Source organism: Panicum virgatum, chromosome 5N (genome assembly GCF_016808335.1).
Source record: "Panicum virgatum strain AP13 chromosome 5N, P.virgatum_v5, whole genome shotgun sequence".
Classification (NCBI taxonomy): domain Eukaryota; kingdom Viridiplantae; phylum Streptophyta; class Magnoliopsida; order Poales; family Poaceae; genus Panicum; species Panicum virgatum.
The window spans coordinates 52,902,817-52,963,123 of record NC_053149.1 but is presented as its reverse complement, the minus strand read 5'-3'; the positions used below and the strand labels follow the sequence as shown (position 1 = coordinate 52,963,123).

At 45.9% G+C, this 60,307-nt stretch overlaps 7 protein-coding genes and 1 long non-coding RNA gene across 13 annotated transcripts; 1 reads left to right on the top strand and 7 right to left on the bottom strand.

Annotated features, from left to right (window-relative positions):
- Window positions 1-7,121: 7,121 nt before the first annotated feature.
- LOC120675448 lies at window positions 7,122-9,640 on the bottom strand. Of its 2 annotated transcripts, XR_005675357.1 has the most exons (4): window positions 9,564-9,640; window positions 9,392-9,470; window positions 9,109-9,170; window positions 7,122-8,053 (listed from the first exon to the last, which is right to left on the bottom strand). It is a non-coding gene; the product is annotated as an uncharacterized LOC120675448 (long non-coding RNA). The 2 variants fall into 2 exon arrangements; XR_005675356.1 differs by having other exon boundaries at window positions 9,392-9,634.
- Window positions 9,641-15,662: 6,022 nt separating this feature from the next.
- On the bottom strand, window positions 15,663-17,948 carry LOC120675326 (cytochrome P450 711A1-like). The gene is made up of 4 exons (XM_039956511.1): window positions 17,501-17,948; window positions 17,267-17,419; window positions 16,350-17,172; window positions 15,663-16,252 (listed from the first exon to the last, which is right to left on the bottom strand). The coding sequence occupies exons 1-4, from the start codon at window positions 17,710-17,712 to the stop codon at window positions 15,818-15,820; spliced, it is 1,623 nt and encodes a 540-aa protein (XP_039812445.1). The 5' UTR covers window positions 17,713-17,948; the 3' UTR covers window positions 15,663-15,817.
- Window positions 17,949-18,967: 1,019 nt separating this feature from the next.
- Window positions 18,968-21,771, bottom strand: LOC120674930 (cytochrome P450 711A1-like). Its single transcript, XM_039956028.1, has 5 exons — window positions 21,545-21,771; window positions 21,232-21,384; window positions 20,247-21,033; window positions 19,742-19,837; window positions 18,968-19,574 (listed from the first exon to the last, which is right to left on the bottom strand). The coding sequence occupies exons 1-5, from the start codon at window positions 21,769-21,771 to the stop codon at window positions 19,227-19,229; spliced, it is 1,611 nt and encodes a 536-aa protein (XP_039811962.1). The 3' UTR covers window positions 18,968-19,226.
- Window positions 21,772-30,024: 8,253 nt separating this feature from the next.
- Window positions 30,025-36,938, bottom strand: LOC120675301 (PH, RCC1 and FYVE domains-containing protein 1-like). Of its 4 annotated transcripts, none has more exons than XM_039956441.1 (11): window positions 36,650-36,938; window positions 36,287-36,560; window positions 35,648-35,714; window positions 35,461-35,547; window positions 34,469-34,636; window positions 34,262-34,348; window positions 34,014-34,127; window positions 31,568-33,607; window positions 31,344-31,490; window positions 30,682-31,115; window positions 30,025-30,587 (listed from the first exon to the last, which is right to left on the bottom strand). In XM_039956441.1, the coding sequence occupies exons 3-11, from the start codon at window positions 35,663-35,665 to the stop codon at window positions 30,449-30,451; spliced, it is 3,234 nt and encodes a 1,077-aa protein (XP_039812375.1). In that variant the 5' UTR covers window positions 35,666-35,714; window positions 36,287-36,560; window positions 36,650-36,938; the 3' UTR covers window positions 30,025-30,448. The 4 variants fall into 4 exon arrangements, with proteins under 4 accessions (XP_039812375.1, XP_039812377.1, XP_039812374.1 ...); XM_039956443.1 differs by having other exon boundaries at window positions 34,547-34,636; window positions 36,650-36,935; XM_039956440.1 differs by lacking the exons at window positions 35,648-35,714; window positions 36,287-36,560; window positions 36,650-36,938 and having other exon boundaries at window positions 35,461-35,636.
- A 2,719-nt stretch (window positions 36,939-39,657) lies between these two features.
- Window positions 39,658-45,019, bottom strand: LOC120675421. Its single transcript, XM_039956642.1, has 2 exons — window positions 44,123-45,019; window positions 39,658-43,547 (listed from the first exon to the last, which is right to left on the bottom strand). The coding sequence occupies exons 1-2, from the start codon at window positions 44,553-44,555 to the stop codon at window positions 43,516-43,518; spliced, it is 465 nt and encodes a 154-aa protein (XP_039812576.1). The 5' UTR covers window positions 44,556-45,019; the 3' UTR covers window positions 39,658-43,515.
- A 2,487-nt stretch (window positions 45,020-47,506) lies between these two features.
- LOC120675400 (bidirectional sugar transporter SWEET2b-like) lies at window positions 47,507-49,111 on the bottom strand. Of its 2 annotated transcripts, none has more exons than XM_039956616.1 (6): window positions 48,793-49,111; window positions 48,652-48,688; window positions 48,318-48,539; window positions 48,062-48,227; window positions 47,817-47,936; window positions 47,507-47,719 (listed from the first exon to the last, which is right to left on the bottom strand). In XM_039956616.1, the coding sequence occupies exons 1-6, from the start codon at window positions 48,836-48,838 to the stop codon at window positions 47,612-47,614; spliced, it is 699 nt and encodes a 232-aa protein (XP_039812550.1). In that variant the 5' UTR covers window positions 48,839-49,111; the 3' UTR covers window positions 47,507-47,611. The 2 variants fall into 2 exon arrangements, with proteins under 2 accessions (XP_039812550.1, XP_039812551.1); XM_039956617.1 differs by having other exon boundaries at window positions 48,062-48,220; window positions 48,317-48,539; window positions 48,793-49,091.
- A 780-nt stretch (window positions 49,112-49,891) lies between these two features.
- LOC120675424 lies at window positions 49,892-51,116 on the top strand. Its single transcript, XM_039956645.1, has 2 exons — window positions 49,892-50,212; window positions 50,568-51,116. The coding sequence occupies exons 1-2, from the start codon at window positions 50,127-50,129 to the stop codon at window positions 50,839-50,841; spliced, it is 360 nt and encodes a 119-aa protein (XP_039812579.1). The 5' UTR covers window positions 49,892-50,126; the 3' UTR covers window positions 50,842-51,116.
- A 616-nt stretch (window positions 51,117-51,732) lies between these two features.
- Window positions 51,733-55,836, bottom strand: LOC120675390 (translation initiation factor IF-2-like). Its single transcript, XM_039956601.1, has 4 exons — window positions 55,561-55,836; window positions 54,767-55,299; window positions 54,574-54,681; window positions 51,733-52,199 (listed from the first exon to the last, which is right to left on the bottom strand). The coding sequence occupies exons 1-3, from the start codon at window positions 55,745-55,747 to the stop codon at window positions 54,580-54,582; spliced, it is 822 nt and encodes a 273-aa protein (XP_039812535.1). The 5' UTR covers window positions 55,748-55,836; the 3' UTR covers window positions 51,733-52,199; window positions 54,574-54,579.
- Window positions 55,837-60,307: the final 4,471 nt, after the last annotated feature.

Below are 60,307 nucleotides of genomic sequence, written 5' to 3'. Positions count from 1 at the left end.
TCGACAGCAGGATGTGTCCTGTTATCTTTCCTCGACTGCTACTCAGGGTATCATCAGATCACTCTAAAAGAAGAAGACCAAATCAAGACGGCCTTCATCACCCCTTACGGGGCATACGCCTACAAGACCATGTCCTTCGGGTTGAAGAACGCTGGCGCTACTTACCAGCGTGCGATACAGCTATGCTTCTCCGACCAACTACATCGCAATATTGAAGCCTATGTTGATGACGTCATTGTCAAAACGAAGACCCAGGATCAATTCATTGCTGACATGGAAGAGAGCTTCAACAGCCTCCGAAAATTCCGCTGGAAGCTCAACCCAACCAAGTGCGTCTTTGGTGTACCCTCTGGAAAACTACTCGGATTCATCGTCAGCAACCGAGGAATCGAAGCTAACCCAGAGAAGATCAATGCCATCATGGCCATGGATGCCCCAGCTACCATCAAGGATGCCTAGAAGCTTACAAGCTGCATGGCAGTTTTGAATCGATTCTTGTCCAGGCTTGGCGAACGGGGATCACCCTTCTTCAAACTCCTAAAGCGACAAGATAAATCCGAGTGGACTACAGAAGCCGCGGAAGCACTCGAGAACCTGAAGCAACATCTCCAGTCACCGCCAATTCTAACAGCTCCACTACCCGGTGAGGAATTACTCCTCTACATCGCTAGGACTACCCATGTAGTCAGTACAGCGATAGTAGTCGAACAGCCGGAGGAAGGCCACACTTACGATGTTCAGAGACCAGTCTACTTCATCAGCGAAGTACTCTCTGAATCAAAAGTTAGATACTCATCAATTCAGAAACTTCTGTATGGAATTCTAATCACCTCCAGGAAGCTCCGGCATTACTTCAACGAATACAAGATCTCAGTCATAACTGACTTCCTATTTGGGGATATACTCCACAATCGGAATGCTACTGGATGAATCTCAAAGTGAGCAGTGGAACTAGGAGCTTTGGAAATCAACTTGAAGCCAAGAACAACAATCAAGTCACAGGCACTAGTCGACTTCTTGGCTGAATGGCGGGAAACTCAAATTCCAGCACCCCAGAACATTCCAGAGCATTGGGTGATATACTTCGATGGTTCACTCAAGATCGATGGAGGCGGCGTAGGAGTTTTGTTCATCTCCCCCAAGTTCGAAAACAAGTTCTCAGGATTGGAAATCCACCACGTCGATCAGAAGAACAACGTGGGAGCTGATGTCCTCTCCAAACTTGGGTCCACTCGAGCAGCTGTTCCACCAGGAGTTTTTGTCCATGAACTTCACCACCCATCAGTCAAGGAACAAAGCCAACAAGCCACTGACACACTGGCCCCGGCCACAGTCAGAGAAGTGCTGATGATTGATGAACTCAGTTTATTGATTTCATAAAGGAATTCAAGCTTCCACCACACGTTGATCCTAAAAGCGCTGAAGCTGCCCGCATCACCAGGCGCAGCAAGGGTTTTGTCCTCATCGGCGAAAACCTATACAAGTGCTCTGCTTCAGGCATCCTCATGAAGTGTGCTACCCTTAAAGAAGGCAAAGACATCCTCCGAGAAATACACGAAGGAGTTTGCGGCAATCACGCTGCATCAAGGACACTAGTCGGCAAGGCATATAGGTCTGGATTCTTCTGGCCAACAGCTATTTCGGACGCAGAAGACTTGGTCAGACGGTGCCCTGGCTGCCAATTCTTTGGCAAGAAGACTCACGTCTCAGCACACAACCTGATAACAATCCCTCCATCATGGTCGTTCGCCTGTTGGAGTTTGGACATGATCGGACCATTAACCGCCGCTCCAGGAGGATTCAATCATGTGCTAGTAGCAGTCGACAAGTTCACCAAGTGGATCCAGTACAAGCCTATTGTCAAGATCTCATCAGATAGAGCAGTGGACTTCATCTCCGACATTATCCATCGGTTTGGTTTTCTTGACACCATTATTACAGATCTTGGCTCCAACTTCACATCACAATCATTTTAGGATTTATGTACCAACTCCTACATCGAGGTCAAATATGCTTCCATGGCTCATCCTCGGGCAAATAGTCAAGTTGAGAGCATCAATGGTTTAGTACTCGACGGTTTGAAGAAAAGACTCTACGACGCCAACACCAAAAAAGGTGGCAAGTGGATTCAAGAACTACCTCATGTAGTCTGGGGGCTGCGAACCCAGCCTAGCAAAGCAACTGGACAATCTCCTTTCTTCCTTACCTATGGGTCAGAGGCTATACTACCCGCGGATATCATGTGGAGATCCCCAAGAGTAGAAGCCTATCAAGAAGGAGAAGCAGATGAAGCTCGACAAATGGAGTTAGATATAGTCGAAGAGGCCAGAGTCAACGCCTTAACTCAATCAGCTAGATATCTTCAAGGAGTCAGACGCTATCATGACCGCAACGTCCAGCAAAGATCTTTCAACATTGGAGATCTAGTACTTCGCCGGATTCAGGATGAGACAGGACTGTACAAGTTAAATTCCAGATGGAAAGATCCCTTCATCGTAACTAAGGTTACAAGACCAGGTTCATACAGAATTACTGATGCAGATGGCAATGAGGTACCGAATTCCTGGAATATTGAGCACTTGCGCAAGTTTTATCCTTGATCCAAGCAGACTAGTAGTGTCAGTTGATTTCTTTCATAAAGTGAGGATTCTTATTGACATATCGACTACATTAAAGGCAGTCTGATAGCATCACCAGTCCGGGATAAGCTTACACAGTTTTCCATCAGAACAACTACACAAGCCGCATCCTATCCCTTAAAGGGCACAACCTACTCGCCTAGCTCGAGAAGGTGAATGGATACCTTTACTAGTTGTCCATCTTGGATAACTCGACGGAGTTCATCCTAACAGGTCAACTATGAGGAACTCCAGCATTGCTGTAAATGCAAAACTACTCGCTCGCTCGAGTACGTTATGGATACTATTACATTTTGTCCATCTTGGGCAACCCGACGGGGTTCGCCCTAACAGGTCAATCTTAGTAGTTACTCCAGTCTACAAGTTAGACACCTTACTCGCCTTGCTCGAGTAAGTTTTAGATATTTTTTTGGCATTTACGTCTTGGACAACCCGACGGGGTTCGTACCTAACAGTTTTGCCTTAAGGATTACTCCAATCCTTGGTTAAAGGACATCTTACTCGCCTTGCTCGAGTAAGCTTTGGATATCCCTATGACATTTACATTTTGGGTAACCCGACGGGGTTCGTACCTAACAGTTTTGTTTTACGGATTACTCCAGTCTTTGGTAAGGACACACTACTCGCCTGATCGAGTAGTTTATGGGTATCTTTACAAGTTTTTTCTATTTGGATAGTCCAAATGGGACTCATCCTAACTAATTAACTTTAAGGATTACTCCATGCGGGTATTCTACTCGATTAATCGACTAGTTCATACTTATCCTACGGTATCAGATTATGCTTCTGAAGACACACCAACAGGATACAAGCTATGAACAACGACAAGAGCTCACTGAAGATTATAAGAGGTAGTCTACTCTGCCATGTTCTTCAGAATTTCCTCTGCAATCACTTCTGATTCCTTACAATACTCTCGGAATTTCTCATCAGAGCAACTGGGAGCTATTCTTTTAGCTATCGGAGCTAAATTAAAATGAGACAAATATGACTTGACAACCCCTATTATGTGGGTTAGATAATTCTTGGAAGTAGCCGTCATAACGTCAAAAATTTTCTGGGGAGTTTTTTTCCAAATGCTCCACCAAGGACTTGCTACTTGACGACTCTTCTTCAGTATCAACCACATCCACAAGAGCTTGAGCTGCTGCTATTAGTCGAGTATGGTCTTCCGAAGAACCTGATGGGAAGATATCTCAGATATTGATATGACAGTAAAATCAGCACAAAAGATCGAGTGCTTACAGGCTTGAGCAGTCTGCAATTGCTTCAAAAGCCTGGAATTTTCTTTTTGAAGCTTTGACCATTCTTCCTCATGGTTCTTAATCTGGCGCTTCATGTCACAAATCTCTAGATGATGCTGTTGACTGGCTTCATAAAGTTTGTTCCGAGCAGTAAGAGCTTCATCCAGTCGTTTGGCAATCATGATCTTTTACTCCTCTAAGATCTTCCGATTGTCTACAGTCTTATATAAAGTATGAGACTTCAAGAAAGATCGATTGGCTACATCCTGAGATATACAAATCTGGTCAGACATCAACAACTACTCGACAAATATAAGTAATGGCAGAAGACTCACCTTGGTGAATTTAAAGCTCCATTGCATACAATCTGCAAGTTTCTTCATATTGTCTATAGACAACAGTGGATCATCAAATAGTTCTTTTCCCAGCTCTTCTTGGGCTGACTGAGGCATAGACTGGAATGGTACCAGTCGAACGGAAGGACCTTTTGACCCTTCTGCTCCACTACTCCCAGATCCACCAGCTTTGGAAACTCCTTCAGCAGCCGCGGGAGTATCAGATGTTTCAGGGCTTGGTTCGCTCGGTTTCTCAGCTGTGTCTGCACTCGGGAAACTGGCAGTCGGGGTCTCGATCAACCCAATTACAAGAGAATCGGGGGCTGATCGACTAGTTTCTTCCGAACCACTCGACACCCAGTTGGGAAAGTCTTGGATTTGATCTTTTTCATGCATTGAAAGATGTTGGACCCTAGCCAAGCAAGATTTTGAATAAGAAAGCTGAGGCAAATAGGATACAATCAATAAAATATTATATACTTACTCGCCGGCATCGAGACGAGGAACTTTCCTCTGAAATATTGATGCAGGAGCCACCTTCCGTTTCTTGCTATCGTCAGAATCAACATTTGCAGAAGTCGGAGGCATACAATACCAGGATTTATAATTCTTCTGCAGAAAGAAGCCAATACTTAGTCAGAAGATCAAAACTAGTTAACTACAAGTACTCGACATGGTATCAAAAGCACGTATCCAGGCATTCTCGGGAGGATTTTGTGCCGAGAAGAGTGTTGGAAGCGTCAAAGACTTGTCGAAGTTATCGAGTACTTTGCAGCATCTCTTTATTACTTCAGACCGTGCCAATGGTTCTGAGGACATCCTAGTGGGATCCTGTGTACCTTCATATCTAAAGTCAGGATGCTTTCGCAGCTGGAGAGGCTGCATCCGGCGACTGATAAATGAGAAGACCACATGATGTCCAGTAACTCTTTTTTCTTAATAATGGCAATCGCACGAAGAATGGCCTCAACTTGCTTGCCATCAGGTCCTCTACTCGACCAGCTCTCCTGGACTTGGGGGGCACCAACAGTCCTTTCTGGAAGAGGGGATTCAAAGTTCCCAACATGGAACCAGAATTTCTTCCATTCGGCTCTTTGACCTGACGGATCATAAGCCAAGTACTCGCCTTGGTTCTCAGGGCGGAGTACCAATTCACATCCCCCGATGACGGCAAGATTGGCGGCATTAGGGATTGGAACAAGAAAGAAGAAATGTTGGAAAAGATGGAAATGGGGGAGAAGTCCAAGGAATGCCTCACATAAATGAGTGAAAATTGAAAAATGCAAGATGGATTGGGGAGTGAGATGGTGTAACTGAATTCCCCAAAACTGAAGAAGTCTATAGAAAAATTCTGACACGGAAAGAGTGAGACCACGTTCTACAAAATCGCGAAACATAATGGTCTCAAGGGTACCTTCCATGGGGTAATCTTCTCCTTCACCAGCGCGGCATTGGCTTACGCCCTGCTCTTGGAGGAGACCCATATTCTCCAACTCCCGGACCAATGATTCAGACATCTTGCTTTTACGCCAACCTGTGGACATATTGGCGATAGTTCCCTCATTAACTTTGGATTTGTTCTTTTTGGGAGCCATCTCAAAGTCACGAGTTTTGGCTCGGGGGCTACGAGAGGGGCCTTTGGATTTTGACTGAGAAGAGGCAAATGTGAAATCTGAGTTTGAAGAGGCCAGGAGTACAAGGGGTGAAACCCTTGTAAGTTTTCAACCGGCTTTATACGGTCTTCAGGGGCAATTTTGTGAATATTTGGGATGCCAACGGCTTTATACGAGTTTACATTCATTCTTAAATCTAAATGGAGGGATTTAAATTCAAAACTCGGAGGCTGCGGAATATATGTATCAGAGATTTATTTTTCAATTTTTTTTGAAAAATAAAGAAGAAGAAAAAGACTGAAGTGACCCTCAACCTGATTCTACGATTCAACCTAAGGCTCGGGGGCTACTCCATATGGAGCGCGAGTACTTCGCACACCATATATGATCAAATTTCGGGGCTTGAGCACCTCACAGCCTCAAAGCAAACGGAAGTACTTGAAGGACTACTCGACGTATCTGAAGGAAGAGTCAGAAGCAACCAGAAGGATGTTCTGACTACTCGAAGAACTCGAAGACGCCCAGCCAAGTACTCGACGCCTGCAGGACTCGGCTACGAAGAGCTCGGGGGCTTGTCAGACCCGGGACAGCGGGACTGCTTACAGACATAGAATGTTCTAGAGTAAGGGATAGCTCATGGATGTACCTTACCTCTTTTGTAACTACCCGAATAGACGTAGAACTAGCTACAGTATAAGGAAACTACCCGATCGTGTTGTAGAAGGACTCCAACTGTACTTAGCTAGGACTTTCCATGTAACCCTGTCCCCCCGGATATATAAGGGCGGGCAGGGACCCCCTCGAAATATATCTACACCTAAGGCAATACAAACCACCACACAAAACATAGGGTATTACGCAACTCGCGGCCCGAACCTGTCTAAATCTTTGTGTTTCTTGCACCATCGAGTTTCAGAGCCGTCGATCCCTACCTACAAACCCTACTGCTAAGGGTATCCTTAAGCAGGCTTGGCGGTAAACACCGACAAGTTCGTCAAAGACTTCGCGTGGACAAGGGTACAGAGGAAGCTCCAGAGAACAAAATAGGGCAAGGAAAGGAAAGCACAAAAGAATTACTTATGTATGAAGTAACCAGGGAAGCCAATAAATAAGCATCAGAGCATGATAGAAACATACAGAGCTAATCGCCGCATCTGATGAAGTCCTTATCTGTAAGGGGCCGTCAAGGTCCACACCTATACTACTATAAACAATTAAGGCCGATTCAGGACGGCTCAGAACACAGCCCAAACATTCGGAACTATGAAACTGTCGACACATAGGAACACAGTCGAAGTGCAGGAATGCTGAGATCTAATAGGGAAATAAACATACGAGAACAAGAAAAAATTGAACTTGTTCGCCAAAGGTAGAAAAGACAATCTGGATGCAGTGGAATGGAGCAAATAGGGCGTCGAGTAGGCCCTGCAACGCGGAGTTGACAACCTCCTCCGAACAAGGTGTACTAGGGCGGCTACTGAAGAACGCGCCAAGCTTGCGCTGCTCCTCGCTCCGGTACGTCTCCGACATGGTGACGACGTGCGGGTCTGTGCGTTCCAGAAGGCGGATGGCGGCCTGGACACCTCCTCCCTGTACAAGGTGCTTATGGCCGCTCACATGCCTAGAAGCGTCTGCTCTAACTTCGTCTGGAAGAATCGCGCTCCTCCAAGAGTCCAATTCTTCGTCTGGCTCCTTGTTCAATGACACATTCAAAGCCGCAGCAACCTCCTCAAGAAGTCCATCATTGCTGATGCCACCTGTGAGTTGTGCAAGAATCAACCGGAGATAGTGGATCATCTCATCTTCGCCTGCCCAGTTGCAGCGTCTCTTTGGCAGCATGTTGGCGTGGTGCTGGATCCACCGATGTCAGTTGACAGGCTACACTCCATGGCAAACTCAAGCTCTGTTCCTGCCAACCATGGCTCAGTCTTCTTCTTCCTATGCTGCTGGAACATCTGGAAGCACAGAAACCGGGTGGTCTTCGACGACATCGCCCCTTCGTTGCTGCTACTCTTAAACAACTGCCGTGAAGATGCAAGATTGTGGGCGTGGCACCTGCCCAGAGAAGACGCGGCGGTTGTTGAGTCCTGTTGTACACTCCTTTCTCCCATGTAATACGCTAGCAATGATCTACACCCCTTAGAACATCTAAACTGTTGTGTTATCTGGCTTCAGAGCCCCTCTAATGGAAAATTAGGTGGGGAATCTTTCCCCCCGTTGCCCTTCAAAAAAAAAAAAAGAGGAAATCACTGATGATGGTACAAGGCAGCAGCGTATAAACATACTATGAACCACTGCTTGTCAAGAACAATCTAAAGCAAAATTCAGAAGAATAAGAAATCACATAGAATTGTTCCTCGCTGAGACATGCCGCAGAAGAGGCAACAAGTCAGGAGCATGAGGAAAACTAGGCCGTGCTCTGCTTCCTTGTATGAAAAAACCAGAAGGCATTTTTGTGCAGGTGTAGCGGTGGCAATAGCTTCCATAAATTTTCTGTAAACAACCATTCCTTCAAAGCTGTAATCGGAGACTAGGAACCCATATATAGACTGTAAGTACCTTATTGCTTGCAAAGCAGCTTTTTCGTACCCAGATATTGCATCTGGCTGGGCATGTGCCCAGAAAAATACTTTTTCAGGCCGTGATAATAGATTTGGTACAGGCAATTCTATTTCTATCCCATAAAGCATAGTGTTGTCTTCAGTGGTCTCACGAATAGCGGACACATATGACAACAAGCATCGAGCTGCCACAGATTGTAGTAGAGATATGTAGCTGACACCAACGACAAACATGATGACTTGCCTCTCCGCTTCCTGATCGTTTTATTTAAAATAAGATTTTAAAGGAGATAGCCTTTGCTGGCACGTGGCCGAAAATAAATTTGAAATGGGAAGCAATTGGAAACCTCTCCACACTGAAGAAGGTCGGAAAGAAGGCGCGAGTGTAAGAAAACAAATAAAGAAGGAAGAAATAAATGTAGAGTGCCAGTCATCGTGTGGCAAGACCAGATAGGAACTTAAGTGGACACTATAAAACCTACGAAACAGCAGGGGGTAATACGCAGCGGTTCAAATTCTCATAAAAGTGAGTTCATTTCTTGCAGTATCTGCAGGACACTATGCAATCAACTGAACAAATTAAAATCGCAAATCCTACTAGCAGCAGGCTTCAGCAGCCAACAGAGAAGGCAACGAGCACATATACAAGCTGGTATTCACAACGCATTCATTCATAAAGGTGCGTACAATTATCAAAAGATGAAGAGGTCACTCACCGTGAGGATGCCCAGAAGCAAGAGGAAACGTTCAAAAGAACCAAGAGCCCAATCCAAAAAGCCTGCTAATTAGAACAGTTAAAATATCAGGATTATTAACCTAACAAACGCTATGTGAGGAAGAGCAGGGGAAGTGCAGCACGGCTTAAGCTGTTGCTGAACAGAGGGAAATATGATCAGCCCAAGAAAAGGATCTAGAACCAGTTAGGCCAAAGGAGTTGCAGCAGGTGGCAACCCAAGAGACTAACCGACGGGATGCGAGAGATCGAAACATGAGCTTTACCTCAAGCGCAGCAAACGAACGGCGCAGAACAACGCTTGCATGTATGGAAACAAGAACCCTCTTTGAATCCGAACGAAACCTGCAAAATGAAACGAAAGTACAAAAAAGTATTGGCATCTGAAGATCGAAAAGTAAGGCGGGAAGAGGGGAACACGAAGAGAAAAGAACCCACAATAAGGAACTACAAATCAGCAGGTTCCAGCTTAGCAACAAAGCGAGCTGCTAAGCACGAGACAAAATGCGAAAGGCAGTGTTGGAGTCGACCCACAAGACGGTGTTCGACGGATATCGCCAGAAGATGGAAGGACCCGCTGAAGCAACCAAAGACCCGGCCCAAGGTCGGAAGGGCCCAAGGCCTTAATAGCATTAACACTGACTTAGTGTTACCCCAGGCAAGCCCCGGTGCACATCCTAGTATTTGAAATTATGACACCTATATATATCTATTAATTGTGCATTACGTATAGAAATTGGTTGAAACCCTAGTTGCATGATCACTATGTTTCCTTGAGTTTATACTAGTATGTTAGGACGATAGTAATGCTATGCTTAAGAGTTTCCGGTAGAAGCCGAATGACTTCTTGTCACCCGTGAGATTTAAGATGTTTAGAAGTCGAGTAATTTCCGGTTACTCGCGAGATATGTGAATTAATTATATTTCGACATATGAGTTGCTGAATGGATATAGAATGCAGGGAAATTTGAGACCGGGCGGGAGAGGTGTAGTCCCGTCTGAGTCGGTTAATGACCGAACCGTTGTTGGCCCTGCTGATCATATTTGAACTGTATTAACCGCATGCCGGGAGTAGGAGGTAGTCGAAACCGGTAAGCCGGTAAGCCTAGTACTGCCTTACTTCGAAAGTACATGACTCCTTCCCACCCCTTAGGGCAAGTCGAGTAGTCGCGGAGAATCGGGAAGCATGTATTTATTTTTGGTGGTCTCTCGTTGAGCTCGGCTGACTATACGCTGGTGGGACGGTCCTGTAGTTCGAGGCGGGGAGGGGAATGATTGGCTCGCATAGTCCGACGGGGCTTTTGCGTGCCGTGTTGGTTAGGTCCACCTTGCAAGGTTAAATCGGACCGATTCGCCGTCAGTCGCTCTCGGATATGAGCACCTTGATCACTGTGTCGCATCGTGGTGTTATGATGGAATGATGAGTATATTTATGTATATATGATAATGAACACATTAAATTATTATGGCTTGCACCCCTATGGTTGCTATAGTTGGTTAAGCAAATATTAGACTATAGTTAATTTATATAGAATCTGGAGCTAAAATATGGAAATTAAGGAATTTCTTTAGTTGCTGTTTTCTGCAAAATAATCATCAGCCAAATGCTTTGCATGTCTAGATATGTGGGCTAAGTTATACCCACTGGTCGGGTAAGTCTTGCTGAGTATTAGTTGCTCAGGGTTTGTTGTTTACCCTATTTCAGGTTTAGGAGCTAACTAGGTATCATATTGGTGGGCTCGATGTGGCGCATTGTCTTCACATTTCGGTAGTTCTCGATTTATTTAGTTTGTTTTATTTATTCTATAGTAAAAATGCTCTGTAAGTTAGATTTTTTTCCGCTGCTATCTTTTCATTTATATGTTTTAAATTTTAAGCTGTTTTGTAAAAGTCTTAATATAATTTGCTATTTTTGTAAGATTGTATCATGCTGGTACCTTCTGCGTTCGCCTTCGTGCGAGACTTCTGGTGTGTTTCGGTCGGCCTGTGGGTTGAAAACAGCATGTCAAGTTACACTTAATTAAGCTAATGCGCCAAATGATGGCAGTTATGCTTAATTAAGCATTTTAACTCGGCGGGTCTGTCACAGCTGGTATCAGAGCTGAAATGCACCAAGGGGGTACCAGCAATTTTCTTGCGATTAAGGGATTAGGAGAGATTAGATCGTAAGCCCTACTTAGTGTAGGTTATATCAGGTGGCTAGATATGTATAATAGCAACTAATTTCTAGGCAATTATCAATTTTTGGATATATATATATACATATATATACATATATATATATATATATATATATTCTGATTCTTCTGCAGGTACACTAACCCCGTTTACGTAGGGAAGATTAGAAGTAAACGGCTAGTATCTACAGGGAGAGTACGTAAGGTGCCACCGTAAGGACCTCCGTATATTGCCATAGTTTGAGTGGCAAAAAATTTTCTTTTGTGAGGACGTATAGGTCATACATACATCATATCATACGTATTTTTTTTTGCTTTGAATGTTTATTAGCATTTCATTATATTGATCATATTGTTTTGCTTCGGGTGTTGGTAGTAAGTTTTGTATAAATTCCTTCACATCCGGCACATCTCATTTCAGTAGTTTCGAACCATACATGATTAGGAAAACCTGAAAATCAGTGCGTAGTTTTTGAACAAAACGTATCTATTTGATTAAATAGTTGAAATGCGAAGTACGAATATAGTAGTGATTAATGTTCTTCGTTTTCGAGGATGAAACCTTCTGATTGATCTTATTATCTTGAGAGTCAAAATAAGAAGGTATAGGTCGAGCATGCATTATATTATCCATATTGTTTAATCAGCACTTCCAGCAAAACAATATGTATGGTTAATGCTTATTAATGTTTATTGGTATTTCCGTATGAATCACACCATGCACATCTCACATATTGACTTCTGTCCCTGCTATCCGCATTCACACGCCTCGGTGCGGATGGATACCGGGATTGCACACTTGGCTGCAGAGTGTGCAAATCTGTTTAGGTAATTCGATTAACCGGCCTGACCGGTTGTAGTACCGGTCTGACCGGTGGTAGTCGGTCTGATCGGTTTGGTAGGCGGCCTGACCGGTCATGTTAGATTTTAATGCCTGTAGCGTAGTTGTAGACCTTCTCCTTACTTTAACTTTGTTTCCGCTACTATCGACATTTTTCCCAAGATTTGTGGTAAGGATATCATTCTCAGATGAAACCTTCCCTAGCATAAGTGGTTCTATGACCATTTTATTCTATCTAAACCTTTCGCTATTGGTCAATGATAAGTCGAGATCATATATCCTCATCTCTAAGATTTTCATCCAAATGCTCGAAGATCAATCATCCTGACCATTCTCGGTGACTAGAAACATCCTTGTGTTTTTCTAACATTGATATTCGGTAATTTCTAATCGCCTTGATTCCTATATCTTAAATAGCTCTACTTGCATTCTTGCTCAAATAAAATATAAATAAATTACGAACTTGATCACATACATTATAGTCATCTTGCATGACTAAGATCGCACGTTTATTGCATGGGAGCCACATTATTGCATTATATCGCATTGCATTGTTGGGCCATGCAAAGTTAGGGAAACTTTGGTGGTAGTTAACTAACCATATGGATTCATGCCTTTGAATATATTTTCTGGCTGCTTTTGCCTCTTTAATCCTTTTGTATCCAATCGTGTTTTTCAGATTTCTATTGTTGGTTCTTATATGATGGAGATTTGTCCCACGACCCATAGTGCCGCGACGGGACCTAGGGCCTCGCGTGTGCGGCCGCCATGCGATTGTGCTCCTGGGAGCGCGCCGGTGCTTAAGTGCGTGTGGATGAAATTATACCGTCATTCCTTTTGAGCAATATTTGAACTCGATTTCTCTTGCGTTTATTCTTTAAGGGGGTAGGCTCTCGAAGAGTATGATAATGGGTTATTTAATGTTTGAGTTTCTGGGGATCATAGCCGCTAACTTGCATAGTAACATGTACGTCTTGCGTTATTTCACCTAATTAATAAACAAAGTTGAGCAAGAATGTATTGGGCAACTTTGATGTCCTTTCTTCAGGGATTCCAGGATTTCCTTGAAACTCATAATGTATAGGTAGTAGTTTCCGTTTTTGATCCAAGTCAGAAAGTCCTTGAGTTCTTCTACCTCCTAATGTTTCCTTGACATCATTTGGATGTATAGCACGGAGCTGGAGTAAATGTGCAAAATTTTGTGGCCCACTCTTATTAGTCATGTATAGTTCTTAGAAGTTCATTCTCGGCCCTTTTCTTTCCCTTTTAAATCTCGGGACGAGATTTCTTTAAGGGGGTAGGATTGTAACACCCAGGAAACTGCGGACGGTCCGCTAGGGAGCCGTGGACGGTCCACCAAAGTAACGCCTAGATATTTATCTGGTTGTGGGCCCGGTCATCATCTCCTCCTTCCTCCTTCCTCTATCGATCAGAGATGAGCTCCGCTCGTCCGCTCACTCCGCCGTCGCCCCCTTCCTTCGATCTCCCTCCTCCGGCCACCATACCTCGATTCCTTGCGCGAGCATCTTCCCCAGCACCTCCTCCACCTTCCCCAACCCCTAGCCCAGCTCCTCCCGACTGGAATCGCCCCCCGCCGCCGCCGGTCACCATTGGAGCCCGCTTGAAGCTTTGCTCCACCGTCGATCCGCTTCTCCGGTCATCCTCCGCCCGAACCGATCGCAAGAATGGATTCGTGGTGAGTTACTTGTGCTCCCCGGCCTTTTTTCCCTTCCGTTGTGTGCCGCCGGCGCCGGTGAACGGCCGCCACGCCTGTCGCGTGGTGTCAAAGAGGCGAACGGCGGACGGTCCGCCCAGGGGGGCTGGACAGTCCGCCAGTAAGATTAGGGTGGGTCTAGAGACGTCGTTGGCTCTGGCGGGTCTGCAAAAGTGAACTGCGGACGGTCCGCCAAGGAGTGCTGGACAGTCCGCAAGTTAGGTTAGAGTTTGTCCAGAAACGTTGTGTTTCTGGTGGTCTCACGTAAATGAACCACGGACGGTCCGCCAAGGAGTGCCGGACGGTCCGCCGGAAAGATTAGAAGTTTGTCCAGAGACGTCGTTGCCTCTGGCGGATTGGCAGAGTGAACTGCGGACGGTCCGCTAATGGAGAGCGGACAGTCCGCCATAGAGCTTGAATTTCATCCAGAGACGTTGTAGGTTCTGGCGAGTTGGCAGAGGTGTACTGCGGACAGTCCGCTACTGGATCGTGGACCATCCGCCGTATAGTTGTAAGTTTAACCAGAGACGTGGGTAGGTCTGGTAGGTCGGCAAGTTTGAGTTGAGGACAGTCCGCTGCTGCATAGCGGACAGTCCGCCAACTAGTTCATTTTTGAGTATGATTCTTTTGTAAGTAGGGAATTTTAGCTGCACTAATTTGTGTCATATGCATGTGCATTAATTGGCATTTCATATATATATTCATGCATATGTATTATTGCACCTCATTTAGGTGCGCTAGAGGTAAACGTGTGGACGTGAAGCACGCGGTGTTGGAGTCGACGCACAAGACGGTGTTCGACGGATATCGCCAGAAGATGGAAGGACCCGCTGAAGCAACCAAAGACCCGGCCCAAGGTCGGAAGGGCCCAAGGCCTTAATAGCATTAACACTGACTTAGTGTTACCCCAGGCAAGCCCCGGTGCACATCCTAGTATTTGAAATTATGACACCTATATATATCTATTAATTGTGCATTACGTATAGAAATTGGTTGAAACCCTAGTTGCATGATCACTATGTTTCCTTGAGTTTATACTAATATGTTAGGACGATAGTAATGCTATGCTTAAGAGTTTCCGGTAGAAGCCGAATGACTTCTTGTCACCCGCGAGATTTAAGATGTTTAGAAGTCGAGTAATTTCCGGTTACTCGCGAGATATGTGAATTAATTGTATTTCGACATATGAGTTGCTGAATGGATATAGAATGCAGGGAAATTTGAGACCGGGCGGGAGAGGTGTAGTCCCGTCTGAGTCGGTTAGTGACCGAACCGTTGTTGGCCCTGCTGATCATATTTGAACTGTATTAACCGCATGCCGGGAGTAGGAGGTAGTCGAAACCGGTAAGCCGGTAAGCCTAGTACTGCCTTACTTCGAAAGTACATGACTCCTTCCCACCCCTTAGGGCAAGTCGAGTAGTCGCGGAGAATCGGGAAGCATGTATTTATTTTTGGTGGTCTCTCGTTGAGCTCGGCTGACTATACGCTGGTGGGACGGTCCTGTAGTTCGAGGCGGGGAGGGGAATGATTGGCTCGCATAGTCCGACAGGGCTTTTGCGTGCTGTCTTGGTTAGGTCCACCTTGCAAGGTTAAATCGGATCGATTCGCCGTCAGTCGCTCTCGGATATGAGTACCTTGATCACTGCGTCGCATCGTAGCGTTATGATGGAATGAAAAAAGCGCGGCAGTGAAGGAGCACGGGCCCATCACCAGTGCAAGAAAAACAGCCCACAGGCTTTAGGCTTCTGGATGCATTATTTTTTGGCCGACTTTTTTTTTGAAAGACGCTTCTGGATGCCTTATAAGTGTCAATCAGAATTCAAAAGGTTGTATTACGTTCATCTTCTTAAACGGCTGTAATATACATTTGCGTGTTTGCACGGAGTATTTTAAAACCCAAATAAAGAATATTCTTCTACAAATCTGAATAAGGATCACATAACCACCATAAATAATTGATCTAGTAGTTCTTGTGCCTCTTGATGACCTGAAGCCTGACACCGTGCTTGAAGTTGACCACGATCCCAAACTGAAACTCCAGAGGCGACTCCATGCTGGGAGAGTGCCGGAACACGTAGTGCTGATAGAGGTGGATCACAGCGAGCTTGATCTCTTGAATGGCGAACTTCTGGCCGATGCAAACCCTGGGGCCGATTCCGAAGGGGATGAAGGCGTACGGGTGCCGCTTCTTGTGCTCGTCGCCGGCAGGGTCGAACCGCTCCGGTCGGAACACCTCTGGGTCCGGGAAGTTGATGGGGTCCTTGGCGAGGACCCCAGGAGCCATCCACACCCATGCTCCTTTTGGAAGGACATAGCCACCGATCTCCACCCGCTCGGAGGTCTCTCGCGCCACCAATGGCGACACCATGAAGAACCTCATCGACTCCTTCACCACCTGCATACATACATGTGTGTCAAATCTGTGGATTTGGATCGTTATATGAGTTAGGATTTATGAACAAAGCCTTATGCAATGGCGTGCGCGTTCGTGCCTGATCGAGGTATGGGAACATGGTCTGAAGATCCTCTGCCGTGGGGACGCGGTCGCGAGGGCCGAACGCGTCGATCTCCCTGAGCAGCTTGTCCTCCACCTCCGGGTGCCCGGCGACGAGGTAGACCAGCGACGACAGCGTGAACGCCGTCGTCGCCGACCCAGCGAGGAGGTGCTCGTAGGTCAACGCGCTCAGGTAGTCCGGCGAGAGCAGGTCCCGCGTGGACGCGTCGCCCTCCCTCGCCGCGAGCAGCACGGACAGGAAGTCCTTGTGCGGCTGCGACGCCGCCGCCGCCGCCGGCGCGCGCTCCCTCGCCGCCGCGCGGGCGGCGACGATGCCGTCCATCATCCTGCGGAGTTCGCCGTTCACGCGGGTGATCTCCCGGTCGGCGGAGCCGGGGACCCGCAAGAGCGCCTGCCGCAACGGCTTCTGCAGGAAGGGCACGAACGTGCCGACGATGGTGGAGAGCGACCCCGACAGGTCCATCTTGAGCGACGTGGTCGAATGGATGTGCATGTCTATGAACTCCGACGACGCCTTCGCCGCAGCTCCGCCGCCGTCGACTCCCTCCTTATCGTCCTTGCCAGGCGGCGCCGCCTGCCCTCTCGACAGGCCGAAGTCCGCGCCGAACGCCGCCTGCCCGATGACGTCGGTGGCGAGGCTCACCGCCAAGTCGGAGAAGACGACCTCCTCGCCGCCGTCGAGGTCGAGGTTCGTCGCCGCGCGCTGGATGCACGACTCCATGGCCGGGATCAGCCCCGCGAGGTGCGACGGCTGGTAGATGGAGACGATGATGTTCCGCATCGCCGACCACCTCGAATCCCTGCAGACATCAGTGAACGAAAAATATTCTCGGAGATCGATGTGTGTTTCCTTGAACTTATTTTTGGCAAGAAGCTTGCTTGGTCCTCCAGTACCTTGTAGCGAAGAGGCCCTTCAGATGGATCGGAGAATTAGCGATGGGCGAAGGCAAGCTCCGATTGGGCATGCTCTTGAACTTCTTGATGCCCACCTCCTTGCAAAGCTCCGCATCGGCCACGACGATCAATGGCTGCCTTCCCACGTGAAACCTGCAGGCAGGCAGAGTACATCCCACAAAATTAGCACTCTGAACTTCTGAAATGCAGCGACGACAGGGGATGATGGATCACCTGAAGACAGGGCCGTGCTTCCTGGTCAGCGCGGCGAAGACGGCCGGGCCGTGCTTGGCCAGCAGGTGGAGGTGCCCGACGAGCGGCAGCGGCACGGGCCCCGGCACGTGCCGCACCTTCCAGTACGGCTCGTACAAGTACGCCACCACCACGAAACCCACGGCCATGGCCAGGAAGCTGAAGGTCGCACCCAGAACCGTGCCCATCTCCATCCTCTCGATTCTCTCTGCTTTGTCTCCCAGCTGCTTGCAGCGTATCCGAGTTTTGCCCTTGCTCGCTCTCACCTAGCGGATTTATATATAAAGAAATGTATAAAGAGTCGGCCGGCCAGCAATCACTCGCTCTCACACACAGATGCAAGAGTTGCAGGTGATTCTTGGAAGAGGAAGGAGATGATGCGTCAAGTGGAACTTGGCAGCATCGGTCCCTATCTTGATTAGAGTTTCTGAAGTCAAGTCTCACATCATGGCACCGATGACGATGGATCTGCCCATTATATATTGTTGGTGGGCACTTGTATAATAACAAACCAGAAAAAAATTTAGTGCACTTGTGCATAAAAATATACTCCCTCTGTTTTGAAATATAAGACATTTCAATATTTTTGGAGAGTCAAAGTCTTTCAAATTTGACCAAATTTTTAGAGAGAATCATAAAAATTTATGACACCAAACAGATATATTATAAAAATATATTTAATGGAGAATCTAATAATATATATTTGATATCATAAATATTATTACTATATTGTATAAATTTGATCAAATTTGAAAACTTTGACTCTCCAAAAATGTTGGAATGCCTTATATTTCAGGACGGAGGGAGTAGTCCTCTTCCCTCCTAACAACAGGCGGATTGATATTTTTTCTTTCTTTCTTTTTTTCTTCAATTCAATGGCAGTCCCACTGGAATCAAAAAGTGAGTAGCACTAGCATATGCTCTTAATTTTTAAAATAACATTTAATCGAATGGTACTGCCTTCTAAATAAATAGATTTAAAATATAGTGCTGACACTGAGAGAATGCTGGGCCCATGGTGATGTCCCAGCTGGATGCCATTTGCTTGCCTGCTTTACGTGCCAAGAAGGGTCAACACCAATAAGATATTCCAACTTCCAAAAGGTGGACCAAATCTGGGTGTGTTTAGTTGGCGAAAAAGTTTGGGTTTTGGTACTATAGCATATTTCGTTGGTACTTGACAAATAATATCCAATTATGAACTAATTAGGTTTAAAAGATTTAGCTCGTGCTAATTAGTTAGATCGTGTAATTAGTTTTTTTAACTACATTTAATACTTCATATATGTGTCCGAAGATTCGATTTGACGAATACTGTGTAATTTTTTTTGAAAACTAAACAGGGCCTCAAACTGCGTAGAGCTACTGCTGAAGACGCCCATGATAAATATTACTATATATTACAGAGTAATAAAGAGCCATATATTCTCACGAGCTAAGCATATGCAAATGTTAATTTCACAGACGGTTCCTTATTATGTGAACTGTCTCTAGATATTGTTCTATTTTTAGAGGCGGATGCTGTTCGTAAAAGCAACCACATGTAAAAACATGTTTCCAGAGGTGGCCCAATGCTGCAGGAAGCTTCACTAACTTCTCATGCGGCAGCCATATATATATGAGCCATCTGTGGAAAACGTAGTGCTGTACTGTAGAGCACACAAAGGAGGACCTTGGAGTTCATCTTTTATCAAACACACACCTCTAGCTAGTGCTGCTTGCCCAAGGTCTTCCTGTCGATGACTTGAAGCTTGACACCATGCTTGAAGTTGACCACGATGGAGAACTGGAACTGAAGGGGGAACTCCATCCGGGGCGAGTGCCTGAACACGTATCGACGGTAGAGATGGATGACGACGAGCTTCAGCTGCTGCACGGAGAACTTCTGGCCGATGCACGCCCGGGGCCCGATGCCAAACGGGATGAACGCGTAGGGGTGCCGCCGCTTGCACTCCTCGTCCTCCGGGTCGAACCGCTCGGGTCGGAAGACCTCCGGGTCCGGAAACTGCTTGGGGTCTTTAGCTAGCACACCCGTCGCCAGCCACAACCATGTGCCCTGGGTACGGTGCCACCACAAAGATACGTATAAGTTTGTGAGCACCTTGCTACTAATTCTGGAAAAAGAGAAGAATGTGCTGTGTCTATTTTATTTTCCTGGAATCATTGGATGATGCTTGTTCTAATGGTTACTACCGAATGGTCTTTGCATTGGTATGTGTGTACCTTGGGCAGGACATAACCCCCGATCTCGACATCTTCGGATGCTTCCCGTGCAATAAGAGGGGACACTGTGAAGAATCTCATCGTTTCCTTCAAGACCTATAGTATAGATAACCAACTCTCACTGTAACCTCCACGAAGAAAGCATGCCAAATTCATGCCCAAGATAATTTTAAAAGTAAAAAAGCACATTTTTTATAATTGTATATTTTGTGCTATCCGAAAATCCTATTAGACCCATTCCAATCACTATTATTGTATAGACACTCAATTTAAAATGATGTTTTTATTTGAAACAGACTGAATCAAACATTGACAAAAATATTGGAATGGGTCTAATAAACTGCTTAAAATTACCAACCTCTATCATTATAAACAATAACAAAAATCCTATATAAAATAGTTATTTAAATTTCTAGCCTTGTGGAATTTTAGATGGATTAATTAACAAAAAGGCAGAATAATTAGTTTTTTTTGAAAGAAGGCATGCAGACTAATAATTAAGTACCTGGTCCACGTAAGGGAACTTGGTCTGGAGGTCCTCAGCGCTGGGTACCACGTCGTTTGGCCCAAAGGCGTCGATCTCCCGAAGCAGCTTCTCCTCCACCTCCGGGTGCATCGCCACCAGGTAAACCAGGCTCGACAGTGTGAACGACATGGCGACTGACCCAGCGAGCAGGTGCTCATAGGTGAGCGCGCTGACGTAGTCCGGCGTGAAGAGCTGTTTCATGGCCTCCGTGCTCTCCCTCGCGTTGAGCAGCACGGACAGGAAGTTCTTCTCCCCCCTGTCCGCCTGCGCCGCCCGCTCCGCCACAATGTCGTCCAGCAGGCCGCTCATGGCCATGTTGGTCTGCTCCATCCGCCGGTCGGCGGAGCCCGGCACGCGCATCAGCAGCTGCCGCACGGGCTCCTGGAGGAACGGGACGAACTGGCCGAGCACGATGGACAGGGATCCCGACAGGTCCATCTTGAGAGACGTCGTGGCGTAGAAGTGCTTCCGGATGAAGTCCGTGGCCGCGCTGCCGCCGCTCCTCCCCTCATCGGCGCCGGCCTCGGCCGGCGTCGGCGTCGGCGTCGCGCCTTTGGTGAGGCCGAAGTCGACGCCGAAGGCGACCTGGCCGATGGTGTCGCTGAAGAGCTTCAAGGTGAGGTCGGAGAAAGTGAGCTCCTCGCCATGGTGGAGGAGGTGCCCGGCCCGCTCCACGTAAGGTTGGATGACGGGGATGAGGCTCGCCAGATGCGACGGCTGGTAGATGGAGACGAGGACGTTTCGCATGGATTGCCATCTCGAATCCCTGCGCGAGAAAAAATGTTTGAATGATGAAGTTACTATGCCATTCATTTTCAGTTCTTCTTCAGATATGTACAACTGCACAGGTCATCCTGATGTTCGGAGAAACTCATGTTTGAGTGCCACATATCGATCCTAAAAACGATGTCGCTAAATTAAATCTAAGTCTACATAATTAAGACTAGTCCATTTAATTAATAACCTCGTGAAGAAGAGGCCTTTGTGATGAATAGGCGAGCTCCGAATCGGGGTAGGCATGCTTCTATTGGTAATGCTCTTGAACTTCTTGATGCCCACCTCCCTGCACAGATCTGCGTCTGCCACCATGACAAGTGGCTGCCTCCCTAAGTGAAACCTGCAATAAGATTACCTGATTAATTACGGCACACTAACTACATACGTAAAATAAGTGAACTGAAAAACAAAATCCAGACAGGACATCTATCTCTACGGTTCAGACAGTTGGGCGGCCGCCGGTGCGAGAGGGGATGGCAAGCTGAGCTCGGATCACTTACCTGTAGATGGGCCCGTATCTCTTTGCAAGCACGCCGAACACCGCGGGGCCGTGCTTGGCGAGCAGCGGCAGGTGGCCGATGAGGGGGAGGGCGGGAGGCCCCGGGACCCGGCGCACGCGCCATGTCGGCCCGTAGAAGTACACCGTGAAGGCACCGACTGCCAAGGCCGCGACGGTGAAGAGGATCGCCAGGAATGGCGGCAAGGACTCCACCAGCTGACTACTCATCATGAGTTGGCTACTGCCGCTTGCCATTCAGGATGCAGATAACTCTCTCTTGCATTGCTACAGTAACAAAATCTAAACTTTTTCACCAACTAAACACAACCTAAGAGGGTGGATGATTCAAATAGAAGGTAAGGACGAAGATAGCTGAATTTAACGGGAGCGCACTTGCTTCAACAAAATTCAGCTATTATACACCGGTTTTTTTAGCACCTGCGGGCGACGGCGACATGGCCGATGAGCGTCGAGGTTGACCGTCGCCCGTCGTCGTCGGTTCCCGGCTACCGCCCATCGCCCCTGCTCGCGTCGCGCGGCCCGTAAGGGCAGTTTCGTAAGCTCGTCTTGCCGTTGCCTGGCAGTTTGTTTTCGTCAGTCATTCGGCGTACGGTGACTGGGCGAGAGGCCGTCGTAGCCTGACGCGCGTTCCAGGCCGCGACCACAAAAAGGTCGTCGTCATCAATCAACCATCATGCCAAATAAAGAGCACAGATCAGGGTAATGGTCGCGGGCTTGTGGCCTCCGCCACTGCTGCTCGCCTGCTCCGAACTTCCGAATTTGCGACCTCCGTCACTACTCACTAGTTGACGCTTCAGTAGCAGAAAACGAGAGAGAGAGAGAGAGAGAGAGAGAGAGAGAGAGAGAGAGAGAGAGAGAGAGAGAGAGAGAGAGAGAGAGAGAGAGAGAGAGAGAGAGAGAGAGAGAGAGAGAGAAAGAGAGAGAGAGAGACCCTGCCGATGCCTGGTGGCTCGCCGTGCGCATCCTCGGTGTTGACCAGTTTGTCGTCTACGTTTTGCTTTGTATTTCTCGCGCGTCAGGGGTAGAAATATTGCTGTGAGCTCATGGCTGGCTTGTGATTACCGAACACGAGACTGCTGGGACGGAGACAGCCAGACAGGTGGTGTATGTTTGTCTCGAGCAAGCCCTTGTTTTCAAAGGAATCCTGAGCAAAGCTACGTCCAGGGTTCCTCGCACGGCATCTTTGTCCCCGAGCTCCGTGAGATGCGGCACTATTGCAGTTTGGTGTCTTGTCGATTACAGCACACCAACTCCTGTAGTTACTCGATCGTTAGCTCTAAAATGTGTAGACTGAAATTTCGGTTCAGTTTGAGAAGGAGCACCTTAAGTTATGTCGTTGTTGTTGTTGTTTTTAGCATATATAGTTTGCTGCTGGAGCTCCGTTTTTGTTGTTTTTTTCTCCTCACCTGTTCTTCTTGTTCTTTTGAAGTCGTCTTAAGTCTTAACTAGACCTATAGCCCGCTTATTTGCACGGGTAGTATTGAAAATTCAAAAATTCGCATGTCGTTATATTCTTACTTAAAAATTATACTATTTTTTACCATACATCACCATGTTCATTATAGTAAATTATGTCTTATTGTTGGTTAAAATAATTCAAATATAATCTACCTATAATAATAATTTGATTTGTTGAGCTTTAATAATATTATGTATATAATTATTCTTATTTTTATTTTATTATGATTGATTGTTGTTAGCTTTAGTTTTTATTAATAGCATATGTTTGTAACTGATACATAGCTAAATGATATTTTATATTTAATTTTTCATAATGACATTGATGGGCGATTTTTAATTAGGAACATGGGTATTTTAGGCTAACTTTTATCATAATGGTAGCGGTGGGTAATTTTATTTTTTTATTTTTCTCCGATTAACGTGGAAATTTCTAAGTCTTGAGAGCGAACGTGAAGATTCTGTTTGTTGGCCAAATAATAAGAAAATAGATAGATTGTTGTTTGTATTTCTTTTATCCTTTTTTCTTCTAATAAAAATTACGATAAATTTCTTGCCGTTCCCTTCATTTTTTTTAAAAAAATCGGTTCAGTGTGGTGTCTGGCTGCGCCTCCGCTAGGTCAAATCGTCCTCATCATTTTCACTCCCAACGTAGTTGCTGGTGAGGAGAGGGTGGTCGCTGAAGCTGTAGCGAGAGCGGTTGGTGGTGGTGAAGGCAAGGGCTTTCCGCCAGGTTGTGCCGCACTTGGGCAGCGTGGCGAGGATGATGTCGTCGCGGCGGGGCTTGAAGATATCTTGGAGTAGCATGATGTTGCCAACCAGGTGCGGTCTGCACCAGTAGTTCTTGTACAGAACCATTGGCTGTGACCACCCTTCCCTTGTTGGCAGTGTGCGGATGAGATCTTCCAAGTTTCAGGATGAAACATCTTCAGGCGGCAGACCATTGGTGGCAATCTCTTCACTCTTTGATGGAATGCATGCCATGGTGTTGTTAGGGGAGAGATCAAGCTTGCAAGTGCTCAATGGATTCTATGTGGGTGAAGGCAGTTGCTGCGCTGCGATTAGGCGGATACGTTTGGTGATATATAGCAATTAGCAGCAGCTAGAACTGCTGGGTTGTGTATAATTATATGTGATGTTGCGGCGCGAACTTGTCATCGGTTACACTTAACAACAACGAAACGGTTCCGGTCTTTGTCCCTATAGTATGCTTGATTAGCTGGATTTGGACGTTTGCAGTTGAAAGATTCTTCCTTGTGATACCTTAGGGCGATGTATCACGGTAATAAATTAAATGTGTTGTATACTCCCTCTATTTTTATTTACATACCGTATTAGATTTGGTTTAAATCAAACTTGACTAACATTGACTAAGTCTATGAAAAATATAGCAACAACTATACTATCCAACATATACACTGTCACCGTATAATTCATGGTGGAGTTAATGAAACAAATTTAGTATTGTAAATGTTATTATTTCTTTCTATAGCTTTGGTCAAAGTTTGTTAAATTTGACTTATGATAAACCTAATGCGATATATAAATAAAAACAGAGGGAGTAGATGCTATATGCCCATACAAAGTAATTTTAGCATACATGATACAAAACTAAATGAGAGAGGGAGGAAGAGAACAAAGCTGTTCCTGGCACACGATACGATGATTGATCAGCACAAGTTATGTTTAATGTATAGACAATTAACAACGAAATGGCCAGCTAGAGATGGATCAGCGCACAAACGAAACGACAATGTCCTAAGAAAGGTAGCATCTTTGCGCTCCAAGTTCAGCATCTCATTGTACGTGTTCACAACCTAGCTCCCTGTTCTTGTTTTTACAGATCTTGGCCCTCCATTACTGAAATCAGTTAAGTTAGTACACAGTTCTTGGGTATGGTAGAGGATTTCCACTGGCGGTTCCTTAAGAAAACCACGATAGAAATTATTCCATTTTTAGTGTTTTGGTTTCTAAAAAAATCATCACTGGAAATCTATTTCTGCTAGTCATTTTCAGTTACGTTACGCCTTCTTTATTTCTTGAGAAGCTCGCCACTAGAAATCAAGAGTAATCTAAAAAAACCATTTGTACAGTAGTGCCACACTCTTGTAGCGATGAATGCAACGGCGTGTAAGGCAGGCCGTGCTTGTGTTTGTTGTGCTTCACCGAGTACACACTACACTACCGGACCATCCAAAGAAAAGTCACCACTCACCAGCGCGCGGTTCTCGCAGCCGATTAATTAGTTCCCCGGCAGGAATCTTGAGCGGGCAAACGTCTTGTATTCCAAGCACACTCATCTGGCAGTACCGATGAGTTTGATGAGATGCGGACGCTGGGACTTCGAAAGATGCTTTCTGTTGGTCATCTTGTCGTCCATATGGACATCTATCTATTATTTTATTATTTGGCCAACAAATGGAGCCTCCACGTTCGCTCTCAAGGCTTGGAAATTCCCACGTTAATCGGAAAAATAAAAAAATAAAAATTACCCACTACTGCCATTATGATAAAAATTAGCCTAAAATACTCATGTGCCTAATTAAAAATTACCCACCAATGCCATTATGAAAAATTAAATATAAAATACTATTTAGCTATGTATCAATTACAAACATATATACTATTAATAAAAACTAAAGCTAACAACAATCAATGAAAATAAAATGAAAATAAGAATAATTATATGCCTAATATTATTAAAGCTCAACAAATCAAATTGTTATTATTGGTAGATTATATTTGAATTGTTTTAACCAACAATAAGATATAATTTACGATAATCAACAGAGTGATATATCCAAAAACTGTATGCTCATGAGAGCTTTTCTTTTTTCTGCTGGCGGACATGCCTTTTCTTCTGAACTCCTGTATGTTGAACGTTTTGGATACAGCATACAATATAATCTTTAAGTAAGGATACAACGACATGCGAATTTTTTAATTTTTAATACTAGCCGCGCAAATGCGCGGGCTATACGCCTAGTTATCTTATTATTTGGCCAACAAACGGAGTCTCCACGTTCGCTTTCAAGGTCTAGAAATTCCCACATTAATCGGAGAAAAATAGAAAAATAAATTACCCACAATTGCCATTACGATAAAAATTAGCCTAAAATATCCCTGTGCCTAATTAAAAATCACCCACCAATCTCATTATGAAAAATTAAATATAAAATATCATTTAGCTATGTATCAGTTACAAGCATATATTATTACAAAGTAAAGCTAACAACAATCAATCAAAATATTTTGAATTTTCAATACTAGCCGCGCAAATGCGTGGGCTATACGCTTAGTTTTCAAGTAAAGGATACCTCTGGCTGCTACCCTATATATTTAAAAAAAAGTAACTCCCTGAGTCATCATATGGAAATGGCTCATTCAGTAGCACTGGCCGACAATGCCGTTGCTCTCGCTCTGCGAACGACTTCACACAGATCAAATAGATAAGCTACTGCTACTATTGGCATGACAATTGGCCTCTAACAAAAAAAAAACCAAATCGATCACTTGCAGTGTTCATGTGTAATAACCTCCTTCAGGAGATCACGGAGAAGCGAAAGGATCTCTAGTTGACTTGGTTACAAGGCGGCTAGATCCTCGATCTGGGTTTGATTTTTGGTGGGAGTGAATTTTAGGCTGAGGTAAAAAAATCTCTCTTGCTAGCCAGAGAAGCTAGAGTTTAGGTTTTAGGAAGGTTTTCTCAGCTAGGAAGCCGAAATCGCTTCCTCTTAATTAAAAAAAAACGGCAGGTGCCATCATACCTCTCCGGTCGAGTTTTTTTAGAGAAGGCTCCTTTATCTTCGACTACCGGGCGAACTGGCGAGACAGACCTGAACAGCGACGGCCAATAGTGAAGGCATGGTGAAATCTGATCTATTATATTAATAAGGGAGTGTTAGAAAAAGTTAAAAGAAGCCACCACGTTTGCCGAGAGGGTCTAGAAATTCCCACATTAATCCAAAAAAAGATGTGCACCGTCGGATTTTATGAAGATCTAACGGTCTAGAATAACACCAAGAGTCCATACCAACTACTACTATATATATTAAAATTTTAAAATAAGGAAATTGATAGCTGATTTCTACGTGGGAAAGCAAATAATTAAATAATAGAGAGCCCATAGCAAATAACTGACCTATAAATCACTAACAAAAATCAGATAAGAAAGAGAAAAATTGTACACCATTGATATCTATGGATTTAAATTGTATCGATGGACAAAAGAAATATGTAGAGGAAATAGATTTCTTCTATAAATAATGCAGTCCTCGGTTTAAAGGCAAAAGAAGGAAACATGGCTGGTGCCCGTGTAAAACATTTTTTTCAAGAGACGGTACTTACATCCGAGGTCTAGAAACTCAGTTTCAGAAAAAAGACTACGCATGGTCAGGAGAGTGCTGGTGTGTGTTATTTTGCTCCTAGATACAAAATTGAATGAAGCGGAAGCTATTAATGTTTAGGTCGATAGAAACAATTCAAATACTATATTAAATATGGTTAATAAATAGGTAAATATTTTTTTTCAAGAGACGATACTTACATCCAAGGTCTAGAAACTCAGTTTCAGAAAAGACTACGCATGGTCAAGGAGACTGCTGGTGCGTGTTATTTTGCTCCTAGATACAAAATTGAATGAAGCAGAAGCTATTAATGCTTAGGTCGATAGAAACAATTCAAATAGTATATTCAATATGGTTAATAAATTGCTAAACATTTTGTACATATCAAATATTGTAAGAAAAAATTGGTTCGTATCCAATATGATAAAGAAAAATAGTGTCAATCTAATCTAAAATATCAATTAAAAAAGACAAATAATAATTGATCAAGATTGTAAACATAGGTACTGCCACAAACAAAAAAAATGCTAAGAGCGGATTCTACGGATATTGGTTTCAAGAATTCTCATCGATGATGTCGGTGATGATACTGATACATGAAGTGGAGTGTAACTCGCGTTTGACGACTGAAAGCTGCACAGGATCAGATCAGCAGTGGAAATTGAGTAGGAAAAAAATCTACGTCGTATAACAATACATCTCATTTACAATAAAATACTCACGGGTCTATCAACAACAATTATATTAGCTCAATGTCTCAGATGATTTATATTTTGAACCTCTCTGATGCATTAAGCCAAGCTAAGAGGCCAAACCATAGTCAGTCAGGCTGAATCTGCGTAAGAGTTTTTTTTTCATGGGATGGTACTTACATCCAAAGTCTAGAAACTCAGTTTCAGAAAAGACTACGCATGGTCAGGGAGACGCATGGTCAGGGAGACTGCTGATGCATGTTATTTTGCTCCTAGATACGAAACTGAATGACGCAGAAGGTATTAATGCTTAGGTCGATAAAAATAATTCAAATAGTATATTAAATATGATTAATAAATAGCTAAACATTTTGTACATATCAAATATTGTAAGAAAGAATTGGTTCGTATCCAATATGAAAGGAAAAAAGTGTCAATCTAATCTAAATAAAGGAGACAAATAATAATTAATCAATATTGTAAACATACGTATTGCCACAAACAAAAGAAAATGCTAAGAGCAGATTCTACGGACATTGGTTTCAAGAATTCTCATCAATAATGTCGGTGATGATACCGATACATGAAGTAGAGTGTAACTTGCATCTGACGACTGACAGCCACAAGGGATCAGATCAGCGGTGGAAATTGAGTAGAAAAAAAAAACTACGTCGGATAACAATACATGTCACTTACAATAAAATACTCACAGGGCCTATCAACAGCAATTGTATTAGCTCAATGTCTCGGATGATTTCTATTTGCACCTCTCCGGTGCATTAAGCCAAACTAAGAGGCCAAACCATAGTCAGTCAGGCTGATTCTGCGTAAGAGCATTTTTTCAAGGGTCGGTACTTACATCAAAGGTCTAGAAACTTAGTTTTAGAAAAGACTACGCATGGTCACGGAGAGTGCTGGTGTGTGTTATTTTGCTCCTAGATACAAAACTGAATGACGTAGAAGCTATTAATGCTTAAATCCATAAAAACAATTCAAATAGTATATTAAATATGGTTAATAAATAGCTAAACATTTTGTACTTGTAAGAAAAAATCGGTTCGTATCCAATATGACAAGGAAAAAAGTGTCAATCTAATCTAAATATCAATTAAAGGAGATAAATAATAATTGATCGAGATTGTAAACATACGTACTGCCACAAACAAAAAAGACGCTAAGAGCAGATTCTACGGACATTGGTTTCAAGAATTCTCATTGATGATGTCGGTGATGATACTGATACATGAAGTAGAGTGCAACTCACGTCTGACGACTGACAGCCACACGCTGGCCCACACAGGATTAGATCACCAGTGAAAATTTAGTAGGAAAAAAAACTATGTCGGATAACAATACATGTCACTTACAATAAAACACTCACAGGGCCTACCAACAACAATTATATTAGCTCAATGTCTCAGATGATTTCTATTTTAAACCTCTTCGATGCATTAAGCCAAGCTAAGAGGGCAAATTATAGTCAGCAGGCTGAATCTGTGTAAGAGCATTTTTTTCAAGAGATGGTACTTACATCCAAGGTTTAGAAACTCAGTTTCATAAAAGACTACACATGGTCAGGGAGAGTGCTGGTGCATGTTATTTTGCTCCTAGATACAAAATTGAATGACGCAAAGCTATTAATGCTTAGGTCGTAAAAATAATTCAAATAGTATGTTAAATATGGTTAAATAGCTAAACATTTTGTACATATCAAATAATGTGAGAAAAAATTGGTTCGTACCCAATATGATAAGGAAAAAAGTGTCCATCTAATCTAAATATCATCACGTTGTCATAGGTTCATGGGATTGAATTCTCGACTGAATACATAGGTACGAACCAATTTTTTATGTATACCAAATACATAAAAAATGATACATAAAAAAGTGTTCGCTCGCGAACGAGAGGTACGGTAAATAAAATATCAAATACATCTACTCTATTAAGTTAAAAGTATTAAAAAATAAATAAAATACTAGCTACCCGTGCTATTAGCGCGGGCCATCTTGCTAGTTTATCTGAACCAAAAGGATTCAAAACATTAACAGCCAGTCCGGCCAAATCAACAAGAGTAACTGCCTAGAGCAAACCAGGTGAGTGGTCAGCTTATGTGGCTTCGAACATGAATATCTAGGTCAGATGGGAGTTTGAACAGGGTAACAAAGGACGAGGTAGAAAATTACTAATCTACAAGATACAGGAGAATAAAGAACAAGACAACGACAAATCATGTCTTTATCCTACTCCACATAATAAAAGCTCCTAGAAGAGGCCCTCCAAGCATATCTCCTGAGTGCAGAGCAGATATTTCCTGTCAAAACTCTACTTTGCTGTGTCTCATCATGTGACGTATATTCAACGACCTTGTGGACCTGATTTGGATGGGGGTCATGGATGATGTTCATCCTCATGAGACGAGGTCGTGTTTCCATGAGCTGATTGAGTTGGATGGCTGTATTTCTTGAAGACCCGCTCTTGGTTTTCCCTCCACCACTCTTCAGCCTGATTCTCCACGAATCTCCTCTTGCTGTAAGGACAGCCAGGTTTCAATTGACAACAAACTTTAGGTGTTAATTCAAAATTTAAGAATGTCTTTATTCCACTGAAGGGGAAAAATGTACCTGAATCGGACCCGCTTGAATACTTTGGTGCCATCTTTCAGCTGGATAAGTGTCACATAGACGCCAGGTTCAAACTGCTCAATTAATTGCACTTCTCCGTGGGTACCATGCTTCGGGGCAAAATCACCGTGGGCCTTCGCACTGTTTTCCATGAAGCGATGGGATGGGGATTCACTAGTGATGGAAATGGCAGAGCCACTAGAAGGTCGGCCATCCTGGGACATTGTCAAGTAACCTACACCTCCTGACTTATGACTGGCCAAATCATATCTTCCGCTTCCGCCACTAGACAGGTGAAGATGATCACGTTCCATTGTATTCATGAGCTCTGACGGATGGCTAGATTGTTCCTTCAGGAGTGAATGCGTCTGAACTTGCAAAGCTTTTATGCTGTCAACAGCATCACTGGGCAGTTTATCCACAAGACCCTTGAGCTGCAGAAGAGTGGTAGATTAAGATGTATGTGCACAGTAACATAAAACAGTTGATAGGTTTATACATCAAACGTGGATGATAAACTACCTTTACATCCAATTACTAAAAAAAAAGGTGATTCCATGAATGGAAACACTATCTTTCATGTTAGAGCATATTATGTAAATCCATAATATCAAGGATATGAAACACAAGCTTATGAAAATAAATGAAAATCTTAACAGTACCTCATTGTCTAGAAATTTAACAAACTCCACGGCAGCATTACGTTTGGTGGATTCTTCAGCAGCCATAGAGGCAACTGATTTAGCTTTTTTATCTGATTTCTGAATCTGCTCATGTTGGCCTTCACACTTTTGTTTCAAATCATCAACCTGTGTTGAAAACACAATACTTAAAGAAAGCATCTTCTCATGACAAAGTAGAAAGTAAAATACAGCACTGTTGTTACCTGAGATTGCAACTTCAGAAGTTCTTGATTCAGCAACTCATTTGACTTCTGCAAGTGATCAAAATCAACTTTAGAGCTCTGCGGAATAGCAGCAGCAGGAGGTGATTTTGTTTTCTTTGTGTATGGAGATGGAGGTGCTAAAGAAAATGCTGGCATTGCAGGTGAAATAGCTAGCGCTGGTGACATTCCCATCGGTTGAAGCGCACCAAATTGGGCAGCAAAGCCAAGCTGTAGTATAGCCGAAGCTTGAGATGCCTTCAAGATCGACTCTGCAGCTTTCGCATCACTCTTAGCTGATTTTACCTCCATATACTTGACTGGTTCCGCTGACGGTGTTGGTACAAGCTTGGAAGGCCTTATTTCTGGCTTTTCTCTGCTATCAATAGAGCGACGAGTAGGAGTATTTCTTTTGCTGACATTGTTGCTGTTGGTATCTGCATTCTTCAGTTTGAGGAAACATGAATCACATACACGATGCGGCTTGCCAGGAGTTGGTGCCAGAGCAGCCTTGAGCACTTTTCTTGAACTACAAGCATGACAGTGTACTAGGCCACAGTTGTAGCAATTATGCCGCTTTCTTGTGAAACCAAATGCTTGCCTACAACCTGTGCAAACTGACTGATCTGCACCTGACACCCACTTATGTATGCAAATACATGTTGTGAAGTTTGAACCACATGATATACTTTTGACATGTCGATCTTTAAGTGCTTCAACAATGGTTGGTGTCTTTTTGTCATTGACGTCACCATGACCAAGTCTTCCATTGGCCCCCATGCCCCATGTGTATACCTCACTTCTTGACGTTAGAACTGCAACATGGGAAGTTCCACACGAGATCTCCTCAACTAACTCATTACCTAGTTTATCTTTGACTAAACAAGGCTGTTTACCATCTGATTTTGGATTTCCGAGCTGACCATTGTCAGCACTACCCATGGTATGCACATGACCAGATGTAGCAAGGGCAACAGTCATGTTTTGTCCACAGGCCAGCTGATGAAAATTGTGCTCAAGAAGAGCTTGAACACAGGTAGGAATCAGCCTAGCTTCTTTGTCACCATGTCCAAGACGATTCTTATCCCCATCACCCCAGGTATACAGCTTCTTAGACACCACATTCATGCCTGTCTGAACAGTAGCCTCCACAATTGCTGCAGAATGCCAAACTCCACATGCAACTTTGACCATTCTAAATCCATTCAAGGCTTCTACTTCTTTTGGGTATGCAACACTTTCACGGTTTCCATGCCCAAGAACTCCAAATGTTCCATCACCAAATGTGTGAAGTTTTCCACTCGACGTGATCAGAGCTGAATGCCATGAGCCACATGCAACAGATAATACTTGAAGCCCCTCTAAGGGCCCCGAGACACGTTTTGGAAGCCAATGGCTAACTCCAGTGTCATATCCAAGCAATCCAGCATGGTATGAACCATCTCCCCAATTAAACAGATCACCGGAAGCAGATATAGCACAGGTATGGAACTCTCCACATGAAATGAAATCAACTATGGTCACAGATATTGACTCAACAAGCTTCGGACGACTTATATCTGCATCAGTTCCATGACCAAGGCGCCCACCAACTTCCTCACCCCATGTAAACACCTCCCCTTGTCTGGTAGTAAGAGCAACATGCCTTGAACCACATACTATCTGATTAACATCTAAGACAACATCTGATTCTAGAGATTTGGGAATCAAAACATCTACTTTTGAGCATGATGAGCTTGTGCTTCCATCAGATGGGGCCACATCAGTCCATACTTCACCCCATACATAAACATCACCAAGGGACTCTATGTCATCTGTTCCAGAACCCTGACTGGAAGAACTAGGGGCACTGGAAATACTAAGTCGAGTACTGTCTGCACCACTTGTCCTTATCATATTTGCACGATCAGATCCAGCATCTGATCTTCTTAAGCTAAAAGAATCAGTTTTGCAGTAACCAGCAGTGTGAAAACTACGCGAAATACTTGAAGCAATATCTACTGTTGAATCATATGACTGACTATCCTGATAATATGATACTTCCTGGAAAGAAAAAAAAAAGCATATTAGATCACAAGGTACCACATTTCATAATCAAAGAGTATTGCAAAAATCGCCAGCTAATAAGAATAGGGTTAGTATTGATAGCTACAAGGCTGAAACTTGAAAGTGAAAGGGCATGCTCATTCTTCACAGGAAAATGCATGGAAAAAACATACATGTGGCTATCAATAATTCAATATTGAAACTTTGTGCTTCAAACATGCAAGTAGTTTATTTTCAGTAAAAAAATCATCTCCAAGTGTAACTATGGGTAACACAGTATCAGTATATGAACACCAAATGCATCTTCCAAATAGCATAACAACATCCAAAATTGACATAGCAAAATTAAACCATGAGTCAAACTGCTTACAAAAGAAACAATATTTTTTTCTGACAAACTCACATCGGAAAATGATACTCTATCCTTGTGCTCATCAACAGAACTTTTACGGCATGAACTTATTAACCCCTCGAGTGCTGAAAACCACACTTCAACTTCAGCTTGATCCTTGCAAACCTACAGAGTAGAAAGAAAGTCATGCTACATTTGTTATCTTTATACCATAAAATCATAGTTTTAATCTATCAATAAATCCAAATGCAAAGCATTTGCACCAATCAATGGTTACAAGCTCACAAAATTATCTTTACCAGATCAAGGGAACGTTGCCCGTTCTTGTATATGAGGGAAAATGACAGATAGTCTTTCTCAGGGCGTAAAAACCTCCTAAAAACAGCCTGATGAAGAGTTAAACATATTAGGCCCATGGTATAACTGGGATTTAAATGTTCATGCACTGAAGGAACGTAAGCTAAATTTTGATATAATAACTATTGCACTTTACAAGCTCCTCTAACCATATCTGCCGTTGTTGAGGCCATATATATGCTAGCAAGCAAAATCTTGACATTTAACTCAGATAATAGTAAACATACAGTTCTCTGTCCAGGAATAACTTTAGAGACAGAAGAGAGTCGGAGAAACTTCTCCCTTTTGTGAGAATACCAAATTAATGCTGTTTCGTCCTGTAACAAGAAATGTGAAACAAGGAGTGTCAAACAACAGCATCCCCATGTCAGGCAATTGGCACATGCATATGACTGTATACATAATCGCTCAAACATTACTACTATATATAGCACATCGTTGCTTCTAGTTTAGCATAATCGCTCAGATTTTATAGATAGAAAGCTCATAAATGTGAACGCCAATGTCTGCTTGTGAAGGTTATAAAAAACTCGACCTGCGAGGGGCTAGCCGCCCCCCGAGCATTCTTATAAGAAGTAGGCCTTCTAACGCAGGCCGAGAAATCCCCCGAACCCCGGCTCTTTCTGACCTTGGGTCTGGTGCCATTTCCTGGAACTGTTACCCAGGCCGGGACCGTTACCCACTGGGCCGGGAAACCGTGACGCCAGGCCGGGCCAGGCTGACTACACAGCCCAAGCTATCAGGAGCACAGCGAGGGGGTTTTTTCCCACAGGCGGGGAAATTTGCCCCGGTGGGGGTTCGAACCCCCCACCTGTGGAGTGCCGCCGGTTGCTTCGCACCACTCGGGCTAACAACCTTAGGCTTATTAATATATATATTGAAAGAAACAAATACATTGAAATAAAAATAAGAGAATAAGCACTTTACTCATCCGTTACCAGCATAAATAATATTATAGCATCCACATTACTAATATATATAGCACATTGTTGCTTCTAGTTTAGCATTTTCTACTTCTGTTATTTTCTCTTGACCCTGTTTCACTTCAGAAGGTCTCGAATAATTCAGTCTAAGAAAAAGTTGCGCCCTACAAGACAAACAAAAACATTTCAAGATCAAAGGAATGTGCTTATGAACTTACACTAGAAAGTCTGAAAGTTCGGATCTTGGGTTTCCCTTTCCGGCTATACTTGATAAGCTTGCTACCTTTCTTTAGAGTAATAAGGGCCTTCAGAAAAATGAAACATAAATGTAGTATCACAGAAGTTTGACACATGCAATTAAAAATAAAGTGAAATGAAGTATCATATTTATGCCTATAGCCGCACATTTTCATCTGGTGTCATCTAAACAGCTACAAGTCAACATCCTATTTTCAGCTCTTTTCATCCACAACTGCAACAAAAAAAGACAAAAAGATTTAAAACTTTTGAGATGTCAGTATCAATGGATCACATGAACATATTCTTCACTTTTCAGAAACACAAGTTGGCATCGAATGATTCGGCAATTAAAAAAAGAAAAAATTACCAAAAAAGCTCAAGACAGAATGCAAAGATGGAAAAATATTGTCATTCCCTGAACTATGGATTGGATCATAAGAACCCCACCAAACTTTTGATCTCACAATCTAGCATTTGCAATAGCATTAACCCCCAGACGTTCACCATTACAACATTAGCGACTCGTGGCGTGATAACTAATAGACTCAGCATCTAATCCCTCTTAACATGACCAAAAAATGGTGGAGCATCGGAGGGACGTATCTCATGCTCACAGACGTTCACTCATAACTATTACGAGAATCAAATTTTTTTAATGCATTCAATTTAGGAAATAAATAGCACGAAATTTTCTCTAAAAAAATAAATAGCACGGAAAACTATAATCTAGACCCAATCAGGGTACCGGACACAAATTTTCCTGTTGAGATGAACAAAAGAAAGAAGAGGGAATGGAGGATCGACCTTTATACCATTACCAAATCCAAGTTGGGAACGATTTCCAATCCTTTCCACCTCGAGGGCGAACAAAAGCGTTCAGAGGATCAGCGGCAGCGTCGGGTGCATTAGCGAGGAGATTAGGCGTCGGGTGGCCGCGCATTCAACGGAGGCGGCAATGGCTGGACGTGAATGCTGCGCCGTCCGTGTCCCTTAGACGACGATGGATGCCGGATGCCGCCCCCGACGCGCGGCGGAGACAGGCCGCGGGAGCGATGGTTCTCCTCGTGACGGCAGATTGCTGCGGTGGGAAACGATTGGCTAAGGACGAAGCCTGGACGTCGCAGGCAATCAAACCGGGGTAAAATGTCGAATCGATCGGAGGCTCACCGATCAGATGTCCGGCCGTGCATCCGCTGGGGAAGAAATGTCGTCCGGTGACCGTGGGAGGAGGGGACGATCTCTCTGATGGGGACGAGAATAGCGGCTGGTTTCTTGGGCGGGGGAGCGAGAGGCAGACGGAGAACGCAAGGAGAGAGAGAGACCAGTGCGAGTGTCGCGACACGGGAGGATGGGGAACGGAGTGTATTTTTCTGGGAAAAAATTGACGAAAATGGTGCCGGACTGGCTGCCGACGCTCCTACGTGGACTGCTTTTGACACCGTGGAGGCCAGCACGATCGGCGCTCGCGGAGCCGACGGGGTCGGGTCTCTTCGAGCTCTCTCTAGCTTGATCCCCGTGGAGGCGGGGCTCTCGGTAGCACGGCGACCTCGGCCACGGTTAACCAAACCGGTGGGAACCGGTCCGGTTTGACCGGTGAAACCGGTCTGGCCCGGTTCAGGTTTGGACCGGTATCAAGCCGGTCCAAATTTAAAATTCAAATTTAAATTTAAAAAAATGAAAAATTCTCAAAAAATTTCTAAAAATACTTCAAGGTGCGACGAATCTAATGGTGTCAAATTTTCTCAAAAATTCGTTCATTTAGTATAGTTTGCGGGGATTTGAAGTTAAACAAAAAAACGTGCATACAAAAGTATACAAATACAATGTAAAAGTAGTAAAAAAAGAATTGGAGGGTTCATTTAGACTAAAACATGTTATACAAACATTCATTTAGTATACTTTGCGGGCATTTGAATTTAAACCAAAAAAGAAAAAAATTGAATTTGGCCGGTTACCAGTCATACCGACCGGTAAACCGGTCAAACTGACCGGTATATCGGTACGAACCGTTTGCACAAAGGATTTTAAATTCAAATTTGACTTCGACCGGTTTGAACCGGTTTCCGGCCAAACCGGTCCTGTATACCGGTACCGGACCGGGCCGGTTTGGCCGGACCGGTCAGTAAGAAGAACCCTGCCTCGGACACGGGCGCGTGGAAGACGTAGCTTCCCTGCTCCAGATTGCAGACCTCCATCTGGCGAGGTCCCTTCTCCGGCGGGATGACAGGCGGCGGCCGCGGACCGAGCTGCGAGCTTGCCGTCTAAACGAGGTCACCGAGCAGGCCGGCATCTTGCAGGTCGCGGCGTATTATGGGTGTGTTTGGTTGGGCTGTGGATTTATCAAAAGCTGCTGTTGGCTGTGACTTATGGAAAAGTAACTTTGGCAAAGTTGCTGTGGGATGGTTGGAAACCCGTTTGGTTAAACTGTTGTGGCTTTTGAAAAAGTCCCCTCACTTATAAGCAGGCGAGCGGCAGAGCTCGGGCGTCGTTCCCTCGCCCGCGCGTCGGAGCTCGCAGGCGCGCGGCAGAGCTCGGGCGTCGTTCCCTCGTCCGCGCGGCGCAGCTCGCCCTCGGGGCGGAGCTCGCGCCGGCCGTGGGCCCGCGGCGGAGCTCGCCCTCGGATCTCGCAGGTGCACGGCGGAGCTCAGGTGCCGTTCCGGATCTCGCAGGGGTGCTCGCTCGCGGCAGTGCTCCCTTACCCGAGGGGGCGCTCGCCATGGGGGCCGCCGGAGCTCGCGCCGTTTGAGGAAGAAGCGGCGACAGGGCAACCTCGCGCTGAGGCAACGGTGGCGAGACGACCTCACGATTGGCGACAGCGGCGGCGCGACCTCCGACGGGGCAAAGGCAGCGGGGCGGCCTCCTGGCGGCGGGCGACGGCGGCGGGGCGACCTCCTGGCGGCGGGCGACGGCGGCGGGACAACCTCGCGGCGAGGCAACGGCGGCGGGGAAACCTCACGGCGAGGCAACGGCGGCGGGGAGAGCTCGCGGCGTGGCTGGGCGAGAAGGAGGAGAGCGACGGAAAAAATATATAACACGAACCGGTATCTCATAACTAGTGACAGGTGGGTAATTTTTTGACCCAAAAGCCAGTAAAAGCAGGGGTCCAGGTGCTTTCTAGTTTGTACTACACAAAAGCTGCTTTTGGTTGTGGCTTTGGATGGCAGCTAACCCCTTTTGGTTGGACTGTTGGCTTTTGGAGGCAAAAGCCAAAGCCAAAAGCCCAACCAAACACACCCTATGTTTGGCTGGCTGTGGCTGGTAGCTGGTGCTGATTTATTATAAGAGAAAAATATTATTGGCTGACTGCTGGCTGGTGACTAATGCTGATTTGGTGTAAGAGAAAAATACTGCTGACTAACTGACAAGCAAGCTGAACAGTGTGTTGTGGCTCCCTCATAAACTACACACCTTTACCATTATGAAACTAGGCTAAAATACCCTCTAAACTTTTATCTAAATTACCCACCTCTGCCATTTTAAAAAACCTAAAGGAATCCTAAAATCTTCGTGTAAATTACCCAACTATGCTATTATAAAACATACAAATAACCACCTAAATTTGCATACAAATTATCCAATTATTTCATTACTAAAAGTTAAAGTAATCCTAAATCTACATTTGAATTATATAATTATAATAAAATATTAAATACACCAATCTAAAATTCTAAATTATTATTTCCATCAGAATGAATATATTATTTTTGTTATTATTTATAAAATAATACTACTCATGATATGTGTCATCATGTATTCATGTACGATGGAAGAGACAAGAATGTCAATTCATTCAATTAAATATATATCGAATACAGATCGAAGTGTGATGTAAAATAAAATCTATTGCAATGAGATAATAATAAATATGTATTTCAGAGTATGTGTTAGAATATTTAATAGATAAAAAAGAGTGTGAGATAGACAATTATAATTATTAGTTATAAGCTTTATTTTTATATTAATTTTAGTTAGCACGTGGGAGCAGAGTTCATAGGCTAGTTAATCCTAATACCGACAGGTGAAAAAATAATCTTGCAGACAAATACTCATGAGGAAGGGATTTCAGATGGATGTTTTTTTTTTCCCCTTCTGCCCCCCCCCCCCCCCCCCCCACCCCCCTGTTAGCAAGAGAGTAGGGAATTGGGAAGGCTAGCAGGAATGGGATCGGGAGGTAGGAGAAGAAGGTTGCGGCGGCTGACCCGATGAGGGCAGCTTGCTCATTCAGGATTCAAGTTTGTTCATACATGCATGAGTCTCCTCTCTGTTCACTTCTTATCGCCGGACGAAGCCGGATCACACGCACACACTACACGCTATTACTTGGCGCAGTCCGATCCTTTGACACGCTTGTTGGGCCGGCGCTCACGAGTGCTCCTGCGAGGCCCAACAGCGCCAGCTTCGTCTTCATTGGTGGTACGCGCGCTAACACTGCTCCCCCCAAAAGAGCCTGCAGTCCCAAGGCAAGCGCCTGAGGAAAACGCGGCCGGAGATCTTCCAGGTTCTCCCTATGGCGAGCGATGGGGGAAGACCCAACCACTGGACGAGTACTTCAGGCGTAGGAGTAGAGCCCATAGCAGCGAGACCCTTCCGCAAGATTTTCTGAGGAATCTGAAAATGGTCAGACAGATCAGGTACCTGGGCAAGAACTAGGTGATTAGGAGGAGGGGCCCACTTCAGTTGCGACACGTGAAAGACAGGGTGAATGGCAGCCGAAGCTGGAAGTAGGAGCTTGTAAGCCACAGAACCAATCTTGGCCACGATCTTGAAGGGACCGAAAAACTTGAAAGCCAGCTTCTGATGAGCCCGTTCAGCGACAGACGCATACAGATCGGTGCTTGTCGGATTGGCGCTTCATGTGCTGCTGAGTGTGATGCAGATGTTGGACAATCAGTTGTTGCATTAGCTCATGCTCTGACAACCAAGCAGTAAGATCCGATACAGGAGAAGCATCAGATGGTTGAATACCAAAGACTCTTGGAGCATGTCCGTATAATACCTCAAAGGGAGAGCGACCCAGGGCCGAATGGCTACTCGTGTTGTACCAGAATTTGGCCAAATAGAGCCAAGAGAACCACTTAGTCGGGCAAGAATGGACAAAACACCTCAGAAATGTCTCCCTACATTGGTTGACATGCTCGGTCTGCTCATCCGTTTGGGGGTGGTAGGACGAACTCATTTTCAGTTCCACACCAGCAAGTCTGAAAAGCTCTTGCCACAACTTACTAGTGAAGATACGATCCCGATCAGAGATGAGTGCTGTTGGCATGCCGTGCAGCTTATAAATGTTGGTCATAAACAGCTGAGCCACAGAAACTGCTGTGAAAGGGCGAGCCAAAGCTAAGAAATGACTATATTTAGAGAAGGTGTTAACCACCACAAGAATGACATCCATGCCTTTAGACTTAGGTAATCCCTCCACAAAATCCAGGGAAATGACTTGTCAGGCTCCATCAGGCACAGGCAGTGGTTGGAGCATAAGGATCTGTCGGGTTTGGTTTGGAGGCAAACAGAGCAACCAGCAACAAAAGAATGTACTGCAGCATTCATGCCTCACCATGCAAAATACTGCTGGAGTCTTCTTAAAGTGACAAGCACACCAGAATGTCCCCCAATTATTGAATTATGTAGGGCAGATATCAATTTGTGCTGAAGAGCCAGATCAGATCCCACCCAAATATTGTTCTTGTATCTGAGAATGCCATCAATCAAGGTGTAATTTGGAACAGCAGCTGAGTCAACTGACAGTTTTGCAATAGTACTGGAAGCAAACTCATCATTTTGATAGCTCTGCAACACCTCTTGCAACCAAGTAGGAGAACAAGAAGAGATAGACAGCAGATGGCCATTAGAATGGGCTCTTCTGGACAAGGCATCAGCTACACTATTTTCTGAACCTTGTTTGTACACTATCTTGTACTGGAAACCTACTAGTTTAGTAAAAAACTTTTTGTTGCATGGTGTATTCAATCTCTATTCATTCAGGAAGACCAGGCTTTTCTTGTCAGTATAAATAACAAATTCAGCCTGTTGTAGGTATGCTCCCCATTTATCCACAGCTATGAGAATAGCTAAGTATTCCTTCTCATAAGTTGATAAACCTCTTGTCTTGGGTCCCAGGGGGCTTACTAATGAATACCAAAGGATGCCCTTGCTGAAGAAGCACAGCTCCCACTCCACTGTTAGATGCATCAATCTCAATGCAGAAGGTTTTGGTAAAGTCAGGCATAGCAAGCACTGGGGCAGAAACCAAAGCTTGTTTCAAGAGCTGGAAGGCTGCATCATGTTCCTGAGTCCAGACAAAGAGAACTTGTTTTTTCAAGAGAGATATTAAAGGTTTGGCAATTATTGCAAAGTGCTTCACAAACTTTCTATAATATCCAGCCAAGCCCAGAAAACTTCTCAGTTCTTTGACAGAAGAAGGCACTGGCCAATCAACAATGGCAGAAATTTTTGCTGGGTCAGTAGCTACCCCTTGACCACTGATGATGTGTTCAAAATAGGCCAATTGTTGCTGTGCAAAGGAACATTTGGACAGTTTGACTTGCCATTTATCCTTAGCCAAAAGCTGCAGAACCTGTCTGAGGTGACAGAGGTGTTCCTCAAATGAAGGGCTATAAACCAGGATGTCATCAAAGAATACTAGAACACATTTGCGTAGTAATGGAGCCATGGTAGAATTCATAGCCCCTTGGAATGTACCAGGTACTCCACACAGACCAAAAGCTACCACCTTAAACTCAAAGTGGCCAAAGTGAGTCTGGAAGGCTGTCTTGAACTCATCCCCTTTTTCATGCGAATTTGGTGATAACCAGAGGCCAAGTCCAAAGTAGAAAACCATTGGGCAGAAGCCAATTCATCCATAAGCTCTTCAAAAACTGGGATAGGGAATTTACTTTTCAGAGTTAAAGCATTGAGGTATATGTAACCAATGTAGAATCTCCGAGCACCACTCTTCTTCTTGACTAATAAGATGGGAGAAGAAAATGAACTCTGACTGGGTTGAATAATTCCTTTGGCAAGCATATCAGCAACCTGTCTCTCTATTTCATCTTTGAGGGCAGGTGGATATCTGTAGGGTCTGATGGAAACAACTTTAGCTCCAGGGACCAAAAGAATAGCATGGTCACAGGATCTCTCAGGAGGCAATGAGGAGAGTGGCTCAAACACCTGGGAGAACTGTTGAATAATGGCCTCTACTTCAGGGCTGAGGGAAACAGCTGGAGTAGCTGCAAGTGATGGCAAACTACAAAGATGAACAATTACTTCCTCAGGAACAGCAGGCAAAATGCCCTGGAGAACTGCAGTAGAATTTTTGTAAGGTACATCCAACCATTTAGATTTCCAGTCAACTTTCATGGGACTGTGGGCCTCCAACCAGTCCATACCGAGGATGACATCAAAATGATGCAGAGGTAAAATTCTCATATCAGTGGAAAAGAAATACTCATCAACCTCCCACTTAGCCTGAGCAATCCAACTATCACAAGATATGATATGGCCATTGGCAACTTTAACTTGAATGCTGGACTGAAGGGACTGAATGCCTGACAAATGAGAGAATGCTAAGTGCTGACTGACAAATGTGTGGCTGTTGCGAGAATCTACAAGTATAAGGACAGGATGACCTTGCAGAGAACCCTTGAGCCTGAGTGTTTTGGGGCCATCATTGCCGGTAACAGCTGCCTGAGACAAGGCCATGAATAACTGATCCTGTTGATCAGAATCAACAGGCAACTGGGTGGACTCCTCCAAACTGAATAATTTCAACATTTCTTGCAGCACATGTAACTGAACACTGGGAGGACACTTATGATCTCGACTCCACTTGTCAGCATAGCGAACACACAGACCTTTGGCACGCCGAAATGCCTGTAGAGCCGACCAGCGTTCAGCTGGAGACTTGCCTTCACAAAGTTTGAGTTTCTTCTGGTAAAATAGGCTGTGCTTGTTTGTTGGAGGCCATAGGAGGAGCAGGTAATGGATGAGGCCCTTTGGCTGTTGGCTTGACAGAAGAAAAACTCTCCCGACGAGAATCAAAGCCCTTGGCAGCAACTAAGACATCCTCCTGCAACAACGCAAGCGAAGTAGTAGTATCGAAAGTGGTAGGGCAATGGAGAGACACAGTTGTTTTGATGTCAGCTCGAAGACCATCCAAGAAACGCATAGCATAATATATGGGATCAGTGACATGACCGTAAGCAACTAACTGATCTAACAACTCTGAAAACTGAGACACATAATCAGCTACTGAACCTGACTGTCTAATGTGGAAAAGCTGACGGATCAACAACTCTTTTTTTTCCCTACCAAACCTATCCAACAGCAATTGAGAAAATTCAGACCATGAAGCAGATCTGAGTTTCTCCTCAACAGACTGAAACCATCTGGCAGCAGGACCATTCATATGAATGGCCGCCAGTGGGATCCAAATTGAGGACTCTAAGGAACACATTTCGAAATAACTCTTGCAACGATAGAGCCATAATTTAGGATTATTGCCGTCAAAGGACGGGAAATTCAGTTTCGCCATGCGACCTGTGGAACCCGGGGCTCCCCGCGAACCACGGAGAGGGGGTGTCTCACGCAACAGATTCTCACTAGGAGGAACACGGGATCGGGAAGGAGGACGATCACACGTACCCTTGGGCGGGGGATGAACTATGGTCGTAACCGACCCAAAGCCATCCTCCCGTGCATTGGTGTCGACGCGGTGCCCGTTGGGCCAATGGGTCGAAGCCGACGCAGATGTGCGCCTGGCCGGAAGCAGAGGAGTGGTTGGGAGAAGCGGCGCCTCCACCGGGTGATCGATGGTGGCGCGTTCATAGTACTTGTTGAGCTTCTTCACCTCCAAACGCAGATCATCGACGGATCCCTCGATCTCGGGCTGCCACTGCTCGAGCGCGTCCGCCGCGCGCTCGATCTGAGAGGCACGCACGTCCTGAGCCGTATCGGTCTCCAGGAACTTGCGCTCCCACTTCTCGTCGTGCTCGGCGAAGCGCTTCTCCCAACGAGCGTCCTGATCCTCGAAGTGCTTGGACATGGTGTCCAGCACAAGCTTGATGTCAGGATTCATGGCTCCGAGACGGCGCTGGAGACGAGTGAAATGATCGTGGGTAGAGGAAGAATCCAGATCGAGCAGAGAGGGAAGCACCAAGATGTGGCTTCGATACCAGGTGTTAGCAAGAGAGTAGGTAATTGGGGAAGGCTAGCAGGAATGGGATCAGGAGGTAGGAGAAGAAGGTTGTGGCGGCTGACCCGACGAGGGCAGCTTGCTCATTCAGGATTTAGGTTTGTTCATATCTGCATGAGTCTCCTCTCCGTTCACTTCTTATCGCTGGACGCAGCCGGATCACACGCACACACTACACGCTATTAGTTGTCCCAGTCTGCTACCTCGACACAATTGTTGGGCCGACGCTCACGAGTGCTCCTGTGAGGCCCAACAGCGACAGCTTTGTCTTCATTGGTGGTACGCGCGCTAACACCCTGCTCTCCAACTACAGATACGTGAGGAGAGACAACGGACACAAGGCCAACAATGTAACACCCAAGTTTTAAATTTGGGTTTAACTAGCTAACTAGTGACCAAATTCTCTCGGTTACAAGTCGAGTCACAAATCGACTCAAAACTCAATTTCAAATCCTGGAGCCAGCGGAACCCGGATACTCCGGGTATGAATCCGGAATTACCCGGATACTCCGGATATTCTTCCGGATACTCCGGACCTGGAACTTTATATCTCATGTTTTGGTCCTTTTGCTGTTCCCAAACGTTATAAAACATTATTCACTTTCTCCCGTGCTCTCTCTCACTCTCTCCCGTGTTCTCTCACTCTCTCTCGTGCTCTCTCTCACCCCAAACGACCCAAAACCCTCCCTCTACCCTTGATCCAAGGCCCACGGGAGCTTCAGTTGGGTGGTGGATCATCTCTCCCGCGTGCTCCTTCCCTAGGCGGCTTGAGTTCAAGCTCTTGGTGCAAGGAAGAGCTCGCCCCAAGGTAAATAAGCTAGGGTTTGGCAAGTCACTTGTTCTATGGGGTTTAAATCGATTTCCTCCGGTTAGTCATCTTCTTATGAATCATTCTACTAGGGTCTAGGAGGGTTTCGATTTTTGTGGGTTGGTTTTGCTAGAAATCAAGATTTCAGTTTTTGGGGCGAAAAATACTGTCGGGTCCGGAGACTCCGGGTATAAGCCCGGATACTCCGGGTTTTTGACACTCCGGGCGAAACTCCGGGTATAGCCTCGGAAACTCCGGATTTGGGAATCCGGATATTCCGGATTTAAATCCGGATATTCCGGTTTTGCAGAGTTATGAACGTCGGGTTGTGTGGTTAGTAGTATTTGTAATCGGTTAGGGTTTATTTCAAAGTTTCAAATTATATTGCATACATTCTCATATCATATGCATACGTATAGACGCCGCCGCTGAAGGAGTCGTATACGAGGTGGTTGCGGAGCCACAGGAGCCGTAGGGGCAAGCCCCGCAGCTGGAGGATCGTGGGGAGCAAGTCTAAGGCCCATCTCACCCTAGCACTGAGCCGCAGACTCAAGGCAAGCCCCGGTGCACATCCTAATATTTTAAATTATGTCATCTATATATGTCTCTAATATTTGTGCATTAGGTTTAGGAATTGGTTGAAACCTTAGTTGCATGATTCCTAGTTTTTCTTGGGCCTCATACTAGTATGAATAGGTCGTTAGCACAGCTATGCTTAATAGGGCTCGATAGAAGTCGAGTGATAATTCTATCACTCGCGAGATATAGGATGCCCTTATATTACAGTATGTGCTTTATTATATTCGAGATGGAAGGTAAGGGATGGGAGACCAGATGGGAGAAGGTATAGCCCCATCTGTGTTGATTAAGGACCGTTCCGTTGTTGGCTGTGCTGATCGGAGATTGAATTGTACTAACCGCATGCCGGGAGTAGGAGGTAGTCGAAACCGGCAAGCCGAGTACTGCCTCGCTTCGAAAGTACAGAACTTCATCACCACCCCTTAGGGCGAGTCGAGTAGTCACGGAGAAATGGGATGCATATGTTTACTTTTGGTGGTCTCACGTTGAGCTCGACTGACTATATGTAGGTGGGGCGGTTCTGTAGTTCGAGGCGGGGAGGGGAAAGGTTGGTGCGTGGGGTCCGACGGGGCTTTTGCGTGCCGTGTTGGTTAGGTTCACCTTGCAAGGTTAAATCGGATCGATTCGCTGTGTCTCGCGGTCATGAGGGCCCTGATCTCTTGGTCACATCGTAGCAAGGAAATTGGAATAAATTGAGATGAGATGTGGACTACTATTATCAAAATTAATGGTTTGCTCACCATGATTGTTGTAGATTTGCAAAACATTGGAGCTTAGTAAATTGATTACTCTATATTGAAGCTAAAACTTGGGAATAAGGACTCACTTGTAGTTGCGTTTTTCCGCAATAGTCGGGTAAGCCTTGCTGAGTATTAGTATACTCAGGGTTTGTTGCCACCATTATTTTCAGGACAGACAGAAGTTGTCTTTTACCCCTGCTGTATCAAGTTCATCCGCCGGGATGCAGAGGTGTGGGAGGTGGTGGAGCGAGACTGAGACCCCTAGGTTAGGGAGTGGTTGGTTGCACACTTTAGGGCAGAGTGTGCAGCTCCTAAATTTTTGTGACTAACAAGTCCTGGTTAATCAGGACTTATGCATGCTAGTGTAGTTGTAGGATATGGTCTAGTAAAACTTTCGGGCATCGGATGTAAAGTTTGTAAATTATGCAAATCTTGTAAATTATTCGTATATGTGAACTCGGGTTGTGAAACCTAATGTTTTGTACTCATATGGTGTTTATATTTTTTAAGTATTATGTTGTGCTTGTACCTTCTGCGCCCTCCTTCGTGTGGGACTTCCGGTGTTGTTTCGATCGGGACGTGGGTTGCGAAAGGATCGCCAAATTAAGCCGTTAAGCTAATACGCCCGATGTGTTCAAATGACGGCCATTACGCTTAATTAGAGTTTTAATTTGGCGGTTCCGTCACAAACAACCTGTACAGCGCACTGACAAGGACAAAACAACGTATAGACTGCTAGTAGTAGCATCCTCAACTCCCCTTAGAAACACCCAGCGCCGGCACAACCAGCTGACTGATCAATTCGGTTTTGATCAGGCGAGCAACGGTGCAGACGGTTCGCCGCCCTTCCATTTCCTGCTGTAGTAAGCGTCCAGCACCAGCTGCATTGCTCCCAGGATAACTCCGATGACATTGGGGAGCTGAAATCAAAATCAAAACTCAAAATTTGGTCAAATCCGTAAACAATATATATACTGTCGTCAGAAGCGTGAGCTGAAACGAGGATCGAGCACTCGCATATATGAAGAAATCGCGCAGCAGAAGCCCGTACATTGCGAAGGAGGCGCTCATCAGGAAGGTGGAGAGGGACAGGTAGAAGGGCATGAACTCCACGCACTCGGTCCGGATCACCAAACCCTGAACAACCACAGGACCCAAAATCCGTGAGAGTGATGATGAGGTGATGACACTTTGGTTTCGTCGAGCAGCAGGGAGTTAAATGAGGAAGAGACGAATCGAGCGCTCAGCTTAGGAGACAGTACCATGACGGCAAGTGGGGAGGCAAACATGGAGATCAGAGACGCCATGCTCACAATGCCGACGAACAGCTGCCGGGCCGGCTGGTCGAGGAAGGCGATGCTCGCGTGCGCGATGACCGCGAACACGAAGGCTTCGAGCACCAGGAGCCCCACGATCTTCAGCTGTGGGAGGGGCGGGGAACAGGTCATCTCTTGTGGAAAATGGAGAAGGAAATAGACAGCTTTCAAAGGCAGAGTTGTTGAGCCCATTTTACTTACCCGTGTCCTGCGGCTGTCGGCGTAGAAGACGAAGAGCGAAATGTAGGCGAGCTGGAACAGCGCGCCGGTGCCGTTGACGGTGGCGACGAGGGCCCTGCCGCCGTCGGAGACCCAGGGGAGGCCGTACCAGAGGCAGATGCAGCAGTTGAGGAGGGAGAGCAGGTAGGGCAGCCCATCGAAGCGCTCCGTCGACTTGGCCTTCACCACCCTCTTGAACGTCGGCCTGGCACGCCACAGGAGAACAGCGACGCCACGATCAGGCCAGGGAAGGAAAGCAGCAGAAGAGGGGAAACACAGAGAGGAACCAAACAAGCTCAGTGTGGTGGGTAGCTTACACCGGCGACAGGAAGAGGGCGAGCGCGAAGATGTTGCCTGCAATGGCGACCGGAATCGAACAACCTCAGCTACCCACTCTCCAAAACAATTGAGAATTTTCGGAAGCAGAGAGGCGAGGAAGGAGGAGGAGAGGAGATGACCAGCAAGGCCGGCGGCGAAGCAGGAAACATCGTACAGCGAGCTCATGAATGCCTCCCTCCGTCTGCTTTTTCCCACCAGCTCGGCTCTCCTCGTGCCAAAAATCTGCGGCTCTGATATACTCCTAGGTCGGAGCCCGGAGCCGGCGCGCGCCACCAACAACAACACTACAACCACCCGTTGAATTGTCGGGTTTAAATCAGTGATCACAACGTAAGCCTACTGCTGCCGGTGTCCTGCCAATATCCCTCTCTGTCCTTGTGGTGACTCGTTCAAGTATCTCCCTCCCTTGCTCTGCTCCAGGAACCCACAATCATATTCATATCTCGTGAATCTCAACAAGAAAACCTCATGATTATCATGCCAGGTTGCTTCATGTATACCGCACGGCCAGTGTTTTTTTTTCCACACAAGCTGCAACTGCTGGTCACTGGGTGGCTGGCAAAAGTGCAGAGTACAGAGTAGAGTATTTCTCTGGCAGGGAAACAATTCACCCGTGGATTAATCACTTCACAAAAAATTGGGAAAGAAAACATGAGCAGCCCGCTGTCTTTTTGTGAGATGGGGATATTCCTCGTCTTCTTCCTCCCCGACGTTCAAAGTGCACGTGGTGGACGGGGATCGGCCAGGTCGCTTTACGACGAGCTCGTGGCCGTGAGCCGCCCCCCGCAAAGGCTGGGTGGCCACACCACAATCGAGCGCGCCCACCCTTCTCCCCGCTCGCGGATGCAGACGCCCTGCGCGGCCACAAACGCTCAGCGGCCGGGGCGCGCTATTGTGGCGTTGGTGGGCGCAACTTGCCTGTCTCTTTTACGTGTCTCCGTCCATGTCTCCTGCTTCCAACCCTTTGTTATTTGGATTAATTGGATTCATAACATTACAATTTTTTAAGTTCAGCGATCTGTCATTACAATTCATCTATTTAGTTATATGCCATTACAATTTATTTTTAGCTTGAAATGTGCCATTTTGTAGCTTTTAGGTCCACTGGCAGACTTTTGTATTTCCATATGGTCCAAACTGCCCCTGCGACTTCTCTCCTCTACACTCCATGACATGTGGGCCCCACCTCATCTTCTCCCTCCTTCCTCTCTTCTCCGACCACCCTCTCTTCTCTCCAGCGCCGCCGCGGTTGCCGCTGGCCGCGTCACCCACAGCAGGGCCGCAGCGTTGCTGCCGGCCGCATCACCCGCCGACCGTCGTTGTCAAGCACTAGCACCGGCGGGCTGGCTCCCCATCCCCGCCACCTCCCCTTGCCGGTCGGGTGCCTTTTTCTCCTCCTCCCGCTGGCTGCAGACGCACGATTGTAGAACCAGGAGCGGAGGACACCGATTCGATGTGTGGCTCCGTAGACGTTGTGGTTGCTTGGGACGTGGCGTTGTCCAGCCCGTCAAAGCCCACGCCGGCATCGGACATGACGAGGTACGCGGATCCCCCAATTCTCACCTGTCGCTGCCGCAGCAGCGCTTCGTTCTGCATTCTTGGTTCTCCCTTTGTGTTCTTTCTTGAGATTCCGTTCTCATATATTGCAGCTTTTCGTTCTGAATTTCTGCTCGTGTTCTGTGCTGATTCCTCTGCACAAATCTCTGAATGGCCTGTTTAGTCTGAAGTTTTTTTTTTGCAATTTTGTGAGCGTGGTGATTTTTTTGGTTCCGAACTCTGGCACAAATACGAGAATTTGCCCTTCCTTTAGTCCCCTGTTCGAAGTGTTCGACCATGTTCTTGCCCAATCCAGTCGCCAGCTCGACTTGCGTTTGATTGATGATTTTTGTTGTAGATTCCAGAGGCCCAGGTCAGATTGCCTCCCGCACCCCAATATCATCACCGGCGGCAGCAATGTTAGCGGCAGCAGGAAGCCGCCGGCCACACCGGCCTCGAGATCGAGCAAGGACGACGCTGCACCGACCGTCGCCACTGACAGCTCCCGCCTGGCTGCGTTCCTGGCCTCGACATCGCTCGAGCCCAAGCCGCGAGCTTACACTCCAAAGCCAAAGCCGCTGGCACAGGGGGTGCCTTCCTCGTCCCCCACCGCCGTCGCGACCCGGAGATGAAGAAGAAAAGAGGAGGAGAGGGGGAGAAAGGATGGAAGAAGGGGATGACATGTGGGGCCATATGTCAATGAGTGTAGAGGGAGGATAGTAGCATGGGTATTTTGGTCTATACAGTAATATTGATGTCTGCATGTGGACCTGAGGTCGTCGGAGACGTAGAAAATGGCAAGCATCAGGTAGACGAAGAATTGTAATGGCATATCTCCAAATAGGTGAATTGTAATGGCAAAACAGTAAACTTATGAAATTGTAATGGCATTCATCCAATTAGCCCTTGTTATTTTCCCGTAACCATTTCGTTCGTGGCCCCTGCACGTTTTCCTTTTTTTTTAAAGCGCCAAACAGCAGTTGCCAGAATTAATGGAGAGAAAAAAAGCATCATCACGCGCCAATTGCAATAGATGTAGATCATCTACATGCCATTACTTCAACAAGTACAAAGCATCATCACGCCACCTGCTACTGATCATCAAATTTTTTTCAGGATCAACACTCAGCTGTTGACACAGAGAAAGGATACCAATGGGCTGTTATCGTGTTGACGGTAAAATAGAAAAGAAGACCCAGCCCCCTGACCAATAGATGACTTCCACATGTTAGGAGATACAGATGGGGATAAAAAAAAAGAGACAGGCAAGCTGCAGCCGGCGTTGGTGCCGTGCCGCGTCAGCTCCTTAAAAGCGACCCCCAGAGGAGGGGGGGAATATCTGAGACGGGGATATGCCGTTCATCTTTTCCTTTTCGTAGTTCTTAAAAAAACTGTTCCTCCTCAATCACTCAGTCGGCAAATCTCTTGTTCCACTTATCAAAAAGAAAAGCCAAACATAAACTCTGTTCCGTTTCCTCTGTCACGGAAAGCGGTTCAGCTCAGTTTCCGAACTGACAAAGTAATTCCGTAAAATAACAGGCAGCCTGGCTGACATTCAGGAGTGGGCTCTGCAAAGAACATCTCAAATTGTTCGAACAAATATACTCCTTACAAGTGACAACCATGAGAGGAAGGGGCATGGCGGATGGTGCCCCCAGGACAATAGGTATAAAAGCAGAAACAGCAAAATTTCTTTGCTCCAACTCTTATGCTACAAGACCAGGACCTAGACGACACTAGACAAGGCGGGGAAGAGGACCTCGGGATGCCCAGGAAATCAAGAATATTAACCACAACCAGGAGGGTGTAACTTTGCACAGACACGGAAAGAAGGGGATGTGGTGAAGTAGAAACATCAGCTCGATGTTATTCGGAATCCTTGTGCTTCATCATTCATGTGACTATTCAACCAAATCTAGTTACAACTGGCCATAAGCTTTGAACCGAACAATGTCGCATTTTCTGTCTTCTCGACTTCCAAGCTCAAACCCTGTATCCAGGAGAGAAAAAGAGTGTTAAAGCAAATACTTAGATACCAATGTTTTAAATCGCGGGCTAAAGCATTTAGCGGTCATCTCCTCCAGCCGCTAAGAGCCGCTATAGCGAGCTAATAGCGCCGCTAATTAGTTTAGCGAACTTTAGAAAAGCACATATCATGCACAAGCAGCTGAGCACATGCATCTACGTGGGCCATTTGTAACTCGGCACCTGGCCCAAGGCAACAGGCCGAATGCTCTGATTTTGCTTCCCTAGGCCCGCATGCGCGCGAGGGGATTACTAGCCCGGCTAGCTGCCGATGCTGCCGCCGAGCGCCAGTGCACACGCGCGTGCCACATAGCCCAGCATGCATTAGCGGCGCTATCGCTTCCGCCGCTACAGCGTTTAGCGGCGCTAATTGCTGCAATAGCGAGCTTAGCTTCTCTAGCGGAAGAAAGAGCTTTATCGTAGCGGGAGCTTCTCTGAAACGCTATAGCGGCGCTATATCGCCGCTATAGCCCGCTATTTTAATCAATGTTAGATACTAGTAGTATGACAAACGACAAACATATCTTCCATTTCATCCTCACAATGAGGAAAAATAAATTGCCTAATGTTTAGCCATTATTCATTATTTTGTAATGTACATGAAAACAGCAAAGCTGCTTAAAACACACCAGCTCAATAATAACAAAATCATATTTGCCCAGGACTAGCAGTAAAATATATAACGCATTCTGAACATCCTTACAACGAGGAAAAATAAATTGCCTAATGTTTAGCCATTATTCATGATTTCGTAATGTGTAAGAAACAGCAGAGTTGCTTAAAACACAGCAGCTCAATAACAAAATCATATTTTCCCAGGACTGGCAGTAAAACATATAATGCATTCTGAACATCCTCACAACGAGGAAAAATAAATATCCTAATGTTTAGCCATTATTCATTATTTTTTGTAATGTGTAAGAAACAGCAGAGCTGCTTAAAACACACCAGCTCAATAACAAAATCATATTTGACCAGGACCGGCAGTAAAATATATAATGCATTCTGAACATTCAGTTAATATAGTAAAATATATAGAATGCAACATGAACAGGTTCAGGCCTCAGAGGAAATCAGCCAAGCATTATGATTTATGAGAACCACAATTGCAGTTATCATGTAGCAGGTGCCATATTACAGAAAGGTAGTTTGGTAGGTATCCTTTACATTAAGTCCAGAGTAAAATTGCTGTCATGTCATGTGTCATGTACAGTACCAACTACAGACTTAAAAGAAACAATCTCCACCTGTTTGGGGATGCACATGTCTGTTTTTACTAAACTAACAGAAAATAAACAAGTCGAAGAAACATACAAGACTTGGAAAATCATTTTCATGCACAAAATATGACTATCCTCTTGTAGGGTGTAAATTTGGTGCTATAACATGGATATTGTACTCAAGTCAAATAAATGGTGTGTTGTCAACTTTCCTTGATTGCTACTGTCAGCAAGGTCAGATACTTTACTTTCCTCGGCAGTTCATCACCATTAAGAAAACACCTTTCACGAAAAAACAAAAAACAGGCAAGACTTGAACTTCTAGATTCCCAACAGATTATTTCCCAAAGATATCACTACATGCATATAAAGAACGGATGGTTTGACATCTCAAGTCTATATCATCCCCTGAATTTTCCAAAACCAGTCAAATTATCCCCTAAAGCAGCTTTCAAAAATCATAGTAAATCACAGAAAAATCAGAAAATAGAAAATCCAATTGTGTTAGACTCGTAATGAGTAGATCTACACAGTTAACATATAATATGGTATGCTTTAGTATATTTTTTTGCCGTAGCTTTAGATCTATGCTTTTCTTCATAGCTGTAAAAAAATGTACTAAAGCATACCATATTATATATTCACTGTGTAGATCTACTCATTTGGAGTCCAACACAATTGAATTTTTCATTTTATGATTTTTCTGTGATTTACTATGCTTTTTCGAAACTGCTTTAGGGGGTAATTTGACCGGTTTTGAAAAGTTCAGAGGGTGATATAGACCGCTTCATAGGTTGGGGGGTTATGTAGTCCAACCCCCATAGTTGAGGGGGTGATATAGACTTTTTCCGAAGAAGTGCAGGTTAAATTTTATTTCCATCTAACTTACAGTGATGTCAAACAGCATGCAGATGATCTCACCAATTAAGCTATGCAATGAACTAAGATATGCACCTCATGTTACGAATGCTTAACCGGTAAACTCAGCGCCATACTTCACCAACACCACTTTCATTGATAATGAATACAGAATGCATAGACATTGAAATTCGATGCCATTCAGATTTACCATAGCATTATTAAAGCAAAACACAATCATGAGAAAGAGAACCATCTCACCTTCATCTATCTCCCAGAACCAGAAAATACATCAAAAAGCCCACAGCAATTCCACCATGTTGCCCGGTGCCCAGAAGCAGCCACTGCCACTACAGGTCCACGTACCACCTACAGCAAACACTACCCACCAAATCAGAACTCACAGCTTCAAAGCTTAGGGGATAACCGAACTAAAAGCACATAAATCATTTACCTCTGTAGTATGCACATCAACAGCCTCCCGAGGTCTCGATACCTCAGTGGAGTCCTTGGCTACCACATTGCCACCCTTAGTTTCTGGTTCCTGCACCACAACATTGGCACCATCACTCTTCACCTCTGGTTCCTGTACCTCAGGTGCCAGGCTCGTCTCCTCGAGCACCACCACTTCATCAACCTTTGGCTCAGGTTCCTGCACCGGATGCACCATGGCCACCTCCCTCTTCACCTCTGGTACCTCCACCTCATGTGCCTCTGGCTCCTGCACCACGGATTCCTCGGCCACCACCACATCCTTCACCTCCGGTTCCTGCACCGCCGCATCCACCTCACCCCCGCGTTCCTGCCCAGCCGTTTCCGGCGGCAACGCGTCCACCATAACCTCCTCCCCGGCCTCGACGGCGCGCTCCACGGGCACCTCGACCTCGGCCGCGGCGGCCTTCCTCTCCTCCTCGTCCGCCTCCGACGCGGCGGCCCTGGGCGTCACCATCTCCTCGGAGCTCTCCATCGAGTCCTCGCTCGCATCCACTGCGCCAGCCCACACGCAAACACGGAGTCAGAATCCATCGTACATATAGCGCAAGGAAGGGAGCAGGGAAAGGCGCGAACAGCCCGTAAAGGCGGCGGCCGGTGGGAACGGGGTGGCGGTGGGGGTGCCAGCGGCGCCAGCGAATGCCACCCTCGCCGCACGCGAAAAGGCGATTCCCCACCGCGCCGGTGCCGTAAAGCGGGGGCGCGCGCGTATCTGCCCCGGCTTAAAAGACGCGGGGGGGGGGGGGGGGGGCGTACCGCGGGAAACCTTGGGTGGGATCCGCAGGTGGTGGTCGCCGTCGAGGCGGCTGGAGGCGTTGTTGTTGCTGTCGTCGCTGCCGTTCCCGTGGCCGTTGTTGGCGCTGGTGGTATTGCCGCCATCGTCGGGGTGGCCCTGCTGCTGCTGCTTCTTGAGCTTGGCGCGCTTCTTGGCGCCCTTCGGCATGGCGGAGGGGGATTTCGATTCGAGAGGGGCGGCGCGGCGCGGAGGGGGGGAGGGAGGGGGGCTGCGGGTGCAGAGCGATTGGGAGGAAAAGAGGAAGAAGTGGGGAGCGATTTGTTTTGATGTGTGTGTGGGGGGGGGGGGGGGGGGGGGGGGGGATCGGCTCAAATTTGTTAGGTTTACCCAGATACGCAGCCTCCTAGGGCACATTTACTGCGTTGGAACAAGAGTTCAAAAAAATTACCATCTTTTATAATAAGAAGAAAACTAGTAACTCGTATGACGTACTCCCACCGTTTCAAATTACAAGTCATTCTAAAAATTTTAGAAAATTAAATCATCTCAAAGTTTGACCAAAATTATAGGAAGAAATACAAAAATTTATGACATCAAATAGATACAACAACAACATAGCCTTTTTTCCCAAGCAAGTTGGGGTAGACTAGAGATGAAACCCGAAAGAAATAAGTTCAAAGTTCAGTCACATTAATAGCTAGTCTCCAAACGCTCCTATCCAAAGCTATCCCTTTAGAGATATTTCAATCCTTAAGGTCTCTCTTAACCGACTCATCCCACGTCAGTTTAGGTCTACCTCTACCCCTCTTTATATTATCGACCCGCTCAAGAACCCCATTACGCATCGGCGCCTCAGGAGGCCTTCGTTGGACATGTCCAAACCATCTCAGCCGATGCTGGATAAGTTTCTCCTCAATTGGTGTCACCCCGACCCTATCCCGAATAACTTTGTTTCAGACTCTATCCCTCCTTGTGTGCCCGCAAAACCACCGCAACATCTGCATCTTTGCTACACTCAGTTGCTGGACATGTCGCCTTTTTATAGGCCAACATTCAGCACCGTATAACATCGCCGGACGAATTGCTGTCCTATAGAATTTGCCTTTTAGCTTTTGTGGCACCCTCTTGTCACAAAGGATGCCAGAAGCTTGCCGCCATTTCAACCAGCCAGCTGAAATTCTATGCCTAACATCTTCATCAATGTCGCCATTCTTTTGTAGCACCGATCCTAAATACCAAAAATTATCCTTCTGGACCACCACTTGCCCATCTAGACTAACGTCTCCCCCCTCATGCCTAGTCGCGCTGAAATCGCACATCATGTACTCGGTCTTGGTCCAACTAAGTCTGAACCCTTTCGACTCTAACGTGCGTCTCCACAGCTCTAACTTCCTATTAACCCCTGCCATACTCTCGTCAACTAGCATCACATCATCAACAAATAGCATACACCAAGGGATCTCACCTTGTATATCCCTTGTGACCTCATCCATCACTAAAGCAAATAAATAAGGGCTCAATGCTGACCCCTGGTGTAGGCCTATGTTAATAGAAAAGTCAGTGGTGTTGCCATCACATGTCCGGACAAACGTCGTCGCATCCTTGTACATATCCTTAATGAGGGTAATGTACTTAGTTGGGACTTTGTACTTCTCCAAATCCCACCACATGATATTTCTCGGTACTTTGTCATATGACTTCTCAAGGTCAATGAAGACCATGTGCAAGTCCTTTTTTTGCTCCCTATATCTCTCCATCAATTGTCGTTGTCGTGGTGCAGCAAACCACGGCCGGGTGGCGGAAGGCACATGCCCTAGCCCAGAGGGTGTGTACTCGGAGGTTAGCTAGTCCCAGATGGATCTTGCTCAAGAGCACGATGAACACAACAAGATTTAGAGTGGTTCGGGCCGCCGGAGCGTAATACCCTACGTCCACTGTGTGTTGTATTGCCTTCCCACGAGAGTGAGAGAGGATTTGAGAGCCTGTGTGTCCGGAGAGCTTGTTCGAGAGATCTCCCTCTACTAGAAGGAGGGCGTGCTCTCCCTTTTATATGTCCAAAGAGAGCACGTACACTGAGCGGGGCCCCGACATGTGGACCCGGCGATGTATTATAAACTACACTTTAGCCTTCAATGCCTCAGATCCGGAGATCTTGTCGTCGGCTTCCGTGCGTAGCTTCTGACCAGGGATGGTCTTGAGCTGTCCTGTCATAGTAGAGTCTAGCCTCTGCAGCCGCGCGTCGAGATCATGATGAAGCGCCGAACTACTGACTCAGTCCACTATAGCAGCGTGTACTGTTGCTCCAGTCAGTAGCTATTCATCATGACTCGTCGTCCATGCTCGCGGCGCTGAGTCTTTAATGCTTGCCTTGGTAACTGACGAGCCACATCGGTAACTGGCGATCCATAATGTGGACTGACAAAAGCTGCCCCGTGCCCAGCGGCAGCAGAGCACGCCTCAACCACTCGCACTTAATGCGGGTGGGTGAGGGAGCTTCCAGCTGAAGGCTTGCGCCCGCGTCTGCGTGGCCCGCGTCTGCGTGACACGTGGCGGCTCCGGACCCCTCCCGAGCAACTAGCTGAGCCGAGAGCTCACGGGGGTCCGGATAGGTACGTGGAGGTCCCGGACCCATCTGCGGGAGTCCGGATGGCACGTGGAGGTCCCGGACCCACGTGTGGGGGTCCGGGTCCGCGGCCATATGTACTGAGTATTTCCACCTCTGGGACACGTGGTGACACCGGACCCGTCCCCGAGTGGGAAGCGGGTCCGGGACCGTTGGTCCGGTGAGATGGAGTCGGACCCCAGGGGTCCGGCTGCTCAGCTCCTTAGGGCGTAGTTACGGATAACTACGCGAGTCTTGGCACAATAGGAGTGGGTACCCCAGTTGCAGGGTACCGACAGTCGTATTAAGAAAATCGCCTCTATGGTTGACCTTCCAGGCATGAATCCAAATTAGTTTTGGATCACACTTGTCACTCTTCTTAGGCGATGCTCGATAACCCTTTCCCAAAGCTTCATCGTATGGCTCATCAGCTTAATCCCACGATAGTTAGTACAACTTTGAACATCGCCCTTGTTTTTGAAGATAGGTACTAATATAATTCTCCTCCATTCTTCCGGCATCTTGTTTGACCGAAAAATGAGATTAAAAAGCTTAGTTAACCATACTATTGCTCTATCTCCTAGTCATCTTCACACCTCAATGTGAATACCATCAGGGTCCATCGCTTTACCTCTCTTCATCCTCTTCAAAGCCTCCCCGATCTCTACCTCCTGAATTCTCCTCACAAAACGTCTATTAGTATCGTCAAAAGAGTCATCTAACTCAAGGGTAGGGCTCTCACTCTCCCCATTAAACAACTTGTCGAAGTACTCTCTCTCTCCATCTATCCATGATCTCCTCATCTTTCACTAGCAGTCGGTCTGTCACATCCTTAATGCATTTGATTTGGTTCATGTCTCTTGTCTTCCGCTCGCGGATCCTATCCATCCTATAAATATCCTTTTCCCCTTCTTTCGTGGCTAGCCGCTGATACAGGTCATCATACGCCTTACCCTTTACTACACTCACAGCTCGCTTTGCAACCCTCTTCGCTAATTTATAGCCATCGATGTTGGCTGCACTCTTGTCAAGGTGGAGGCGTTTGAAACACTCCTTCTTCTCCTTAATAGCCCTTTGCACCTCGTCATTCCACCACCAGGTGTCTTTCCCCTCCTGTTTGCCTCCCCTACTCACGCCAAACACCTCTGAGGCCACCTTCCGAATATATATTGTCATCTTTAGCCACATGTCATCTGCGTCTTCTCCTTCTTCCCAAGGCCCCTCACCTAGCATCCTTTCCTTAAACGCTTGTGCCGCTTCCCCTCTAAGCTTCCACCACTTTGTTCTCGCAATCTTGGCACGTTTGTCCTGGTGGACACGTACCCGAAAACGAAAGTCCGCCACCACAAGCTTGTGTTGAGGGACAACACACTCCCCAGTTATCACCTTACAATCTAAGCAATCACGTCTATCCTCCCTCCTAGCAAGGATAAAGTCGATCTGACTCGAGTATTGTCCACTATGAAACATCACAAGATGGGATTCCCTCTTCTTAAACACGGTATTCGCTATCAATAAGTCGTAGGCTAACGCGAAGTTCAACGCATCCTCCCCCTCTTGACTCCTGCTACCATACCCAAAATCCCCGTGCACTCGCTCGAACCCTACATTAGTCGCACCCACATGGCCGTTGAGATCTCCTCCTATGAAGAGTTTCTCGCTGGTACGCATGGTAATAACCATGCTATCTAGATCTTCCCAGAACTGCATCTTGGTGCTCTCACTAAGGCCTACCTGAGGGGCATAGGCACTGATCACATTCAAAACCGAATCTCCAACTACCAACCGGATTAGGATAATCCGGTCGCCTTGTCTTCTAACCTCTACGACTCCATCCTTAAGGCTCCTATCAATCAAGATGCCTACACCATTCCTATCCGGAGTTGCTCCCGTGTACCAAAGCTTGAAGCCAGTATCCTCAACCTCCTTCGCCTTCTGGCCCTTCCATTTAGTCTCCTGAACGCATAGAATATTTACACGCCTTCTAATTGCTGCATCAACTAGCTCTCGCAACTTACCCGTTAGGGACCCTACGTTCCAGCTACCTATATGAATCCTAGTTGGCTTTGCTAGCTTCCTTACCCTTCGCACCCGTCGAGGGAAGTGCGAAGACCCTTGCTCATTTTTCACTACACCCGGGCGTAGATGTAGCGCGCCATTCAGGT

Coding starts and splice junctions, on each gene's coding strand:
- LOC120675326 (XM_039956511.1), bottom strand. CDS start 17,712: ATGGAGATGGGCACGGTTCTGGGTGCGACCTTCAGCTTCCTGGCCATG. Junction 17,420..17,500: donor AAGCACGGCCCTGTCTTCAG/GTGATCCATCAT, acceptor GCCTGCCTGCAG/GTTTCACGTGGGAAGGCAGC. Junction 17,173..17,266: donor AAGGGCCTCTTCGCTACAAG/GTACTGGAGGAC, acceptor TGATGTCTGCAG/GGATTCGAGGTGGTCGGCGA.
- LOC120674930 (XM_039956028.1), bottom strand. CDS start 21,771: ATGAGTAGTCAGCTGGTGGAGTCCTTGCCGCCATTCCTGGCGATCCTC. Junction 21,034..21,231: donor AAAGGCCTCTTCTTCACGAG/GTTATTAATTAA, acceptor TTTCTCGCGCAG/GGATTCGAGATGGCAATCCA. Junction 19,838..20,246: donor AGTTCCCTTACGTGGACCAG/GTACTTAATTAT, acceptor TCTATACTATAG/GTCTTGAAGGAAACGATGAG.
- LOC120675301 (XM_039956440.1), bottom strand. CDS start 35,595: ATGTGTCAAACTTCTGTGATACTACATTTATGTTTCATTTTTCTGAAG. Junction 34,349..34,468: donor CCTCAACAACGGCAGATATG/GTTAGAGGAGCT, acceptor ACTCTTCATCAG/GCTGTTTTTAGGAGGTTTTT. Junction 33,608..34,013: donor ATAGAGTATCATTTTCCGAT/GTGAGTTTGTCA, acceptor TTTTCTTTCCAG/GAAGTATCATATTATCAGGA.
- LOC120675421 (XM_039956642.1), bottom strand. CDS start 44,555: ATGAATCCTGACATCAAGCTTGTGCTGGACACCATGTCCAAGCACTTC. Junction 43,548..44,122: donor AGTTCATCCCCCGCCCAAGG/GTACGTGTGATC, acceptor GCGTTGTTGCAG/GAGGATGTCTTAGTTGCTGC.
- LOC120675400 (XM_039956616.1), bottom strand. CDS start 48,838: ATGAGCTCGCTGTACGATGTTTCCTGCTTCGCCGCCGGCCTTGCTG. Junction 48,228..48,317: donor GCCGACAGCCGCAGGACACG/GGTAAGTAAAAT, acceptor TTCCCCGCCCCT/CCCACAGCTGAAGATCGTGG. Junction 47,937..48,061: donor CCTCCCCACTTGCCGTCATG/GTACTGTCTCCT, acceptor GTGGTTGTTCAG/GGTTTGGTGATCCGGACCGA.
- LOC120675424 (XM_039956645.1), top strand. CDS start 50,127: ATGTGTGGCTCCGTAGACGTTGTGGTTGCTTGGGACGTGGCGTTGTCC. Junction 50,213..50,567: donor CCGGCATCGGACATGACGAG/GTACGCGGATCC, acceptor TTTTTGTTGTAG/ATTCCAGAGGCCCAGGTCAG.
- LOC120675390 (XM_039956601.1), bottom strand. CDS start 55,747: ATGCCGAAGGGCGCCAAGAAGCGCGCCAAGCTCAAGAAGCAGCAGCAG. Junction 55,300..55,560: donor CCCACCCAAGGTTTCCCGCG/GTACGCCCCCCC, acceptor GGGCTGGCGCAG/TGGATGCGAGCGAGGACTCG. Junction 54,682..54,766: donor TTGATGTGCATACTACAGAG/GTAAATGATTTA, acceptor TGTTTGCTGTAG/GTGGTACGTGGACCTGTAGT.